The 64,782-nt window shown below is 38.5% G+C and overlaps 2 pseudogenes; both read left to right on the top strand.

Annotated features, from left to right (window-relative positions):
- Nucleotides 1-35,754: 35,754 nt before the first annotated feature.
- LOC102484508 (tyrosyl-DNA phosphodiesterase 1-like) lies at nucleotides 35,755-37,648 on the top strand (annotated as a pseudogene).
- A 15,423-nt stretch (nucleotides 37,649-53,071) lies between these two features.
- Nucleotides 53,072-54,037, top strand: LOC102484086 (glyceraldehyde-3-phosphate dehydrogenase pseudogene; annotated as a pseudogene).
- The last annotated feature ends 10,745 nt before the right edge of the window (nucleotides 54,038-64,782 follow it).

The raw sequence follows: 64,782 nt of genomic DNA, 5'->3' as shown, positions 1-64,782 counted from the left end.
TAAAAAAAAGTTGTGTTTAGTTTTCAAGTAGAATTTAAAAGTAATATAGAAAGCTCAGGACTTACTGAGTTAAATAAAACTTCTTCACATTCTGCCTCTACGGCTAGTAAAAAGTTCTTAATCATAAATATCAAATCAAAAATGTAGCTATATAGTCAATTTTTAAGAGCTCTAAAAGATTTAGAGTAGTGCTAGAAATACTTTCAACTAGATAAAAGGGCCTCTGAGAAACTTAAGGACATGTTTTAAGGGTTTTATCCAAGCAAAAGAGTCACCAGCTTTGATTTAATGAAACTGAGATTGTTCAAACTGCAGAAAGGCCTGTAGACTCCAAATTTTCACTGTAGAAAAAAGATTTAGGAGATGCTTTCCTGAAAATGGATTATTTTTTTTTAACCTATGGAGAAAATACATTTCACAAAAGGTACCAAAAGATAGAGCCAACTGCAATAGATAGCAGTGGATTAGGGAGCCAGCTATAGGGTAGCATAGAGCAAATGGGCTACAGAACCACCCTCGGAGAGAAAAACAAAGCTCTAATTAATAACTCTCCTTCCTGTAAAGTAGGGAAGCCAGCATAGTTATTCTGAAGTATTTCAGAATTCTTAAGAACCAGTGATTGCTTTTTTGATTAGAAATGTGTGTGTGTGTGTGTGTGTGTGTGTGTGTGTGTGATGAGGAGCTTATATCTTGTCCTAATTCACCAGTCTCTTGATATAAAGAATTCACACTTGAGAAGATGCTGACTGCTTGGACTTCAAATCCAATGTCATATTATATGAGACTTTTGGGGAATCTGAGATAAGGAATATATTTTGCAAGTGAGAATAAGGTAAGTTACTGCAGCCAGGAAGCAGACTATGGTAAACTGCAAAAATACCCACATACTTATGTAGGTAAGCCTATCATGGATTGAAACTTTCTCCAATTCCCTGAGTCTGGGTGGACCATGTGGCTTGTTTGGCCTAATGGAGTAGAATAAATATGAAACAAACAGAGGATGAAAAGTACATGTGTTTTGAAAATCCTCTATTGTTGCTTTTAGGACTGGGTGAAGAAGTCTGAGCTAGCTTGCTGGATGATCAAAATATGTGGTCCAGTCACCTCTTGTCATGGCCCACACTAAGACTCAGGAGACATCATCTCAAGACAAAAGGAAAGTTCATTGAGAGATAGAGCACTTGGGGGCCTGAAGCTGGAGGTGCCTCAGCCCACCCACAAGAAAGGAGGAGGCTTGTTTTATAGGGTAATCAAGCTATTCTGGGAGACTGTATGTGCAACTAATATGCTGGGGAGTTAGGTACAGTGGGATAAGCATACAGGAAACATTTGATGGGTCTTTCTGATCCATCTCTAGGGAGTCTGACGTCCCAGTACTTGCTTTGGGTCTTTATCTGCTACTTCCTGGGTCAGTGTGACCTTGCAGTAGGAGCACCTGGAGTGTGGGCTCTTGCCAAGACCAGTTAAGCAAAAGTTCAGCCTTGGTTCTTTGACAGACCTGAAGTAATGCCAAATGATTCTCAGGAGAGGTTTACTGTATGGAAGCTTACATTTCCAGATTTTTAATATACTTGCATGTGCGTGTGTGTGTGTGAGAGAGAGAGAAAGTGGTTAGGGGCTAGGGAGAGAGGAATGGGTCGAAGTTAGTCTTCTAAAGCTGATTCCTGCAGGGGGTATCATCTCTCAGCGGAATGTGGAGTGTAGACCCTTCAGAGGCAAATGTGAATATTGTATTCTCTGAAGGAGTGAGATGTTCTCAATCTGTTTTGGGGTTAATTGTTGAATGGTATCTTGGATGACGTGAGTTAGCATCTTTCGGAGTGGAGGTCCTGCAGAAACTACGAGAAGAGTTACAATGGAAGCAATCGGAAAGGGGCCAGGTTGTCCATGATGAGTGTTGTAACCATTGGTCCCAGGACTCAGCGGACTTCTGTCTTATTTTCAAGGCCCTTTCAGCTAGTCTTTTTGCTATATCTCTTAAAAGACTCAATTGGTTGATGTAAAAGCAGTATTCTTCTTCCAGGAAAAGGCAGAGACCTCCCTTCTCTGCTGTGAGATGGTCTAGGTTTTGGAGAGCTGCTGTGGCCAGAGAGTCAACTTGGTCTTGAATCTGTAAGAGACTTTGGGATATTTCATCCGGGCTTTGTTGGAGGTCAGAGGAAAGAGTTTTAAAGTAGTGAAGAGATGTAGTCATGCCTCCTAGTCCTGTGCCTATCCCTGTAGAAATTCCTACTGCTACCAAGAGGGTCATCATTTGGATTGCCCTCTTTGTTCAATGGATTTTTCTGCCTTTAAAGAGACCAATAAGGTTTGATCTTCTGGGGTTAGGTTAATATTGGGGAAGAGATAGACCAAGGTGAACATTCTAGTCCAGTTAGTAGGTAAACACAGGTAAGTAGAGGAGCCACAGTAAAAGAATAGGCCAGTGATAAAGAGGTAAGTTGAAATGTGAAAAGAGAATAAATGTGTCGAGGATCTTTTCTCTGTGTTTATCAGAGTAGCCCCAGTGAGAGGTTAGGTAGTTGGTGGGCTCTGTACTGGGAGCTTGGTAAGAAGTTTTTTGTTTGTTGCAACAACTTGTAAGTGCCATGGTTAGAGAAGGTGCCAGGGCACAAGGACTGTTAGAGGAGGGAGAATTCCATGGAAATATGGTAAAGAGCATAGTTGGGTATCTCTGACAGTAAGATAAAGTGTTTGGGAGCAGTTGGACCAGAAGTAATCAGAAGTCCTGAGAAGTAAACAGGTTGGGTTGTATTTGGGGAACTAGATTAAAAGAAGGAGTATGAATAAGGCATAAGGTGAAAGTGATGGGGAGGGTAATGTCATTGATGGCCCATCGGTTCTGAACTAGGAGGTAAGAGCATAGAAGCCCTGCTTTAAGGAGTATGTAAATGTAAAGACAACTTTCCTAGTGGGTACTGTAGTTTATTAACATCGGTGTATGGCTGTTTGAGGTTGTCTCTGATACAAGACTAGTGGACAGCTATAGTTGGGTGGTCATTGTCTCATGTCTTGGGGTCCATTTGGTTTTGTAATATTAGAGGGAGGTTGTGGGGGGTGTTACTGGGGCATTTGAGAGAGGGTGCAGAAAGGAGGAGAATGGAATCTGTATTAGGATTGATGACAGTAAAGGAGTATAGTTTGGCAAGGAGGTCTCTCCCGAGTAAGCGGGTAGGACAGGTGGGTATTACTAGAGAGAAGTGGGAGAAGGGAATGGTTCCAATAAGGCAAGGGATTGGAGGGACCTATAAAGGCTTTGAGATAAGATTGTCCTCCTCCACAACAGAGACTGAGGAAGGATTTAGGGGTCTGCCGTAATTACGTTAGACTGAGTATGTGGCCCCCGTGTCTAATTAAAAGGAGATCGGCTTACCTGCCACCATTTCATTTACCCTGGGTTCAACCTTGGTGATGTCTAAGGTGGGGACATCTGATCCCAGGCACCGTCAATCTTCGGTGGTGAGGCCTGGCAGCTCTGGCAGTAAGAACCCTGACTCTGCTGGTGGCCTTGGAGGGGTGGCCTCCAGACCTTGTTCCTGGGGGTGGTCTGACTTCTAATATCCCTGCAAATTATGCGCTGGACAGGGCCCAGGCAGAGCCCTGGGGTGAGGGAAGGCTCTTGCCCAATTGCCTTCTTTGCCACACTTGAAGCAGGGTTCTGGTGGTGGTCATGCTGCTCATGATCACTGTGTCATCTTCTTGTGGTTGTCCTGGATGGTCATGGCAAATAGTTGGAATTTAGCCTAAACTCTTTTAAGTTTTGTTTTGCGTTTTATTCCTATTATTAAAGACCTTAAGGACTATTTTAATAAAAGTCTTTTTGTGAGGTTTGAGGGTACTCCTTAAGCTTTTGCAGTTGTTTTTTTTGTTTCTTTGGTTTTTGTTTTTTGGTTTTTGGTTTTTTTTTTTTTTAGACTATCTGGGGGATTGGGAAATGAAGTGAGTATGGAAATATAGTAGACCCACCTCAGAATTAGTATCCAGGGTAGTATATTTTTCTGTTAACCTGCTCATAAAAGCTACTGCGTTTTCATGAGGGCACTGAGTAACCTCTTAAATTTTGTCATAATTAACAGCCTGCAGGGTGGCTTTTTTCTTTCTTGTTTGTTTTCTTTTTCTTTCTTTCTTTTCTTTTTTTTTTTTTTTTTTTTTTTTTTTTTTTTTTTTTTTTTTTGTCTTTAGGCAGGTGTACTCACACCCATCCCTGAGGGGGGAAGGCCTTGCTTCAATCTCTTCTCCATTCTTCTCCTGGGATCTTGGGCATGCATGCACATGCTCACAGCATGAGTTTCAAGCCACTGGGTCTGGTACTTGGACCATGGTTGGTCATGTGGGAGTTCAGCGATGTAGCCACTATGCCATCTGCTGGCCCCAAGAGTGACCTTTTTCATACCTTCGATGAGACAATTTTATTAAGAAGAATTTGGATAGCAAAGGTGCCATCTCTGGCCATTGATTGTACTGAGGCCACACTGAGTTACAGAAAAAGATTGCATAGTAGGGCTTGATTTCACCTCTAAGATACAGTGTGTAGAGGTTTATTAGGAGGTGGTCAAAGTAGTATCCTTTGGAATCTGTGATTAGGTGTTGTCCATAATGGGAGAAGTGACAGGACAAGAGACCCTGGAGGTGAATTTAGCAGACAGAGCAGCCACTAGTCCAAAAATTCTCTCCGAAAATGAGCAGTGGACTGCACTTGAAGAAGGGCATCTCTCAGTTAAAGAGGATCAAGAAAGGTCCTAGTCTCAGCTAGTGGAGGAGTGTGTCAACCTAGTGCTGGGGATATTTTCCAGTGGGAGGACCCAGTCACTGTATAACACCTCTGAACAGGGATGAAAAGCCTCAACACTCAGCCAAATTAGATGTCCAGTGTGCCATGCAGCAGAGAGTTTCAGCAAGAGAATGGGTCGCACTAAAGATGGCTGCTCCCAGTGAATCTTCCCAGTCAGTGCACTAAATGTCACATCCAGAGTAAGACTCAGGAGGCATTACCTCAAGAAAAAAAGGAATTTTTATTGAGAGAAAGAGCACCTGGGGGATTGAAGTTGGAGGTGACTCAGCTCACCTTCCAGGAAGGGAGGGGCTCATTTTATGGGGTAATCAAGTTATTCTGGGAGACTATATGTGCAACTGATATGTAGGGGAGATAGGCACAGTGGGATAAGCTTACACAAAACATTTTTAATCCATCTCTAGGAAGTTAGACCTCCCAGTATTCACTTTAGGTCTTAATCTACTACTTTCTAGGCCAGTGTGACCTTGCAGTAGCAGCACCTAGAGGGTGAGCTCTTGCTAAGACCAATTAAGAAGTTCAGCCTTGGTTCCTCATCAGGCCTGGAGTGATACCAAATGGTGATCAGGAGTGTTTGACCATGTGGGATCTTATACCCCTTTTGCCCCAGTTGAACAGTCAGACTCATGAAGCCCTACAGGCTGAGCCACTTGGCTGATAGGCAGCTACTGAAGATGCCTGTATGAGAAAGCCTAGATAAGACCAGTAGAAGAACTGGTTTTCTTCTACTGAGGAGCTGAGCCTGGACTGATTTACTGACTCACTGACATGAGCTGAATGATTGTTTGGAGGTAGTTTGTTGCACAGAAATGGCTAACGAGTACACTCGTCACACAGTAATTGGCTGGTGAGCTATTTGGTGTATGCTTCAGAGTGACAAGTTATCCATTCATTTCTGTTCCTTATCCTTAATAGGGACACTTTAATTCCAACCATCTTCTAGTTTGGATGGGTACATTTTAAGTACCAGAATGCACTGTGTATTTGTGTTGGAACATGTCTGGAGAGCAACAAATATTCAATGTTTTGGGAAAAGACAAGCAATCTACTGGAAAATAGGAAGTTTAATATACACAATTTACACAGATGGGTACAAATGAAGACGTCAAGTCTATTTGTGAGATATATGTTGATGTATTCCCTCCTCTGTAAGAATATTTACTATTATTTGATTCCTCTAGCATTCATTTTATTTAAAAGTCATGTGTATCTTTGTGCCATCTGTTTGATGCTGGGCTTGACTACGCCAAGTTTCCAAACTAGTATGATAGCCAAGAAGTAACCCAAGAGACACTCATTCCACTTCATCTCCTTGTTCCTACTGATTTATGGACTGAGCAAGTTACCGATAGATAGCTTATTCTGAGTAACAATGTCCTGCTTAGTAAGCTCTTGCCTTCATGCTGTCTTCTGCTCTAGCAATGGAAAGCTAGAGGTAGAGAGATGAGACTGGATTCGAGTTCTGGAACTTACCAGTTGTGTGTTAGGATAATTACATATACATCAGAGTATTTTATAAGGAAAAACTAGGATAATTCATAAGAACGAACTTAGGCCCTTGCATGTATTAAACTTTCTGTTTTCTAAAAGATTATTGTAGCTGACAGTACATAAAACCTGTTTTTTCAGTCACTATAATGGCGAGAATTTATAAGATGGAGGCTAAGTAGCATGATGTGTTGCTCTGGATGGCGAGAGAGAGAGAGGTTTTTTTTTAATTTTTATTTATTTATTTATTTATTTATTTATTTTTTGCTATAGGGTGTGCACATTCACTGGAGAGACAAGGAGACAGAAAGCAAGAAATCCTCCCCTCAGGGCATGGCCACACTGCAATCCCTTTTCTTCCATTTGCCTCTGGGGATTTTGGGCATGAAAACACACACGCCTAGCATGAGTTTCAAACTACTATTCCAGGTCTCGAACTATGGTCAACTATGTGGGAGTCCAGTGCCTTAACCACCTGCTGGCCCCAGGAGGTTGCTTCTTGATCACCATGTAAGCTATGTAGTATATGCTAGTTTCCATTCTAGAGGTAAGAACAGACTTACTGTGCAGTGGGTTGTGCAGTGGGTTGCTTCTCTCTGGACACTTCTGAGAGATGCCTGCCTGCTTAACTGAAATGGAGCTGCTCCTGAGACAGCATCCTGGTTTGGGGCAACAGAGTTTCCTGGATTGAGCCCAGGGGTAGTGGTCATGGGACCTGGGCTTGACCACTGAATCCCAGCACCAATTTGACGAATGACCTTGGGTGAGCTACTTTTCTCCTTTACTTTCCACTAGAAGAAAATAATCAATCTTATGACCATGCTTCACAAAGATACAGTGAAGACAAATGTGGAATATGAAACAGCTTGAGATAAACACCAGAGGGAGCATAATTAGTTTTACAACGTATAAATAAATCTATAAATAGGAAGGAAGTACCCACACTGGAATAAGACTGTAGTTGAGGTTTTTTTTTTTTTTCTTTTTTAATCTTTCTCGTGAAAACAAAGAACAATTATTTGATCACATTAGTAGATATGATCAACTGAAAAGTACAGTCTGGTCATAATGCAGCCTCAATGCATCTGGACTATGCAGTGAAATACTGAAGCTATTGGCTGAGATTATACTATGCATATCAGATATTCAGAACCTAAGTCAAAAGATGGTTAGACAGATATTAGCAAGATAGTAGAATAGAACTCTTCAGGGTTCGCCCCTCCCCTACAGAAACATTAATTCAAACAACTATTTTCTCACAAAAATAGCTAAGGAAACATTTTATGATAGGCAAAGGAGGGGAAGGAGGAAAAGAGGGAAGAAAGTTTACAGTATGTAAAGAATCTAAAGGGCAAACATTCAATAATAATAGTAATTTGTGAAAAAGAAGGGGAAAACAAAGGAGTAGAAAATTTATTTAAATAATGAACTTTACAGATCTGAAGAAATACATAAATATCCAGGTACAAGGTCAAACGTCTTCAATCAGAATCAATTTATACAAGACTGAGTGAAGATATATTATAGGGACCAACAGATGGCATAGTGGTTACTTGACTGGACTTTCACATGGCCAACCACAGTTTGAGTCCCAGACCCAGCGGCTTGAAACTCATACTGGGCTCATGTGCATGTGTGCCCAAAATCCTGAGAGGAGAATGGAGAAGGGATTGTGGCATGGCCATCACCCCTGGGAGGTGATTTCTCATTTTTTGTCTCTCTGATGAGCACACACGACCCATAGTAAAAAAAAAAAAAAAAACTTTCTTAAAAAAAAAAAAGACATTATCAAAATATAAAGGAAGGGAACCAGCAGTTAGCGTAATGGCTATGTCGCTGGACTCCCACGTAGTCGACCGCAGTTCGTGTCCCGGACCCGGTGGCTTAAAACTCACACCGGGCACGTGTGCGTGCATGCCCAAGATCCCGAGAGGAGAATGGAGGAGAAGGGATTGCGGCGTGACCATCCCCCCTGGGGGGTGATTTCTCGCTTTCTGTCTCTATGTCTCTCTCTGTCTGTCTGGCGAGCGCACGCGCCCTACAGTGAAAATCTCTCAAAAAAAAAAAAATCAAGGAAAAAAAGAGAATCCTGAAAGCAACAAGAGAAAAGAAAGAAAGTAAGTAACATAACATTTAAGGGAGTTCCAATAAAACTAGCAGAGGGGTTATCAGCAGAGACCTTACAGGCCAGCAATTAGCGTAATGGCTATGTTACTGGACTCCCACATAGTCGACCGCGGTTCGTATCCTGGACCCGGTGGCTTAAAACCCACACCGGGCGTGTGTACGTGCATGCCCAAGATCCCGAGAGGAGAATGGAGGAGAAGGGATTGTGGCGTGGCCATCCCCTCTGGGGGGTGATTTCTCGCTTTCTGTCTCTATGTCTCTCTCTGTCTGTCTGGCGAGCGCACGCGCCCTACAGTGAAAATCTCTCAAAAAAAAAAAAAAAAAGAATACCATGTCCTGCAAAACCTGTCCTTCAGACATGACATAAAGGCTTTCTTAGACAAACAAAAGCTAAAGGAGTTCATCTCCACCAGACCTTTCTTAAAAGAATGCTATAGGGTGGGACCAGCAGTTTGCATAATGGCTATGTCATTGGACTCCCACGTAGTCGACTGCAGTTCGAGTCCCAGACCTGGTGGCTTAAACTCACGCTGGGCACATGTGCATGCATCCCCAAGATCCCATCTTCTTGGCAAGCGCATGAACCCTATAGCAAAAATGTCTCAAAAAAAAAAAACGCTATAGGAAGTTTTTTAAGCTGAAATACAAAGATACTAACTATTAACATAAAAACATAAAAACATAAAGGTCGCTTTTAAATGTAAAGACTCAGTCAAGGGAAGACAGTAACTCAGCAATAAAAATGTGATACTCCGCAAGGCAATTCTATATGGGAAGATCCCTAGTTCGTATCTGAAGGTCTCCCTTAGAACAGCAGGTGATTGCTGCTTCATGATCCCGGGTTAACTGATGGCTGGGGGTGGGCTATGGTGTTGGGATGCTGTAGGAGGTGCCCTCCTCACTCTTTCTCTCCTCCCTCTTTGCTCATAGAAAAAGTAAACAAATACACTTTTTAAATAAAAAGTAAGTACACAGTCAAATGCAGAATAATCTCATACTATAATGGTATAAATCACTAATATCTTTAGTATGAAGTAAAAAGACAAAGCAATTAAAATTAATAGTACTATAATTTGTAAAGGTATACACAAAATGAAAGATGTAAATTGTGATGTTAAAATTTTAATTACACAATAGAAGGTATCGGGGAAAGAGCAAAGGTTTAGAGTTTTTCATGTGATCAAGATTGTTATCAGCTTTTGGGACCAGCAGTTAGCATAATTGCTATGTTGCTGAACTTCCATGTAGTCGACCATGGTTCAAGTCCCAGACCTGGTGCTTAAACTCACACTGGGCACATGTGTGTGCATGCTCAAGATCCCGAGAGGAGAATGGAGGAGAAGGGATTGCTGCATGGCCATCCCTCCTGGGGAGTGATTTCTAACTTTTTGTCTTTCTCAGTCTCTCTGGCGATCGCACACACCCTATAGCAAAAACCTCTCCAAAAAAAAAAGAAAAAAATTGTTATCAGCTTTCAAGATGTGGTTACAACCACAAGTTGTTTTGTGTAAGTTTCCTGGTAACCACAAATCTAAAACCTATAATAGATACACAAAAGATAAAAAGTAAAGAACCAAGGATGACACTAGGGAAAATAACTGAATCATAGAGGAAGACAGCAAGAGAGGAAGAAAGGGACAAAGGGTATAACCAATAAGAAAACAATAAATTCAATGGCAGTAGTCAGTCCTTATCTGTGAATGATTATCTTGAGTATAAATGGATTAAATTCTCCAGTCAACAGACTAATGGATAAAAGACCAGGACCCAACTATACTGCCTACAAGAGACTCACTTCACTTTTAAGGACATATATGGAATAAAAGAGAAAAAAAATGGAAAAAGATATTCTACACAAATGGAAACCAAAAGAGAGAATTTTACATCATGTAAAATAAATTTTAAGTTACAAACTATAAAACAAGATAAAAAGTGTCATTACAGAATAAAGATGTAATAAATTATGAAAATATAGTAATTTTAAATATAAGTGTCTAATATTTGTACACTAAAATATATACAGTAAATATCAGCAGATCTGAAGGAAGAGATAGAATGCAATACAATAATAGTAGGAGACTTCAGTATCCTACTTGCAGCAATGGACACATCATCCAGACAGAAAAATCTATGGGGAAAGACTGGCCTTAAGCTACAGTGTAGACAATATGGACGTAGCACACAGAACATTTTGTTCAACAGCAGCAGAGAAATTTTCCTTTAATTTTTTTTTTTAAGGTTTTAGTTTTAGGGCAAGTGCACTCACTGGATAGAAAGAGAGAGAAGTAAAGTTAAAAGTCAACCCCCAGGGGGAATGGCCACACCACAATTCCTTCTCCTCTTAGGATTTTGGACTCACATACATACACACTCAGCATGATTTCCAATCCACCGGGTGTGAGATTTGAACGGTGGTCAGCCATGAGGGAATTCAGTGCCTTCATTATCACACTAGTTACAGGCCCCTTTCCTTTAATAAAAGAAATCTGACTTACATATAATCAATAGATATCTTTGTGGGGCACAGCATGGATTTTAAAAGCAGGCGTGCAGTGGGTAATAAATCAATGATACAAACACATGTTTCAAAATTGAACATTATATTATGTTGTGCACATTTGACATTCATACTGCTAGTGTTTTGTTTTGTTTGTTTTGCTTTGTGTTCTGGAGGTAAATATTAGAAGGCAACAACCTTTGTAATTCTATTTTTGTATGTCACTCAATAGTCTATTCCTCTTGTTTACATGCATTTTGTGTCTCTTAATAATTTTCTCCCAAACTGTCCCTCTCACTAAAGATCTCTGATATCTTACATTACTCAATTTACTTCTATGCCATCAAGTCCTTCAGATTGTGCTATTAAGTGTGGATATTTAAGTAGAGCCATACAGTATTTGTCTAACCTGGCTTATGTCACTGAGCATTCACTTAGCATGTCTTCTAGATTTGTCCACTTTGTAAAATGGGGGTATATCATTGTTCTTCATGGCTGAGTAGTGTCCATTGTTGTGTATGTGTCACATTTTCTTAATCTAGCCATCATATTTTGGGGGGCACATAGATTAATTCCATGCCTTAGTTGTCATTAATAATGGTGTAATAAATGTGAACTGCTAGTTTTCTTTTTTTAGACAGAGAGGGAGAAAGAGAGAGAGATTTTTGCTATCAGACGCATGCACTCACGAGATAGAGAGAAATAGAGAGACAGAAAGTGAGAAATCACCCTCCAGAGATGAGGGCCATACCACAATCCCTTCTTCTCTATTCTACTCTCAAAATCTTGGGTGCACACACACACACGCCCAACTTGAGTTTTAAGTCTCTAGATCTGAGACTTGAACCGTGGTCGACTACATGGGAGTCCAGCAATGCAAACATTATGCCATCTACTGGTCCCTGTGCAAGTTTTCTTTAACAGAGAAATGTCTTATCTTTTTCATAAATACCTAAGACTAAGATTACTGGATTATATAGTGGTTCTGTTTTCATTCATTTAAAAAATTTTTTTTTAGGTTTTTTGCCTTGGGGTCTGAGCAGTTGCCAGAAAGAGAGAGACAGAGGGAAAGTGAAAAATCACCCTACAGGGGGATGGTCATGCTGAAATCCTTTCTCCTTCATTTTCCTCTAAGGATTTTGAGCAGGAGTGCACAGGCACCTGGAGTGATTTTCAAGCTGCAAGGTCTGGGTTTGAACCACAGTTGGCCATGTGGGAATCCAGCACCTTAACCAGCATGCCACCTACTGTGGAGGAGTCCGACCCAGTGGGGCCACAGGATCTGTTTTGAGCCTTTGACCTTTAAGCACAGCCTTGGTCGGCTCAACACATTGACAAGACCGCTTGATGTATGCTCTGGAAACTGCGGTAGCTTTGCTGGGAGTGACCCCCCTTCTGACTCCCTGATTTACTACTATAAAAGAATTACATACTTCTCTCATACATCTTTCTAGTAAGATTTCTTGAAAGCTCCCCAACCGCTCCCCTTTACCCTGACCACCTACTGTTAATTACAACGCTTAATCCCTGCGGTCACAATGGAGGGTGTGCTGAAGTCTTTCTTGACCTCTGGAAGGGCTTTCAAGGCACATTTAGCATAAGCTTAAAAATAACCTCTTAGGCCGAAACCCACTTTAAAGTTTTTCATTAGTTTGTTAGTCACTTTACCGCCAGTTGAAAAAACTGTCCCCGCCCTCACCAAGTGAACAATAACTTCACCCCTTCAGGATAGTTAAATATATTAGGATTCCTTTCATTAAATTTTAGATATTTATAGAATTATATAAATATCATTCTTTATTGAGATCCATAAGAACCAATATCTATATTTGAGATTTTCCTTTTTAGCATAGTACTCAGTAATCGCAAGACGGCTGCCAAGTATCAGCTGATAATTAACTCTGCTTGCTGGAGCTATTCTCTGAAACCACACTCTGAGAAGTTCCCAGAAGCCTGCTTACATCAATCAAACAATCGTTGAACTGTATCGATGATTAATAGACCTGCCCTTAATCAAACCCTGAATGGAATCTATGATCTCTATTATTAAAACTTTATGAACTGATAATTAGAACACTTAGCCCCTCACCCATTTACTTACATGCATCACATTTTCAATAAAAAGGCACGATGATTCCTAGCAGTTGGCACTCTTCAGAGAGAGATCTTGGGAGAGTGTCCGACTCGGGATGTGCATGAAAAGGCATCAAAGCCTCAGTCTTTCTTTCCAGTGCCACCTCTGACGAGTCAACCCACCCCTGCTGAGGCTGGTCCCTGGCACTACTGGGCCCCTATTTTTTTATATTTAAGGAAGCTCCATTCTGTTTTCCTAGTGGTTGTACCAATTTACATTCCCACCAATCATGAATGAGAGCTCCCCTTTTCTCCACATGCACATACAAGTATTCAACATGTTTTTTAAGCCTCAAGGGTGGGGATTCAAACCACAGTCTGCCATGTGGGATCCATCCCCTTTATCTGCAGGGCTACAGGATTGGTCTTAGCACTTTCTTTCTTCTTTTCTGTTTTGATAATAACTATTCTGACTGGAGTTAGGTGATACTTCATTGTTTTTGATTTGCATTTCTCTTGCTGTAAGAGATGTTGACCATTTTTTATATGCTTTTTAGTCATTTTTGAATGTCTTCCATTCAGATGAATTTTCCAATGTTTAATTGGGTTAGTAAGTTGTTTTGCATGTGAGTTGTTTGCATTCTTTATATATGCTGGTTATCAATCTCTTGTCAGAGATACAGTTTGCAAATATTTTCTCCCATTCTATGAGTTTTCTCACTTTTATTTGTTTCCTTGTTGTGCAGAAGCTTTTTGGCTTGATGTAATCTCTTTTATTGATTTTTGGTATTATTTCCATTATGGATATTATTTAATAAATCTGATTTCTTGGAGTGTTTTCTAGATGCTTTACTAAAGTAGTTTTTAATATTTATGTGTCCTATTTAATAAAGCTGATATTTTGACATGTTTTCTCTATGCTTTCTTCAAGTAGTGGAACAGTTTTTGACCTTTCATTTAGGTCTTAAATCAATTTTGACTTGATTTTTGTAAATGTTAGAGATAGGGGTCTAGTTTTATTCTTTCACAGATTATCTCCAGTTTTCCTAGCATTAATTGTTAAAAAGACTGTTTTCTCCACTGGATTGTCTCTGGATCCTTGTTAAAAAACAATCATCTGTGTGTTTTTAAAGTTAACTTTGGATTCTCTCTTTTGTTCCATTGGTCTAGATGCTGTTTTTGTTATATGGCTTTGTTGTATATTTCAAAGCCAAATAGTGAGATGCCTTCAATTTAATCTTTGTGTTCAGTATTGCATTAGTGATATGAAATCTTTTGTGATTGTGGACAAATTTTAGGAATATTTTTTCTATTTCTGTGAAGAATGTCACTGGTAGTTTTCTAGGAACTGCATTAAATTTGTAGATTACTTCCTGTAATGTTAACATGTAATTATATTAATTCTTTCATCCATGAACATGGAATATAGTCTCTTATAAATTTCATTATAGAGATTTTTTTTTTAATTTTTTGACAGGTTTTTGCTATAGGGCATGTGCATTCACCAGAAAGACAGAGAGAGACAAAGAGACAGAAAGCAAGAAATCACCCCCAAGGGGAATGGCCACACCACAATCCCTTCTCCTCCATTCTCCTCTCAGGATCTTTGGCATGCACACACATGTGCCTGGCATGAGTTTAAACCACTGAGTCTGGGACTTGAACTGTGGTCAACTACATGAGAGTCCAGCCACATAGCTATTTTTCCATTTGCTGGTCCCCATTATAGAGATTATGACTTCTATCAGTTAGATTTATTTCTAGATATTTAATTGTTTTGGTGGCTATTGTGTTATTACTTTCTTCATTTGTGTGTCAGTCTATTCATTATTAGTGTACAAAAATGCTACAGATTTTTGCATATTCATTTAACATTTTGCAAGCTTACTGAAGTGTTTATCAAATATACGAGTTTTTACTGAATTTAGATTTTTAAGAAATCTGAACAGGAATTGCTGGGGTTCCCCATTCAGTCTATTACCATTAGCTCAAACCTTTTTTGTCCAATCCCAATTCCACAGCTCTCACTGAACTTGAGCATAAAATTATACAGATTTCTCTGTGTCTTTGGATCTTCCTTCAATCTGAAGGCTCCTGTGTCACATAAAACTTTGATTAAATAAATGGGTTAAGCCTTTCTTCTGTTAATCTGTCTTTGTTAGTTTTATTTCAGACCTACACAGGAACCTTAGGAGGATTTAAAAAACTTTTCTATCCCTACACCCTACTTTGTTATTTTCATTTTTTATTTTGAATTATAAGTATATACTTGTATATATCCATATCATTTATAACTATTTTACAGTGAGTCTATAAACATTTTCCTTTTATTTACTTCTAAGTTTATTTCTTTCATGAGAGTAAGAGACAGAGAGCGAAAGACAAGTTCTCCCAACAGAATTTCACACCACAATGCTCCCTCCCTCTGCTGCCTGCAGCCGTCTCAGTCAGACAGAATCATGGGTGCATACACACAGCATGTACAGGTTGATCAGAGAGCTGAATCTTCCAACTTCCATTAGAATCCAGCATTGTTTGAGCAGTGCATTACTGCTATACCATCAAGCCAGTCCTATAAACATTTTCTTTTAATGTGTATATAAATACAGCCAATATGTTTAGGACATTTGCATAAAACAACAAAATAGAAGAGATAATATCACTGAGTATGACTTTTGTACTTTGCCTGTGTACAAATTTAATACTATATTCCTCAATAGCAAGGGAAAAATTTTTAAAAGACAAAGTTAAGAAGTGACATTTTACTTTTTAACCTAATCTCTAATTAATCCTAGTTAGGTCATAAGAGCATCTGAATCCATTTTCAGTAGTTACATCTTTTTATTAATTTCTATGTTTTTCTATTTTAGGGAATCAGTTTTGCTGTATAAATTTGTGCAAAGTGTGTAAATGTCCTAGCAATGTACACATGGGCAACAGATGAGAGAATAAAGAAAAAGGTACATACTGCAAGGCTATATCAAAGGGCTAGGCGAATTCATATTATACTTTTCCTGGCTTCTTCTATTTGGCTGGTTGAATGACTGTCATTTTGTATCTATCAGTCTGAGGCAGTGACATGGTGAGGGCTGTATTGTGATGGATGGAATTGTCAGAACCCTCTGACTATTTAGATACTGCACCAGCGAATTACATCTACAAAGGGCTACATTATAGGAAAGTGTGATTGCTCTGTTATATGACTGTTCTTTAAGGTGTTAAGGAAATGGGCTGGTAGTCAAAAAGCAATGACACATTCTTCCCTTTCCTCATCCTACCATCTCTTTGTGTTGCTTAGTGCAATTGAAGGAAACCCTATAACTTCCATCCAGGAGTTTTTTTTTTGTCTAAGGATGAAATCTCTCCTCTTCACCTACTGTCAAATAATGCAATATGGGGAAAGAAAGGCACTTGGTCATCAAAATCATCACACCAGATTCTACAGATTGGAAGAATGAATCACCATTGCTGATCAGAAACCTTGGGCACAAAGACCTGAAATAACTATACTTCCTTGTTTTCTTGCTCAGTGTGATATTTCCAATAAAAGCAGGTTTCATAAATAAATTGACCTCATTTACTATTCTCTCTTCAAAGGTGAATGCAAGCAGTCAGTCTTCAGCTCTTAGGAAGATGGTTTTTACTCACCTGAGGCTTACGAAAGCTGGTCTCTGTATGCAGCAGAACACGGTGCACAGGCTTGCCAGCTCAAGCTCTTTCCTCCCACCACTTCATCAACCTGAAAGAAAGTCTGGGGTTTAATATGTGAATTAAAAGAGTTTTATTCCATCTACAAATGATAAAAATCATTCAGACACATAGCATCCCAGTTACTCTGAAAGATCTGCACTGAGATCTAATAGATCTTAAAGGCAAAAAGCTGCAAATGGGGAGGGATATAATCAAAATTCTTGCATGGATAAGAAGCTATACCAAAGTGTCTTTTGCAGCAGTGATTGTCTAAATTCTATGATAAAGGGGGACATTGATATAGTGAGTTCAGGGTCAGCATGGAAGTTAATACTGTAAAATGGTTTTAAGGGAGGAAGAATGGGTTTAATACTCCAACAATGATAAGTAATTCTCTTTGTGAGCAGAATGGGCTTGGGAGATAGAACAGCAGTTCATAACAAGCTCTATTCAGGGATGTTGACATTCTTCCATCGTCTTACTTTAGGGAGAGGGCTAAAGGCAATTGTGCTCTCTTTGGTGTTTTCAGTCTGCAGTCAGATAATGGAATATTGAAGCAAGTTCCTTTCCTCTATTTTGGGAGAGAAAGGGAGGGTGCATTTGCCAAGATCGATAAGCTCCAGCCTGCCTGGGTGCACTCTCTTAAGTTATTTCCCAGATTTATTTTGGAAGGAATGAAGTTCTAATTTTGTTTTGTTTTTTAATTTCACATTTCACAAATATGACCTCTATGTACTATTTTCCCAAAATCATGTGTAAGAGAGTAGTGGCATTTTACATTTTAGATCTGTATTATTAATAGAAATTCTGTAAGCTTCAGATCAACTTAAAATAACAACATGAAACAAAAGAACAGTAATCTTTCAGTTTACTCCCTTAATACCCTCTGTATATATAAGAAGTGAAGGATTACCTTGTATCCTTGTTCTAAAGACAATATGGTTGCCAGTTGTGCATTTTATCTGGCTAGAACCTGTGGCCCTTCATAAGAGTACCTCAGTTTCCTATGGGGAGGTAACTCCAGGTGTCCTTTTTGCAGAACCACAGCTGCAGTGGTGCAATGGGCCAGTAGAGTCAGTGCATGGTAAGAGTGTTTTTACCATAAAAAGAATTTACCAGAGACAAAATTCTGAGCATGAGCATAAGATTTTTAGAGCTCTGGTAGAGCCCAGGAGAGATCGGGCAAGAATACAACGGGCAAGTGAGACTTGAGAAGGATCACAAGTTCACACCTTTGAGTAGGGAAGGTCTCCTTTTTATGGTCTCCATTGTAGAAGAGGGTAAGGATAAGCTCTGTAAGATCAGGTCCCAATGGAGGGCTGGTCACTTTTTCAGGAATGCAGAGTATCTATCACATACTCTGAGGTGGTATATGAGGATGATCTGGTGCCAGAGGAGAGCCTGGAACATCTGTTTCCTCAGTTATAAAAGACCAAGGAGGAGTGTTATATTGGGCCTTTAACCTGAGTAAGTTTACTAATTTCATTAAGTAAGGCTCATCCTGGACTTTCTTTGTTAACCCTATTTGTCTACTTTCTTATGAACCCTCCACCAAGACAAAAAAAACAAAACAAAAAAAAAAAAAAACAGGTCATTTCTTTACTGCATGCTGTTTCTCTTGGCCAAATGATCTATATCTCCTGGATATTTGCATTTTTAAAGAAGTTTATTTATTTATTTATTCCATGAGTGAGAGAGAGAGAGAACAAGAGCACTCCAGAGTCTTGATGTTGCAATCAACCTCCAGCTTCAGTCACCCTGGATATGGGCATGCTTGCCCAGTGTACTCAGAGAGGTCTTGGGGATGCAAATTCAGAACCTTCCCATATGGGTCAACTTCTCTGAGCATCCTGTTTTACTGCTGAGCCACTGTCCAGCCCTGAAATTTGTATATTGATAAGGCGAAGTAGGAAGAGGAGGAGCTTGGAGGTGTTTCATTTCTGAAGAGGGTAGGATTCCTGCCCAGGATGTTAAAGTCTAGAGATGGTTATTGTGCTTCCTGTTTCCTGTTGTATGTATGTGTACATCTTTTTGTCTCTCTCTTTTAATACTTCCTCCTTCCTAATCTGCTATGTTAACCTGAAATCATTTCTTTGAGACCCACACGCACATATATATATATATATATGCCAATCCTTTCTCACAAGCAAATCCTTTTTGCTCAAGTGAGAACTAATGTCTATCTTTTGTGACAAAGAATCCTAACTAGTAGTCATGCCATGACTCTAAATTTTATAGGAAACTTGATAACCAAAATCCTAATGAGATATGTACCCAGTTTTCAAAATTGGATTATTCAAGATTAAGTTTGTAAATAGTGAAAGTGCTATGTGACATGTGTCACAGAGGAAAAATATCATGTAACATTTTAAGATACATTTAGGTTTTTTTGGCAACTTTTAAAAGGGTATTCATTTATTTTTTCCACAAGATACATATTGAGAGATACAGGCACTCCCAACAGGGTCTTCATGACTCAGTCCAGCCTTAGATTCAGCCACACTAAAAACGCAGGCATGCACACGTGCCCAGCATGCTCTGCAAGGTCCCAGAACGTGAACCTAGGGCCTTTCCCATGTGTTCCAGTTGGATTACTTCTGTGCTACCACCCAGACCCCAAGGAGGTAGCATGGGAAACTAGAGTAGTGCCCACCTTAACCTTGTGTTGGAAAGAAGGTGGCCAGGCTAAGAAGCTGCAGGCATCTGATTCCAATAGCCTGAGGCCACTAAATCATAAAGTTCATCACCCTGTCTTAGTTCCTGTGTATGAGGCAACAATGTAAACTTTACAATGTGTAAAAATCAATTAACTAGTGCCTGAAAAACTCATCTTCATGAGAAATGTTCTTGTATGCTGCCTTCATTCTAAAAATTTATAAATGTTAAATCTATGTAGAAAATATAAAAAGGGATCAACCAGCATAAGACCAAGGGCAGTCAGGGTTCTTCTCATCCCCATTTCTTCATGAACTAAGTTTTTGTTTTCGTTGTTGTTGTTGTTGTTCTGGTTTTTTGTTTGTTTGTTTTGAGAACTTTTGCAATTTTAAGAAATCTATTTATAATCAAGTATATTCTGTTATTTCCTTCAGTGATCATCAATGTCTTTAAGATTTAACTGTAAAACTGAATCATGCTATTCACCTTGTTCAGGGTTCAGTAGGATTAGATGGTATGGGCCAAATGACTAGCACCAGCCAACTGTGGGCTCTCAATTAGTTACATGTCCTGTAATGATTTAAGAAGAAAATCTTAGCAATACAATCTATTTAGATGGTACATGGGGAAAAATTAGATTCTTTCCAATTAGATTGGCATTAATACCTACTAGGCCAAAATACATAAATGTATTTCCTATAAACAGAGTTCCTGTGCCAAAAAGTTTGATTGAAGATATTTATGTAAAGAGAAAAAAATCTTATTCATTCAAAAAAAAAAAAAAAGATATTGGTCAGCCACAGAGCAAAGATAAAGGAAACAGTACTAAGGGAACTTGAGCAATGCCCACCTCAAGCTCATGCTAGAAAGATGGCAGCCAGGCTAAGAAATTGCAGGCATTGGATTCCAATAGCCTGAGCCACTAAATATCTAAATCAAAAAGCTCATTACCTTGTCTTCGTCCTTGTGTATGAAGCAACAATGTAAAGTTTACAATGCATAAAAATCAATTAAGTTGTGCCTGAAATACCAAAAAAGCAGAGAAATATAAACTATAAGTAGGAGTAAAATAAGTCAATATAAACAGACCTAGAAATGACAGGTGATAAAATAAACAAACAAGGGCATTAAAACAGCTATTGAAAATATGTTTTTATGTCATATGCTCAATATCTTGGCAGGCTGGAGGCCTAGAGAAAGAGATCAGGGTGGGACAAAGACCTATGGAGAGTGGTTTTTGCTCTCATTTTTCTCTTTCTGTCATGCATGCACATGTACTTTATCATAAATTTTTAAAACTATGCTTTTTGGACATATTTTTATATTATATGTTTCACAGGTTTTAGAAGGTAGAAGGAAACATGAATAAAGTGAGAAAAAATAGAAAGAACATTAAGAGGCTTAAATTGAACCTGTATAGAAGAAAAATAAAATATTTAAAGTGTGAAACTTACTGTGAGGGATTCAGCCATAAATTAGATGTAACAGAAGAAAATTGATGAACATAAAAACATATCCATGTATATTATCCAAAGTGAAGTAAATAAAGAAAAAAATTTAAATGACCTATATTACAACATCAAATAATATACATGTAACTGGAGTGTCTAAGTATGGAAGAAGAAAGTTGGGATGAGGATGGGAATTCAGAAAAATATTTGCAGTAATAATAGCAGAAAATCTAACAACTTTAATGAAAACTATAAACCTACTAATACGAGAAGTATAAAATAACAAAACCAAACACTAATGCCAAAGTAGATAAAAAAAAGAAAAAAAAAAGCCAAATCGGCTACATTATATCATCAAATTGCTGACAAATGTGATTAAAAAAATAAAAAATGAAAACTACTTTTTGTAGACCAGTGATAGAGAAAGCACACTGTTTACAAAAAACCTAAAGGTAAGAATGACTACAGGTTTCCTGTCAGAATCTACACAAGCCAGAAGGTAACATAGTACACCTTTATAAAGTATTGAATGGGAAAATAAAAGACTACCTGGGATTATATGACAGTGAAAATACCTTTCAAAGCATGAAAGGAAATAAGACTTTTAAGACAACAAAAATCTTAAAAAATTAATCACAAAAGATGTTCATCATATGAAATGTTAAGGAATGTACACCAGGCAAAAGAAAAATGATACCACCTGGAACCATGGATCTGTAAAAAGAGTGAGGAACAGCAGAAATGGAAAATATGTGGCTAACTATGAAAGATATTTTATCTTATACTTCTTCCTTTTTAAATATTTTCAAAAGGTAGAAAAGACTGTTTAAACGAAAATAATAACCATGCTCCAAAGGAGATAAGAGTAGAATGTAGAAATGAAATGAGGGGTCATCTGTAGGCTAGTGGCTAACCTCAGTTTGAATCCAGGCCCCAGCGACTTGAAAAACACGACAAGTGCATGTGTGAGAGTGCATGCCCAAAATCCTGACAGAAGAGAAACATGCAGGAAAAAGGATGTGGCGTGACCTTTCCCACAAAGAGGGTGCTTTCTCCTCTTATCTCTGTCTCTCTCTGATGAGCATATACACCCTCTAGCAAAAGCAAAAATAAAAATTTGTGGAAAGCCAATATGTGGTGCTTGGATTAATCAATGGCATTAAATGCCTATATTTGAGTAGAATATCTCAAACCAATAGTCCACTTTAGGAAGTTAGGAGAAAAAGGAAGTAAAATATACTTAACATATACGGAAGGAAAGGAGTAATAAATATAAGCATCCAGTGTTTGCCTTGTAAAACTAAGGAGGCGAAAAGAAGACTGAGTCCTCCAAGGGGGCTAAGAATTAGTGCTTTCACAGAATAAGAGTAATGAAGATTTTTATGCTAGGAATTCACCTTGATAAAGCCCCCTCTCTGTCTCTTTTTGTCTCTTTGTTTCTTTTTGTTTTTTTTTTTTTAAACTTTTTAAGGTAAAGTATTTTTTTGACTCTCAAATCCTCCTTTATCTTCCTAATAATCCCCTTTCCCCCTCCCATTTAAGAGAGGCAAAAAGGGCAGGCATTCAGAAGAAGACTGAGTCCTCCATAGGAGCCAAGAACCAGTGCTTTCATGTCACACATTTTTCATTTTCTGTTTTTAAAATTAAATAAATATTTTTGTTGCTGGGTTTTTTCCTTTCTTTTTCTCTTTCTCTTTCTCTGTTTTCTTATCCTTTTTCTTTTACCTCATCATGTTGCTGCCTGGCTTCTATGCACTGAGTGTCTAAACAGGTATAAGTGAAATGTAGCCAAACATCCGAATAGTATTAGGGTCAACATATTCCTCAATTCCCACTGTATCTGCCACAAAAAAGAGAGAAAAATAGAACTGCAAAGAGTTTGCAGATCACCTCCTCATGCACACCTCTGATCACTCAGATTGAATTTCCAGAAATTAGGGGGAAATGAATAACCTATCAGATGACTAAAAATCACTGCAGAGGCACAAGAAATATGAGAAATCAAGAAAATATCTCTCCCACAAGGGAAAAGAATAACTCCTCTTCATCCACAGTACAATGGAACTCACAGAAAGTCTGATGAAGAATTTAAAATGTTCATAGTGACAAAGCTAACAAAGATGGAAGAGAAGAGAGACGATGAACTCCAGAAGAGGTAGGAGAAAAGAGCTGACAAGTTCCAGGAGGTGAGGAAGTACTTACATGAGCTGAAAGAGGAAATACACACCATAAAAAAGAGTCAAATGGAACTATTAGAGATTAAAGGATACAATACAGGAAGTCAAAACCTCCCTTCAAAGTATTAAAAACAGATTAGATCATGCAGAAGATAGAATCTCAGAAGTAGAAGATAGAACCTCTGACCTAGAAAAATTCACCAAAAAAAACCCTGAAAAAATAACACCCAAAAATGAGAATAGCAAACATCTGTATAATTGGTATCCCAGGAGGTAAAGAGACTAATAAGGACATTGATAACCTATTCCATGAAATCCTGGAAGAAAACTTTCCAAACTGAGAGAGGCATTCAAAGATCCAGACTCAAGAAATATAAAGGACCCCACATAGAATCAACCCAAGAAGATCTTCTCCAAGACACATTAGAGTCAGAATGACCAAAACCACAGACAAAGACAAAACCACAGACAAAGACAGGATACTAAGATTTGCAAGAGAGAAACTTCAAGTTACCTACAAAAAAATATTCCATCAGGCTAACAGTGGATCTCTCATCAGAAACAATGCAAGCAAGGAAAGAATGGGAAAATATACTCAAAGTGTTGAGTGAAAAACAATGTTAACCAAGAATACTATATCCGGCAAAATTATCCTTCATATGGGAAGAGAAAACAAGAACATCCTCAGTTAAACAAAACCTGAAAGAGTTTACCAACACCAGACCAGCTCTCCAAGAAGTTCTGAAGGGAGTGTTATAACAGGAAAACTAAAGTCAGACACACAGAAATAAGAGTTCAAAACCAACTAAGAAAATTACAAGCTCAGAGTTGAACATTACCTTCCAGAATTTAAACGGAAAGATAAGACCACAACAGAAGATAAATTAAGAACATGAGTCTGAACTGGTAAAATAGAATTTTATGACTTTTGAATAAACCGTTACTGATAATTTTTTATGCTTTGTTTTTCAGAGTTTTGTCTTCTCTTGAATCGTGGACAGGTCCATGTACCTACTATTTGAACAGAATCCTAACCTGTTTCCTGGATTTAACTCTTAAGCAAAGTTCTTAATATTTGAAAATTTTGATTTATTAAAGCTGAAGCTGCCTTTCTTGAGATTAAAAAATATATTAAAAAATACTTATTTAGGGAACAGCAGTTGGCATAATAGCTATGTCGCTGGACTCCCATGTGGTTGACCACAGTTCAAGTCCCGGACCTGAACGCGTGTACGTGTGTGCCCAAGATCCCAAGAGGAGAATCGAGGAGAAGAGATTGTGGCACAGCCATCACCCCAGGGGGTGATTTCTCACTTTCTGTCTCTCTGTCTCTCTCTGTCTTTCTGGTGAGCACATGTGCCCTATAGCAAAAACCTCTCAAAAAAAAAAAAAAAAAACCTATTTAACAACCATAGTAAGCTGTATAGCCTCGGCTAGGTGCTACTCTATAGCATATCCATTCTCCTCACAGAGTTTCATGCCTAAAGTCAACATGTGTTCGCAGATATGTATATAAGAGCTGAACTTGCTATTTAAAGTATCATATATATACACACACACACACACACACACACACATGCACAAGAAACAAGAAATGGAAAATTATTTGTTGACAATAACATGTATGAGTAAGCCACTATACAGTGTATTCTGGATGGGAAATTGCATTTTGCATGCTGTGATGATGTTCAGTGAAAGAATGTGAATTAAATGAATTTTTTAAAAAGTTGCTGTTTTGCTGCAACTTCTCTGACTGGCATCTTGTGTAACATAATGTGTGATCTTATCTGTAGCTACATTTTCTTTACTACATTTTTTGTGTGTCTGAGATGATCTTACCCATAAAGTAAAATTAACATATTTTTGTGGCTCTAAATATATAGGAAAGTTTTTTATTTTTTGAGAGATTTTCACTGTAGGGCACATGCGCTCGCCAGACAGACAGAGAGAGACATAGAGACAGAAAGCGAGAAATCACCCCCTGGGGGGATGGTCACACCACAATCCCTTCTCCTCCATTATCCTCTTGGGATCTTGGGCACGCACGCACACGCGCCCGGCGTGAGTTTTAAGCCACCAGGTCTGGGACATGAACCGCGGTCGACTACGTGGGAGTCCAGCGACATAGCCATTACGCTAACTGCTGGTTCCCTATATAGGAAAGTTTTTTAAACTGAAAATCGCAGTAAAAAATCTATCTTTTTTTTTTTACTTTCTATCTGTAGAAATAGCCAAATAGTCATAACTTTTAATTATTTTGAAATTCTGTGCATTATAAAATACTTCAGAATTCAGTATTCTTTTTAATCATCCATAAATCTATCATTTCAAACTACCTATTCTATATTTCAATGAACAGTATATATGTTCCCTCAAAATTCATGTTTTGAAACCCTAATCCCCAATGTGGCTAAAAAGGGGGCCTTTAAGAAAGTAATTAAAGATAAGTGAGACATAAAGGTGGGACCCAGGACCAGAGAATTAGTGTACTTATAAAAAGAGGCATGAGAGAGCTTATACTACATGAGGACACAGCAGGTAGTAGTCTATAAACCAGGAAAAGTGCTTGCTCATCAGAACTGAAGCCTGCTAGAATCTTGATCTTTATCTTTCCTGCATCCATAACTGTGAAAATTACATTCCTGTTAAGTCACCCAGTCTACAGGGTTTAGTTATTGTAGCCCAAGATGACTCATATACGCTTTAACAACCCAGTTCAATTTTATTGTGCCCTAATTTTAACATTTTTGTTGACTGTTCTACCATAATGCACATTTTTGTAATAGTAAGGTAAAATCATTTAAAAAATATCCAAAACTAATGTAGCCTGACATGTGCAAGCACCAAGAAAAACCAAGTGCAAGCAGCCATGCTTAGATTATTTTCATCATTGGCAGACCTGGAACACCTTTGTTGCTAGATGTCATGGTCAGAGATCCTGAAACTTTGCTATACTAGAACAGAAGTGAACCTGGGACCAACAGTTAGTGTAATGGCTATGTCACTGGACTCTCACATAGTTGACAGCGTTCAAGTCCCAGACCCAGTGGCTTAATCACGCCGGGTGCATGTTCGTGAGTGCCCAAGATCCCAAGAGGAGAATGGAGGAGAAGGGATTGCGGTGTGGCCATCCTCCCTGGGGGGTGATTTCTAGCTTTCTGTCTCTCTGTCTCTCTCTGTCTTTCTGGCGAGTGCACGCACCCTATAGCAAAAACCTCTCCAAAACAAATTTAAAAAAAGAAAACAGAAGTGAACCTGAGCCCAGCATCTACTGCCCACACCCCCCACCTCATAGCTTATCAAAAGGTACAAAGCACACTCTGAGGACCCGGAGGCACTGGCGGCTCAGGAGCTGACAGTAATCTGTCAGGAAATTGCCCATGAAAGCAGATAGGTATGTCACATCAACCTCGTCAAACTGTGTGTCATCACTATAGGCCACTCTCAGGCCAACCTACCTTTTAGTAATTACTTAGACAATTTTCTACCCAACTACTGCTGGTCTTTTACTCAATAAGCATGTGCTATACAAGGTAGTGTAGCAAATTACAAATTTAAAATCATAATCAGACTCAGACCTTTGTAGTAAAGTGCTTCCAGTCTATTATGTAGGCACGTGTACAGCACACGTACCATGCACATCAGAGTGTGAGAAATGCTGTCATTAGGTAGCGTGGAGAAGGAAGCCCAATGCATGTAAGAAATTGTTCTCTGAACCTCTTTGAGCAAATGTCACAGTCACTATCCCATTCTTAGGGGCTGGACCAATGTGAACCTTGAGATCAATTTACAGCATGAATAAGGTTAGTTAGGCCATCACAGCAGTCCATTAGGTAGCTGGGTGATTCTGCCCAAGATACTGCAGGAAACTGCCTCATACACTGATGAATGTGAAAAAGCCTCCTCATGAGGTCTTAAGAAAAGTGCCCAGATGAACACATTTTGTACCTAATGCATTTCCTACATCTCACAGGTCCCAAGGCTCTGTCTCAGTGACACTAATGGCATCTTTTATCCCCTCTCCTACGGCACATCATACTTTGCACTGACAGCCGGTAATGCTGTGCACATTTTGTTTTCTGGCTAGTTGCATAGTTACATTCAAACATACTTCTGGGCCTTGTCTTGGGGTGGGGGATGGATCTTAGGGGGCGTGGGATTGTTTTCAGATTAGAAAATAGAGAAATTATGTGATTGTTATGTTTTTCCTTTTGCCTTCTGTAACAGCTTTATTTGCTTTAAAGTACCCACAAACAAAAAATACTTCTTCCCATTGCTCTGAAAAATTATACTTTGAAAAAGTTTCCTAAGCAGTGGAGGAGTTTCTCAGATAGTTTCATAGAAACAGAATAGGGAGCTAACATGTACTAATTGCATCCTAAATGCCAAGCTTGGTATCTTCACATAGGATATTTACAGACTTTTTAGACCTCTGGTTCTTAATCTCCCATCTACCAGTCTCCTGAACTGGACTCCTAACCCATGCCTTAGGGATTTTCGCCAGTGTGACCTCCTAGCTGATATAGCCTATGGTATTTGCCCATGTCTTCCTGACGTAACTGACCTAGGTTTTTGTCTTAGTCTGGTTCTATTGCTATAACAAAATACTTTGATTGGGTAATTTGCAAACAACAGAAATTTATTTCTCACAGTTCTGGAGCCTGGAAGTCCGAGGTCGAGGCCCTGACAGTTTCTATGTCTGGTGTGGGCCTCACCCCTGCTTCTAAGACCATGCCCTGAATGTTGTGCTCTCACATGGCAGAAAAGGCAGAAGGGCAAAGGGCCTGGCTACTTTCCTCCAGCCCTCTTATAAAGTCGAATTCCTTTCATGAGGACTCCAATCTCAAGATTTAATTATCTGCTAAAGGCTCTGCCTCTTCAGGCTTAAGTTTCAACATTGATTTTGGAGAAGACACAAATATTTAAGCGGCAGCTTCTGATTCACCCGTCTCATAGTACATGCCAGTCGCACCTTTGACCATGATTTCTCATTGGCCGGCATGACCATGTCACACACTTCCATGGGATGACAGCCTAAGAGAGATGCAGCTGAGGGCTTTCAGTTCTTGTGCCATAAGCAGCTGAAAAAATAATATTTCTGCCTCGAATGGTAGTGGGAGGAATGTGGAATCCAGACCATTTCCTTCACTAAACAGGGCAAAATCATTCTCCACATCTATTATTATGTGGTTTTAATGCAACTCGTGACACATATTAACAACCTAGTACTGACAGTAAGTTGTGTCTGTGGTTTGTCATGCCTCAGCTAAATTTCCAAAACAACTTTGGCAAAGCTCTCTCGAGGGTTATGTCAAGTTAAAGAATATCAGCAGAATTAAAACTTCATCATTCAGTGTATTTTCTAAATTCCATCATTAAGTTTATTGTTTAAAGAAGTTGCAAAGTCTCTTTTTGGGATTTTTATTGTTTTATAATCACGGCTTTGCATAATGTGTGTAATCAAAGATATATTGTAATAGAATTCATCTTTAGTGAAGTGTTTAGAGGTGAAGGGGAACAGCGGGTGATGTAATGGGTACATTATTAGATGCACACATAGCAAAAATCTCTCAAAAAAATTTTTTTAAAAAAGAGGTGCAGAAAAATCCCTATGTCTCTGAGCCAAAAGTTCGTTAGCTCTAAAACACACACACTTTTGTTCTGAAATATAATATCTAACACACTATACTCCTTGCCAGTGTGCACAGCAGCTGTGTAATGCTTGGTGCACAGTTGATTGATCAGGTGGCTGACTGAATAAAGGAATGAATGACTAACATCATTTCTGTCAGAAACTATTAACTCAGCCTTCCCTGAAAGACCTTCTGTTATACCTTCAGTGAGACTGTTCTAAACTTACCGCAGCTGAGGGCTTTCAGTTCTTGTGCCATAAGCAGCTGAAAAAATAATATTTCTGCCTCGAATGGTAGTGGGAGGAACGTGGAATCCAGACCATTTCCTTCACTAAACAGGGCAAAATCATTCTCCACATCTATTATTATGTGGTTTTAATGCAACTCGTGACACATATTAACAACCTAGTACTGACAGTAAGTTGTGTCTGTGGTTTGTCATGCCTCAGCTAAATTTCCAAAACAACTTTGGCAAAGCTCTCTCGAGGGTTATGTCAAGTTAAAGAATATCAGCAGAATTAAAACTTCATCATTCAGTGTATTTTCTAAATTCCATCATTAAGTTTATTGTTTAAAGAAGTTGCAAAGTCTCTTTTTGGGATTTTTATTGTTTTATAATCACGGCTTTGCATAATGTGTGTAATCAAAGATATATTGTAATAGAATTCATCTTTAGTGAAGTGTTTAGAGGTGAAGGGGAACAGCGGGTGATGTAATGGGTACATTATTAGATGCACACATAGCAAAAACTCTCAAAAAAATTTTTTTAAAAAAGAGGTGCAGAAAAATTCCTATGTCTCTGAGCCAAAAGTTCGTTAGCTCTAAAACACACACACTTTTGTTCTGAAATATAATATCTAACACACTATACTCCTTGCCAGTGTGCACAGCAGCTGTGTAATGCTTGGTGCACAGTTGATTGATCAGGTGGCTGACTGAATAAAGGAATGAATGACTAACATCATTTCTGTCAGAAACTATTAACTCAGCCTTCCCTGAAAGACCTTCTGTTATACCTTCAGTGAGACTGTTCTAAACTTACCTGCCATTGCACCCTAACGGGCTCTTCATTCCAGTGGCACCTGTGTCCTCCTTTCTGCTAATCTAAAAATACTGCGATCAAATCTGATATCACAGCTTAATTGATATGTTTCCTTGCTCCTCCCAACTCTATCTGGGTAATAAGGTCCAGATGGAATCTTACCCTCCCACAAAGACTTCCCACCTCACTCTTCTTCTCTCACATTTGCCAAGTCTTCATTCTCATTCTCAGAAGTCTACAGCACTCAGTTTGCACTTTCATGTAATAATTTGCGTTGTTGTTTGTATTTAATTTTGCTAATCACATGAATCACATGGTCTCAGGCACTTAGCTCATCTAAGGGAAAATGCATCTCATATCATCTTTCGTTCATTCTGAGATGCATTATTTCATATTTTAACTTCTCTGAAATCAGAATGCATTTTATAGTCAATTCAAAATCATTATAGCTTGAATTGCAGTGAGTACTTACAAAGAGTACTCAAATTTGTGTCTATCAGCAACTAGCAATATGAAAGCATGTTTGATTAAAATGTAGTGTATGTTCACTACACGAAGATGAGTGAGTACCCATTAAAACTTTCAGGCGTGATTTGTTTTTCCTCCTGCACTCTGTGCTAAAATTGAGACACGTGCCTTTTCTTATCCTTTTCTGTTTCCCAGGTTTATTTCTTGTTTACCCTTACATCAAGTATGTAGTATTTACCTAAACTTGTTATAGGATCTCTTATTACACCCTCCATATAAGCACTCATTTCCTTAGATACAGAGTAGCCATTCCTGTTATAAACGGTGGTATCTCCGTCAGTTACAGACAATGTTACATTATATTCCCCAGCTGTGGCATAATGTAACTAGAAGATTAATGTGTGTATACTAAATGAAATTAAATTCACTCTTGAATTAAAGTGACTTTTTTTCTTCTTATTCTACAACCTAGCTTATTATCAAATCCATGCCCTTTTAATTTTTAATAACTGAGATACAGGGTAAAGGGATAGAGTGAGTATGCAATAGCACAGGTTACTTTTGCAGTCCTTGAAATCAGCCTTCCTGGGATTGCATATCGTCTTTATTATTATTTTGCCTTTTTCGCTCTAGTATTTCAGACACATATCTTAACTTCTTTTAACCTCAATTATCTCATTTCTTAAAGGAGAATGACAGTATCGCAGAGGGATGATGTGAGGATTAATTTAGAAAATCACATGATGTGCTCAGCGTCATTCCCACATCACGTAATGTTTATTGACTGTAGTATATATAATTAAGTAAAATATATGTCCTACATGTATACCAACAAAACCGATGATATTGGGACCAGCAGTTGGTGTAGTAGTTATGTTACTGGACTCCCACATGGCTGACTGTGGTTTGAGCCTTGGACCCAGCACTTGAACCTCACACCAGTCACATGTGCGTGCATGCCCAAAATCCCAAGAAGAGACTAGAGGAGAAGGGACTGTGGCATGGCCATTCCTCTTGTGGGGGGATGATTTCTCACTTTCTGTCTCTCTGTCTCTCTAGAAAGCACAGGTGACCTATAGCAAAAATCACTTAAAAACTTTATATATATATATGTGTGTGTGTATATATGTGTGTGTGTGTATACATATATGTATACATATATACATATTAAAAGGGCATGGATTTGATAATAAGCTAGGTTGTAGAATAAAAAGAAAAAAAGTCACTTTAATTCAAGAGTGAATTTAATTTCATTTAGTACACACATATTAATCTTCTAGTTACATTATGCCACAGCTAGGGAATATAATGTAATATCGTCTGTAACTGACGGAGATACCACCATTTGTAACAGGAATGGCTACTCTGTATCTAAGGAAATGAGTGCTCATATGGAGGGTGTAATAAGAGATCCTATAACAAGTTCAGGTAAAAATCACGTATATATATATATGTGTGTGTGTGTGTGTGTGTGTGTATACACACATTATGCACACACACACACATATATATATTATATATATGTATAAAGATTGTACTTATTAGGATTGTATTATGTCTCAGTCAATAATGGGTGCCTCAGTTCCTTCACCGGAGAATCAGGGTAATGAAGAACTGATGTTCTAGGGCTTTCACGAGCATCAAGTGGGAGAACCCATTTAGAATGCTAGGAATACTTTATGGTGTGTGCACTGTCCTGAGAGCCTCTGTGCATCATCTGTCATCCCTACCATGGCCCTGGGAAACATACTGCTGTCATCCCCAGCTTCCTAGACCAGAGTTAGAATAAGCAGACCAAGGAACAAGGCTAGTGTCTGAGCAGATTCAAGTTCAGGTCTGCTTGGGTATTGGAGACCAAAAGCTCTGTCATTTACCCCCTGCTATGGGAAGTAACTGTTCAACGTGCCTCAGTGTTTTAAGCTTTTTCCACTCCACACAGATTCCTTGTGTACCTGCTGCTAAACACGAACATAAAGGAGACATTGAATGTGATGGGGAGTCATTTTTCTAGTTGAGAAATGGATGATGTTAGAAGTGTGGTTGCATCCAAATAGAGAACACACAGATAGGATTTCAATAAGAATTTAGCAAGTCAAAGAAAATAAGCAAGCAATAAAGGGGAAATTTTAAGTAGAAACTTTTGCTTTTTTTCCTTAGCTTTTGTAACAAATGACAGATCAGAAATCTCTTCACTTTGTCATCTCTACAGCCTTGTCAGTTGTGTACAGTAGCTGCATTTGTTCACTTAAAGTGTCTCTTTATATTTTCAGAGTCATGATAAAAGTTGAACACACTTTTTTTCAGTAAGTGGTGCTTTTCTTACACGATGAAAAGAGTCTTCTATCTGCCTAGTACTTTCTAACCAGAAAAAAGAATTGCCTAGAAATTTCTTGTCCACCATGTTTTATATGTTTTTTTAAAATGGAGAATATCAGTAATAATCTTCTAAGAATTTATCAAGTAGTAGGAAGTATTAACAGAATTAGTAAGTTCTCCAATCTCCTGAACTTCAGCACCAGTATAAAACCCTTAAAATGCTCATATTTTGTAATAACTAATCTTGTAGAATGTCATGCCTTTCTATAGATATTTATATTTGAATAATTAATGGATTTGAATTTGCATACTATTCCCCATGTAACTATTTAGGGGTCTCTAAATAGAAGAATGTTAGCTCACAGACTATTTTGTAATCTTATTTGTCAAATTTATCATTAACTACCAAATAAAGTTGTTTGAGTATATGAAAGTGCTATTCATTTCTGAAACTGCAGGTTTAGGATTTATTCATTCACTCCATCACTAATTCACCTAACACATTTTGAATGGGCATCTAGGATGTTCTAAGTGATGGGGACAGAGAAATGAAGAATTGACAGGGACTCTACACAAACCATGTCTCCTTTCTAGTCAAAGGGACACAGTCCTTCAAAAGAACAATCCTTAAGAACAGATCAGAATACGATAAATGTTCTGCAGAAAGGTAAAACCAGGAGGAGTCAGGGGGAAGCGCTGACTACATCTTTACTGATGACCTGCTAATGACCATAATGTAGAACTATAAACAAACCATGAGCTTCACTCCCCAGGAACTTGCAGCCTACCAGTTTACTGTACTTCTATAAGGACAATGTGTGAGCTTCAAATGTCAAATGAGAGAAATGTGACTAACCTTTTCATTTTAGAATTGCTTATTTAATTTTATTTATTATTATTATTATCATTATTATACAATTTGACCAGACAGAGAGAGAGAGAGCAAGAAAGCAAGACTCCAGGTTCAAGACTCGAACCATGATCAGCCATATGGGAGTCCAACACTTTAACCACTATGTCACCTATCGGCCCCTACTAACATTTTTAAAAGAGATTTTTGCTATAGGCATGTGTGCTCACAGAGAAGCAGAAAGCAATAAATCCCCGTTCCCCCTACCCCACCCCGAGGGAGGATGGCCATGCTGCAATCCTTCTCTTCCATTCTCATGTCAGGATTTTGGGTATGCACACATATGTGACCAGTGTGAGTTTCAAGCCACTGGATCTGGGACTAGAACTGCTGTCAACCATGTGCTAGCCCAGAACCCTAACCACTACACCACCTATTGGCCCCACGAGTGACTAACCTTTATGGAAGAAAATATCTGAGCGATGACTTCCCAATTCAAGAACAAAAAGAAGAGATTATGTGGGAATAAAATCATCTTTTATGTGAGTCTTGAAGAGTGAGTAGTATTTCATGGTGGGCAATGACAAGAGGATGAGAAGAGATATCTATATAGTAAAAGTAATAAATGTGAGCTAAGCAACAGGAGTGTTGGAGAGAAGCGCAAACAGTCTGGCTGCATGGCGTAAGAGAGGAAACGGAGATTTCTCGGGCAGTAGAGACACCAAAAAAGAAGACATTCAAAAATTTTGTTCACCTTGTTCCATTTCATCAGATTGGCAAAAAGCTCATCCTTTTCCAAAACAGTCTGACAGCTCCTTGCCTAGTATATGCCATAGCGAAATAGCAATATCATAGGGAAACCACTAAAGGAACTGAGAAGAAAACAAGAGGCATTTCTGACATGAAGAAAGACGCCTCCTCTGACTGTGGTGACGCCACCTATAATCCTAGCTGACTGGGTAGCAGGGACAAGAGGCTCCCGACACAGCACGTCTGCAAAAAACACCTCTCCATCTCTCTCCCTCTCCTCACTCTCTTCTAGCTCTCCATCCTTGGGGGGGGAGGGAGGGTAAAAAACCTATTCTAGATTCCTCTTAATAAAAATATTTTGAACTATCATTTTGACTAGAACCTTGACATATTTGAACTTGGGGGTGCAACTTTATATCTGGCAAGTGGAACAATGAGGCTATTTTCAGCCAGTAACAAATGTAAAAAGATGCACTTAGCAGTGGAAAAGAATTGCAGAAAACACCACCGCTTAATAAAAAAGTCTCTGTGGTAGACAGAGTCCCTAGGATAATTAAGAGAGCTAGGTGACCTGTGGAAGGAGTTGGCTCTTGACCTTTTTTCTTTCCTCTTTTTAGGAGGGGAAAAAAAAAAAACCAAGACATTTCAACATCTTGAAAATGTTGTCATATCCAAAACCAGAGGAGGGGCAAAAGTGATGTTCCATTGTGAATATACTCTCTCAGTGCAATCTTTTACGGTAAGAATTTTCATTTTTCTCAATATTAAAAATCAATAAAATTGAACATAATTATTGAATTAAAATATGATGACTATATATGTCTTGATCTTTTCTGCCTACAATTCTGTACTATTCTCTACTACAGTCTTTCCGGAAAATTAATGATCAGTTTTATAAAATGATCTTTGCTGAGATAAAAATATACACATTTGACTTCTAGATAATTTTTCTTATTTTAAACTGTATTTTCAAGGACATGAAATGTGATAGTAACTATATTTATCAAAACTGAAATCTAATAAGTAAACTGGGAATGACTCACTGTCTCAATTTTTTTTCTTTAATTTAAGTTTTTGCCATAGGGCATGTGTACTCACTGAAGAGAGACGAAGAGTAGGAAAATGAGAAATCATCTCCCAGAGGGGATGGCCACACTGCAATCTCTTCTCTATTCTCCTCTCAGGATTTTGGCATGCTTTCACATATACCCGGCTTGACTTTTCAAGTCGCTGGGTCCAAGATTTGACCCACGGTCTAACATGTGGGGGTCCAGTGCCTTAACAACCACGCCATCAGCTGGTCCCCTCAAACTAAATTTGCAGGCCTGAAAAATCGTATAGCTTCTTTGGGTTTTAATAGTTATCGTACAGATCTGTCTAAATGAGTCCTTGAAAAAATAGGATGCTGGGGCCGCGGAGGCGGGATCCGTGGTGGTGTGGGCGCTCCCAGAGGCAGTGTCTCCACCCCTCGGCATGATCAAGACACGTGGTCTGGACTGGCCAGGAGGTCGAAGCTAGTGTACGCCGGGGAAGGCACTTCGGGTTTTGCCCGACCCAACCCAGCTCGCAGAAAAGTTAGCAGCCGTCGCTACTTCCTTCCTCTGCGTGCCCGGAATCGGCCCGCTTTACCCCGTCTCCACGGTCTCCGCCGCCTATGTATCTCCCCCAGCTCCCGCGAGCGTCTCCACTGTGGGCTCTTATCTCCATTCAAACCACTCTCCACACAGGTGTAGCCAAGAAATATAATGTCTCAGGAAGGTAATTATGGGAGGTGGACCATACCGAGTAGCGATGAAAGTGAGGATGAAAAGCCTAAAGAGGACAAGCCATCTACCTCTTCTCTCCCTCACGCTGGGCACGGAGCGGCAGCTGAGCCCGGGTACACCTGCTCTAGGCTCGGAAAGCCGCACACAGGAGGAAGATGTCCCCGGTGAGGTGTAGCAACACAGATTCAGTTTCACCTCTCAAAAGACAGAAAAGCGGCTCCCAGGATGACCTAGGCTGGTGTCTGTCCAGCAGCGATGATGAGTTGCCACCAGAAACGCAGCATAAACAGGCTGAGGAAGAGACGGTCAAAGAGGAGAAAGACATCCCTCCTCCCAAAGACGGTGCTGCCCAAAGAGCTGGAAACCATAGGCCACCCACCAGCCACAGACTCAAAGAGGAGGAAGAAAGTGAATATGAGACGTCAGGGGAAGGCCAGGATGTTTGGGACATGCTGAGTAAAGGGAACCCCTTCCAGTTTTACCTCACCAGAGTCAAGGGAATTAAGCCAAAGTACAACTCTGGAGCCCTCCACATCAAGGGTATTTTATCTCCTCTATTTGGAACGCTTGTTTCTTCAGCTCAGTTTAACTACTGCTTTGACATGGACTGGCTCGTAAAACTGTATCCACCCGAATTCAGGAAGAAACCAATCCCGCTTGTGCACGGTGATAAGTGAGAAGCTAAGGCTCACTTACACGCCCGGGTGAAGCCTTACCAGAACATTTCCCTCTGCCAGGCAAAGTTGGATATCGCATTTGGAACACATCACACGAAAATGATGCTGTTGCTCTATGAAGAAGGCCTCCGGGTTGTCATACACGCCTCCAAACTCATTCATGAGGACTGGTACCAGAAAACTCGGAATATGGTTGAGCCCCTTGTACCCACAGATCGTCCATAATTTTTTTCATCCGTTTTGCTTTTAGTACAAATGGAAGAATTCTGGAAAGAAAAGCTTCTCTTGTCCACCTTCTCTTTAAAAAAATATTAAAAATATTTCCCAAGAGCGGGAAGATGTGGGTGTGACATTGATCATTAATATTGTCAGCATTCCCTTGTGAAAGCAAGAAAATGGGACAGAGCACCGTGTTTCCGGATTCTGCAGCATTTCCGTTCACGATACTGGAGTGACTGGAGCGCGTGCCTCTTTTCCTTCACAGCTCCTGAGAGAACACGCCTCGTCCACACCCAAAACAGAGCCCTGGCCCCTGGTAGGTCAGTTCTCAAGCATTGGCTCCTTGGGGGCTGATGAGTCAAAATGGTTATGTTCTGAGTTTAAAGAGAGCTTGCTGACACTGGGGACGGATAGCAAGAGTCCTGGAAAACGCGCCACGCCTCTTCATTTGATCTATCCTTCTGTGGAGAATGTGCGGACCAGCTTAGAAGGCTATCCTGCTGGGGGTTCTCTTCCCTACAGCATCCAGACAGCTGAAAAACAGAATTGGCTGCATTCCTATTTTCACAAATGGTGAGCCAAGACTTCTGGCCGCAGCAATGCCATGCCACATATCAAGACATACATGAGGCCCTCTCCAGACTTCAGTGAAATTGCTTGGTTCCCTGTTACAAGCATGAATCTGTCCAAAGCCGCCTGGGGAGCTCTGGAGAAGAATGGCACCCAGCTGATGATCCGCTCCTACGAGCTTGGGGTCCTTTTCCTGCCTTCAGCATTTGGCTTGGATAGTTTCAAAGTGAAGCAGAAGTTCTTCTCTGGCAGCCATGGGCTGACAGCTTCCTTTCCTGTGCCATATGATCTTCCTCCAGAACTGTATGGACATAAAGATCGGCCATGGATTTGGAACATTCCTTATGTCAAAGCACCAGACACACATGGGAACATGTGGGTGCCCTCCTGAGAAGCTGAAGGACTGAAATGTAAGCAAAAGGCTCAGCCCCCAGCACCGGATGTTTTCCTCCCCAACAGGCTTGTTTGCATCCCTGCAAAGGTCACTCTTGTGAACGTGGAGGCTGGTTATACTTTTAAGGTCATTATTAATATTCTCATAAAGAAAAGTTTGGTTCACTTTTGTATATTTTTGGAAGTAAACTATTAAACTTTAGAATGTTTAAAAAAGAAAAAAAAATAGGATGCAGGTAAAAAATCGTAACTTCTTTTTACCTCCTTCAAACCAACTATGCCAAGTCACTACCACCCTAGGGCACAGAAGATATTCCCCTCTTCTTTCACTGATTGAAGGTCAATTTCCCTAGATACAACAGTTTTTTCCCTTTTTTTATCATATTTTTCACTTCTTGTAAATTGTTGGCTGTAAGGAAGCTTGGAAATCTTCCCTGATTTTGGAGTCTTAGGGGAAGAGAATCCATTCCTCTCTATGTCTTAGGTACTGTAGATGGAGGGAGGGATGTCCAGAAACAAGGACCCTCTTAGGCAAACTACTTCTAGCCTTTCTTTGCCTTCTTCCTAGTTTACCCTTATCTTCACCCATAGAACCATACGTTGTCTTGGATGGGAGGTTGAGATTAGCATCTTGTTTTGTTTTACTATAAGGAAAGAGAGAGTGAGAGAGAGAGGGAAAATGAAAAATTGTCCCCCAGTGGGGATGGCCATGCAGCAATCCCTTTTCCTCCAGTCTCCTCTTGGAATTTTGGACATGTACACATACATGCACCCAGAATGATTTTCAAGCTGCTGGGTCTGGAGCTTGAACCATGCAATTGACCATGTGGGATTCAGCACTTTAACTTTCACACCATCTGCTAACCAAAATTTCAGGCTTTTTAAAGTGAAAAATACTGACCTTTTTTCTTTTCTGTTCTGCTATGGTCATCTCTTCCTTTAGGCATGATACAACATTTAGAATAAGAAAACTTCTAAATTAAACATTTGGATCCATGGAGTTGTGCAGAGGAATCTATGTGGTGCAAATCTCACTGGGAGCTGTTGAAAATCCCAAGTATTATGAGTTTTTGACAAATTAGTACAATCACGTAACCACACAGCAATCAACACATCCAGCCTTTCTATCTCTCTGGGGTCTCCATGCAATCAACCTCTTCCCAATCCAATCTATGGGTTGGTTCTATTCCTAACACTGTGGTTTTGCCTTTTCCAGAAAGTTATGTAAATGATATGACACTCTATGTAGCCTTCAGACCTAATTTATTTTACACAGTAAAGTGCTTCCAGAGTCCACCATATTGTTGAGTAGATCAATACTTTGTTCTTTATTGACAAATAGTATTCCATTGTATGGATGTACCATGATTTGGTTTTTTAATCACTAACTCAAGGACACTTGGGTGGTATTCAGTAGTTATTGATTATAAGTAAAACTTCTATCAGTACTCATATTGAGCCCTTCATGTACACAAAGGTTTTTATTTCTCTTGAGTAAATATCTAGGACAGAGTTAGTTACTAGATTATATGCTAAGTGTATGATTAACTGCATAAAAAATTGCCTGAGTAGTTTGCAAAGTGCTGTATGATCTGTTTCATCAGCAATAAGTGAGTTTTGATTACTCTGCATCCTCATCAGTCTTGTCACTATCAGTATTTTGAACTATAAGCTTTCTAGTAGACATGTACTGACATCACATGTGGTTTTAACTCACATTTCCCTAATGATCAGTGATGCTGGGCAACTCTTCATAGTTTATTTGCCATTAAATATCAATATTATGCTGATATTTCCTACACTTCTTCACTGAGATTATTGTTAAATATTTACTTCTACATATACTATAAATTCCATATACGTTGCTCTTAATTTTTGCCTTTAAATAATCAACTATATTGTGAAGACATTAAAAAGAGAAAAATATTTTATACCTATTCTTATTTTTGCCATTAGCATCTTAGTTTTCACTGAAGGACGTTCTTAACACTCACTATAGTTTAATCTGCTGGCAATTAAATGCATCAGCTTTGGTTGGGTAGAAAAGTATTTACCTGGAGGTCAGTAGGTAGCATGGTGGTTAAGGCGCTGGACACCCCATGTCTGACCATGGCTCAATTCCAGCCCTAGTGGCTAGAAACTCACACCAGATGCATCTGCATGCATGCCCAGAATTTGGAGAGGAGAAAGGATTGTGGAATGACCATGCTGCCCGGGGGATGATTTCTCACTTTCTGTCTCTCTGTCTCTCTCTTTCAGGTAAGTGCACACGCCCTTTCTCACTTATCTTTAAAAGAGAAAGAAAAAGAAAGAAAAAAATAAGAGAAAGAAAGGAAAAAGGAAGAAAGAAAGAGAAAGGAGAAAGAAAAAGGAAAGAATTTACTTGTCTTAATTTTTTGAATAATTTTTTTCTGGATATAGAAATAGGCTGATAGAATTATTTTTAGTACTACTTTATAAAGATCATTGCATTTTCTTCTGCTTTACATAGTTTCTGAAAGGAACTCTGGCAAAAGTTTGTTCTTAAAAAGTTTCTGCCTCATATCTGTAGAGATTTTCTGACAGGAGCACATTTCTCATCCCAACCCCAGCAGAGAAGACTTCCGCTTTGTGCTAATACAGAATAGTGACCCTCAGCAAATTTCCTCCCAGAAGCAAAAGGGTAGATTCCTTTAGCTTCCACACCCTAAGTGGAGGTGGAAATTGTGGTGGGTTCACTTTTATGTGGGCCTCATTCTTCACTTCTCCGTGGCACTATTTCACAACCTAATTTCAAAAAGTTAATAGAACTTTGAGACAGGTGAATCATAAGGAAAAATTGTCTATATGTTCCTTGCTCAAGTCCAGGACATCATAATTAACTGTATTGATTGAATCTCTTAGCACATTAATAGAGATTTTAAAAGAAATCTATGTAAACAAGGGAACTTTTAAAGAGTTAAATCTGTTGTAGAGATTCACCATGGATTCTCTGAAAGTAAGTAGCATCTTAATTTTCATTTTGTTAAACACAAAGTTAAAGTTAGATTAGCTTCTAAAGCAGGTGTAGACTTTATTAATATTAACTTAGGGCCAACCAGAAGCAGGATGGATGAGGCAACTGAATCCTACATGGTTGACTGTGTGCTTCAAGTCCTAGACCCAGTAGTTGGAAAAATATGACAGAAATGTGTGTGCTCAAAATTCTGAGAGGATATAGACAAGAAGAGATTGTGGCATGGCCATTCCCCCAGGTGGTGATGCTTTCTCCCTTTGTCTCTCTCTCTGTCTTTGTCTGACTCTCTCTCTCTCTGTCTCTCTCTCTCTCTCTTTTTCCAGTAAGCATACACTCTCTGTAGGCATTTTTTTAAGAGTGCTTTTTTCCCCCCTATAGGTCATGTATGCTTGCCAGAGAGACAGACACAGAAAGAGAAAACTCATCCCCCAGGGGCGATGGTCACACCACAACCCCTTATTCTCCATTCTCCCCTCAAGAATCGGACACACATGCACACATGCCTAGCATGAGTTTTAAGCCGCCGGGTCCCGGACTGAACCACAGTCGACTACATGGAAGTCCAGTGATATAACCATTATGTCATCTGCTGGTCCCAAAATATGTATCATTTTTTTTTTAAAAAAAAGGATAATATTTGTACCTACTGATAGGTTGCTGTGTAGATTAACTGACACATTGTTTGTAAAGTGTTTGGCAGTGCCTGAAACGAGCTCCAAATGATAATTGAAAAAGAGAAGGAATGAGACATAAAGATAAACCCAGAACCTGAGACATACTGTGGGTGTATAAAGAAAGCTGATGATGAGTAGAGGGTGCTTTACCCGTACATTTATTTGCTTGTTTGGGGCCAGAGGACAGAAAGAAAGGGGGGAAACAAACAAACAAACAAATGAAAACAATAAAAAAAAAAAAGGATGTGGTCATGCTATGGTCCTTTTTCCTCCATTTCTCCATCTTGTCCGATTTGGGGCACAAATGCCTCCAGGACTGGAATACAAACTGAAGACAGCCATGTGGGCTCTGGCTCCCAATGCACACAACTTAACCATTGCATTCCAGTGCTAGCCCAATTTCTGTCTATACAAGGGGAAATAAAGGACTCCCAAGAAGTGGACTGGTCTCCCATAGGATACTACAAAACATGGTAAACTATGCAGCTATTCTGTACACCACTCTACCCTGACTGTAATTTCTTTTAACATTTTAATAATGTATAACTACTTTATTTCAGAGTGGCAACTCATTAGCATACATGAGTGCTATTAAACAGCCTGACATCCCTGGAATGATTCCCATGAGGATGTTGTATAATTGCTTTATATAGGGCTCAATTCTTTTTACTAATATTTTCTTAAGTATCTTTACATTTACTCTCATCAGTGATATCAGTCTATAGTTTACTCTTTTTTATTTGTACTGTCTTTAGTTTATTAATGTATTATTAGATTCATGGGGCTGGAGAATGGCATGGTGGTTAAGGGCACTGGACTCCCACATGGCCAACTGCAATTTGAGTCCTTGACTGGCAGCTTGCTTTCTCACTTTCTGTCTCTCTCTCTCTGTCTTATTCTGGTCAAATTTGACCACTCTGGTTAAATTTTTAAAATAATAATAAATAAATAAATAGTTAAATAAAATAATTCCAAAAAATTATTAGATAAATAAAATTAAGTAGGAGGTATTTTCTCCTATTTACTGGAAGTGATTATGTAAAAATGAGATGAATTCTTTTTTAAATGTTGCTGGAATTTTCTGGTGAAACTATCTGGGCCTGGAGATGTTTTGGGGGGATTTTAAAAAATGATCAATTCCGTTTCTGGTGTAGTTACTGTGCTATTTAAATTATTTCATATTGAAGAGAATTTTGGTAGCTTGTGTTTTTGAAAGAATTGCCCCAATTCATCTAAACTGTCGAATGTATATGATTAGGTCCATTTGTAGCGTCTCCTCACTATCTTTTTGATGCCTATGAGACTTGTAGTGATAGCATCTGTTTTATTTCTAAGTTCAGTAATTTGTAGACACAAATTCTCTTTTCTTTTCTATCAACCTTGTTAGATTTTTGTCAACTTTATTAATTTGTCCAAAGAATTCTTTTCATTCCTCTATTTTTCTGTTTTGAATTTCATTGATTTGTGCTCTGATCTTTATTAATTTTTATTACTTGCTTGGGGTTTATTTGATCTTCTTGTCTAGGTTCTTGTAACAGGACCTTAGATAATAGGTTGTAAACTTTTCATTTTTTTAAAGAATTATTTTATTTTACTTTATTTGTTTATTTACTTATTTAAATTTGGCCAGAGATGAGAGAAAGAGAGAAAAAGAGAGAGAAGAAAGAAAGTGATAAAGCAAACCACCAGGTCCAGGACTCGAACCACAGTCAGCCACATGGGAGTCCAGCACCTTAACCACCATACCACCTGCAGGCCCCTCTTTTCATTTTTAAAGAAATTTTCTGAAGAGCTCATATACTGAGGGTAGGGGTAGAAAGGAGAGGGTAGAGAGAAAAAAAAAAGTGAGAAAATAAACTTCATGAGGGATTGAAATGCCATGATCCCTTCTCCATTTCTCTCTCTTTTGGGTATTTTGGGCACTCGTGCACATGTGTTTGGCATGTTTTTCAATCCACAAGGTCTGAGAATTGAACTCTGGGGCTGACCGTGTGTAATCCAGCTGTCTTATCCACCATGTCACTGGCTGGCCCTACTTTTCCTCTTTTCTAATGTATAGAGTACAAGCTGCAAATATTTCCTCTTCACTGCTTTAGTTTTGTCCAAATACTGTGTGTTCAAATTTGGATACAATGCATTTTCATTTTCATGTTTTATTTTTTTATTTCCCTTGAAGCTTCAATTTAACTGAATGGATTGTTTATAACTGTGCTATTTAGTTTCCATGTGGGAAATATAAATTTTCATTTTTGTGTTCCTGATTTTTAGTTGATTCCATTGTGATCAGAAAATGTACTTTGTCTGATTTAAATATTCTTTACTTGTTGAGACTTTGTAATGGTCTATGGTTTATTTGGGTATCTGTTCCATCCGCACTTGAAAAGAACGTGTATGCTACTGTTTGGTGGTATTCCTTAAATACGTTGTAGACCCTTTGGTTGATGGTGATGTTAAATTCTTCTATATTCTTGATCTTTTTCTATCTGTGCTATCAGTTTTTGAGAAAAGGGAGTTCAAATCTGCAAATATATTTTTCCAAAGTCTTCCACATAAATTTCATTTGTGTTCATTACATACACATTTAGAATTGCTATATTTTATCATTATAGAATGTATATTTTAAGGGGCCAGCAGTTAGCATAATGGCAATGTCGCTGAACTCCCATGTAGTCGACCACAGTTCGAGTCCCGGACCTGGCGGCTTAAACTCATGCCGGGCTTGAGTGCGTGCATGCCCAAGATCCTGAGAGGAGAATGGAAGAGAAGAGATTGCTGTGTGGCCATCTCCCCCTGGGGGGTGATTTCTCACTTTCTATCTCTCTGTCTGTCTCTGTCTTTCTGGTGAGCGCACGTGCCCTATAGCAAAAACCTCTCAAAAAAAAAAAAAAAAGAAGGTATATTTTAATTTCACATAATTTTCATTTTTTTTTATTACATACACATTTAGGATTGCTGTTTTATCATTATAAGATGTATGTCTTTGTGTTTCTTCGCTTTGAAGTCTACTCTTTCTTTTCTTTTCAATGGTGAGTGCATGTATGCACTCACCAGAGAAAGGCAGAAACAAAGATGGAGAGGGAGAAAGCACCCTTCAATGGGGCATGGTCACTCCACAATCTGGTGTCCTCTGTCTTTCCAACCTGTCAGGATTTGGGATACCCATATGCATGTGCCTGGGGTGTTTTTCAAGCTGTCCAATCCAGGACTCCAACAGTGCAGTCGGCCATGTCGGCTCTGGCTTCCCTTAACCACTAGGTGAAAGGACACCCCCTCTGATGTCTACGTATCTGATACTAATATGGCTACTGCTGGTTTCCATTCATTAAGGCTTTCATGATGTATGAAACATCCTCTTACTTTCAAACTGCTTTTATTTTGATGTGATTATATTTGAAGTGACATTTTTGTAGATAGCACATAGTAGGGTCATTAAAAATAAACTTTATTTTTTTATAATATTTTAGATTCCTAAAAAGCAGAAAATTTTTAAAAAGTTCAGAGAGTTCCTGTATAACTCTTGACCCCTAACTCACAACCTCCTTACTACTAATAGTAAGTAGTACCATTCTGCACCAGAATGGTACATTTATTAAAAATGGTAAACATTAGCACCCAATTATTGTCAACCAAAGTCCAAGTATGTTAGGATTCACTCCTGGTGTACATTCTATGGATTTAGACAAATTTATTCATTTTAGTACCATACATAATAGTGTCACTGTCCTAAGAATCTTCTGTGCTTTCATCCCACCTCACCCACCCGATAACCTTTGGCAGCCACTGATCTTTTACTGTGTCCATAGTGTTGCCTCTTCCAGAATGTCATATATCTGGGATCATGGAGTATGCAGTCTTTTCAAACTGGCTTTTTCCACTTAGTAGTATGCATTTAGGTTTTCTCTATGTCTTTTCATGGCTTGATAATTCATTTCTTTTTAGCTCCAAATACTATTCCATTGTATGGATGTATCACAGTTTATCCATTCGCCTATTCTAGGACATATTAATTGCATTCTAGTTTTGACAATTGTGATTAAAGATCCTATAAACATCCATATGCGTGTTTGGGGTCAGCAAACGTTTTCATCTCTTTCAAATAAATCTCAAGAATCATGATAATTGGATGATGTGGCAAGAGTATTTAATTTGTAGGAAACTACCACACTACATTACAAAGTGCCTGTACCAGTTTTTCTTCCAACTAGCAATGAACGAGAGTTTCTGTTGCTTCACATTTTGCCATCATTGGTGTTATCAGTATTTTGGGTTTTGATCATTCTAATAGATGTTTAGTAGTAGCTCATTGTTTTTTATTATGCAGTTCCCTGTGATATAGATCTTATCTTCACATGTTTATTTGCCATCTGTTTATCTTCTTTGGTGGGTGTATGTTGTTTTGTTGCCCATTTCTAAATCAGGTTGTTCATTTCTTCCTGGTGAATTTTAAAAGTTCTTTGTATATGTTGAATTACAGTCCTTTGGTAAATGTCTTTTGCAAATATTTCCTCCTAGTCTGTAGCTCATGTTCTCATTTTTTCAACAGTACCTTTTGCAAAGCAGAAGGATTTTTGTTTAATGAAGTTCACTTGTCATTTCACCAGTCATGCCTTTGGTGTTGTATTTTAAAAATCTTTGCCAAATCCAAGTTCATCTTTATTTTGTCCTTCTTCTAGTTTTATAGTTTTGCATCTTGCATTTAGATCTGTAATCTTTTTTACTAAATTTTTTGGGAATGGCATATCATTTGTTTGGTACATTTTCTCAGTCATTGTTTTTTTCAGTTGTGCCAGCACCATTTGCTGAAAAGACTGTCTTGCCACCATCGTATTGCCGTTGTGTTTGTTTCAAGGATGGGTTGACTATATCTATATGGGTGATGTACTGACCTATAGTTCTGTCTATTCCTTCAACGATATCTCACTGTCTTGTTAACTGGAGCTTCAGAGTAAATCTTGAAGTTGGCCAGTAATAATCTGACAACTTTGTTCTTCCTTGAGAAGAACATTCAGGTCCTTTTGTCTTTCCTTATAAATTGTAGAATCAATTTGACAATGTCCACAAAGGAAATTTCTGAGATTTGAATTGAAATTTTATTGAATGGAAAGATTAACTTCAGAAGAACCAAAATCATGACCATAAATAGAATACTCCTTAATTTATTTAATTCTTACTATATTTATTTTATGAGTTGGGTCATGTTTTTTTTAAATTTATCCTTCTAAGCTCTGTCTTTTAATTGGTCTATTTATTTGATTTATGTTTAATGCAGTTATTGATATATTTGGGAATTCGTTTGCTGTTTGTTTTCTGTTTGTTTCCTTTGTTTTTGTTTTTTTTACTTAATGAAAAAAATTTAGACATATAAATTTTTACCATGTTCTTTTTTTTTCCATTATGTGGCAGTGTTTCTTATTGCTTCTTTTCTGTCTGTTTCAAGAAAAAAAAAAAAAAGAAACAAACAAAAAAAAAAAAACTTTTTCACACACTTTTTGTGGGAACAAGTCTTCTAATGACAAATACTTTTATTTTCCCTTTGTGCTAGTGGAAAAAATTCTTAAGAATGTTCTGGTTCTCTCCTCATTCTTGATGTGTATTCCCAATTGATGTAAGAGTCTGGATTAATGGTACTTTTCTTTCAGCACTTGAAAAATATGATGACATTTCCTTCTAATCTTTTAATTAGAAATCCACCACCATTTGAGCTACTTTCCCCTATAAGATGTATCTCTCCTGCTGATTTCAAGGTTTTGTTTGTTTGTGGGTTTGTTTTTTTTTTTTGTCTTTATTAATAGTTTTGATAAGCTGGTGTGCCTTTGCATAAACCTTTTCAGTTTATTTTATTTTAAAGATTCAGCTTGATTCTTCAGGTTTATGCTTTTACCAAACTTTGGAAGTATTAAACTATTATTTCTTCTGATATATATGTATTTTTTTTTTGAGAGAGAGGCTTTTTGCTATAGGGCACATGCACTTGTCAGAGAGACAGAAAGTGATAAATCGCCCTCCCCCCTCCAGGGGGATGGCCGTGTTGCAATCCCGTTTTCCTCCACTCTTCTCTCGGAATCATAGGCATGCACACACATGTGTCCAGTGTAAGTTTTAAGCCACTGGGTTCAGAATTTGAACCACAGTCTACTGCGTGGGAGTTCAGAGACATAACCATTATGCTCTCTGCTCATCCCTCTTCTAAGGTTTTGTTTTAATCCCATAGGTCGATGCTTTCTTTCTTTTCTTTTCTGCTTTTTTTATTTTTCTTTCTATTTTTCTTTCATTATTATTTCCCTGTTGTTAAGGTTGGGTAATTTCTACCGCTGTGTCTTTAAGTTCATTGATTAATTCTTCCCTCTCTCTTCATCTGCTGTTTAAGCCATCCATTTAGTTTTATTTCTGCTACTATATTTTTTGTTCAAGAATATTCATTTGATTAATCTATAAATATTTTTATGCTATGACCCTCTATTTTTTCATTTATTTTAGGTGTGTTTATAGTTGTCTCTTGAAGCCTTTTTCTGTGATGGCTCTTTTAAACTCTTTGCCAAGTAGTCTAACATTTTTGTTATGTGAGTGTTGACATCTATTGGTTTTCTCTTTTCTTTTTTCATTCAATTTCCTTACTAGTCTTCATATGATAAGTAAATTTTTATTTATTCCAACATTGGTACTTTTTAAATTAGATTATACATCTTATTTAAATTTCTGGTTTAGTTGGCATCTTCTGACACCAGATGGGAAGATGACATCACCTTGATACTGCCAATTGGAGCTAGAAGTCTAGATTTCTCATGAATTTCCATTAACATCCATTTGGAAACTTATTACTGCTGGGTATGTGTGGGAATTCTCTTTTCCTACTTGGCCTCCACTGGCTGGGATAGGTTGTAGTGCACTGGCCTCCACTAATACCATGGGCGAGGTGTGACCTCCTTACTACTGGGAAATAGTAAAAATTTTTACTCTCCACTGGGCCATCTCTGAAACCACTCCAGTAGAAAAGAAGACTTCCATTCTCACCTGACTTCATTATTGGTAGGTCATAATAAAAGTTTATGCCACTCATAGATACCAACACCATGGGAAAGGAGGTAGGGCTCATGACTGCCAGATAATTCCAGAGTGGTGGGGTTTCAAGCACCCTACTACAACCTTGAATGCTGCAAACCTAGGCCCCTACTTCCTTTTACTGGCATGGGGGGATGAGTGCCATATTTCTTTCTGTGGTTTTGGCTGGAAGAGTTTCTTCTTAAAAGTTTTCTATCTTGCTAGTCTGTGTCTTTCTAGGTTGTTTTATGATGAACAAGTTTTAGTAAGGGCATCATGGGTCTGTGCATCTTGGTATTTCTTGGATGTGGCTTTTTAAGCCTCTAGGCTAAGATATATAAGACAAAAAGGAAATCCAGGGAATTCACTACTCTGTTGCACTTTGCTCCCACAGCTCCATCTTGGACTGCTTTCTTTTCTCAAACTTTCAGGGTTTTCTTACATTTATTTATATATAATGCCAAGGTTCATAGGTATAATTAATGGGAAGAATTGATAAAAGTACATCTACACTGTCTTTCTAAAAGAAGAAGTCTGCCTCTTTACATTCCTTTGATGTACACCATTGTAATTGCAATTCTCATTTATCATTAACCATCAACCTGGGAACTACAGGCTTGTGTGAGGTTCAAATTAGCTCTACAATATTGGGAAATCAAGGCTAGTTGAAGAAAACAAGAAATACGGTACTCTGGCCTGTTCCCTTCAGGGCAGAATTTACCACGTAAGTTCTCTCTATTTTTTTCTCTAATTAATTTGATATGGAGACATCAGCAGTTCTGATAGCAAAGCATATCTTTATCTAAAGAATCTCTTCTTACACAGACTTATGAGGTATGCTCCCAAGGCTTCCCATTGTTAGATTTGTGAAAGAAAAATTCCTTCCTCCCCACTTTCATGAACCTTGGCACCTGAAAAATGAGACCTCTCTATCAAGCTACAATATTACTTTTGGTGGGTGTATTGACACTGCACAGCACCAGAAGGTAGCTTGCTCCCCATGCTGGCAGTTCTATAAAGGTAAAATGTGGGGCTATTCAGCATCTTTGTTCTGAGGAGTGGAACAGACAGACAAGATCATCTTCTGTACTTAAAATCATGCTCAAATGCAACTTGAAGTCTAGGTGGTCACGTCAGAAAGAAGCCTCTCTTTAGAAATGCTTCGTCTCTCAAAGGAGAAACAGGTTCACCATTTGAGAGATTTATGAGAACACAGAAGTAAGGAAGGGTTTTTAACAGCCTCTCCATCTGAGAAATATGGACCTCAAACTTATCAAAACTCAATGAAGCAAATTGGACTCACTCAGGCTAATACTTATGTGAAATCTTGATTGTCTCAGTTTTACATCATTTGATTTTTAAAAATCATATTTAAAAGATTTCAATATTCATTCCCTATCACTGATTTGAGTAGAACACTCCCCTTTCCATTTATTCAGTTTCATTAACTTTCTGTTCTTCACAATTGAGGTAAATGAACTTGATAATTATAATTCTTTCTCCTCACAAGCTTGTCCCCTTTTTAAAATGTTAAACTAATATATTTTATTAATATTATTTTATACATTCAATTGCTATACATCATTTAGCTTGTATAGAGAATTTACCCAAAATGAAATATACCTCAGATGAGCCAGTTGAGGATATTGCACACATCATCAACAACAATAATAAACTATTTCTGTGTCCCTTTCTTTCTTGGAATTAATAAATAGCAGTTATCACCAAGACTTTATTATTCAAGTACATTAGAGAACATTATTATTTTATTGTTTATCCTTTCATTTAATTGGCTAGTTTTATTTATTTGTTTGTTTGTTTTATTGAAATTTATTGTCACAGTAGCATAAAACACTATGCTCAAGAGGTTTAGTTGAGATGACAATAGACTATGTAAAGGATATCTGCAATTCTGTACATCTAAATAGTTAAGTAATGAATTGAAATGACTGACACTGTGACACCATAATAATGAATTCATTAGTCTCAAAATAATTTGCAGATCACTTGTATAATATGTAAATCCTTCTTCTGTATATTTACAATCTCTCCTTTTCTAATTTTCCTTTCTCTACATATCTTTTCATGAGTATATCCTATGTTTATATCCATAATCTTCATTTTACTTTGTCAGAGGGCATGTGCATGTACCAGAGAGCAACATAAAGAAAGAGGATGATGAAGAACTCACCTCCAAATGGGGCATGGTAATGCCACAATTTCTTCTCCATTTCTCCTTCCTGTACAGATTTTAGAAATGCATGCATAAGGGCCTGGTGTATTTTTCAAGTTACCAGGACCAGAATTCAAACTTTGTGGTCAGTGTGTGAGATCCCAGTCCGCTAACCACTAGGCAATTGGAGTGACCCAGCATACACAATCTTTAAGAAGAAATGAAAAGCAATCAATTGTGGCAAACTCTGTACATCCTAGATGGAAAGTTTGTGCATAAAGAAAGAAGTAAAAAGACGCTATCCATCTCTTTTTCGAAATTCACCAAAATAGAGAACATACTGTTGGCATTAGCAAGAAGTCTAAACTAAATGACTTAATATAGAACTGCAAGGGACCAGCAGTTGGCGTAATGGTTGTGTTGCTGGATTCCTATGTAGTCGGCTGCAGTTTGAGTTCCGGACCCAGAGGCTTAAACTCACACTGGGCATGTCTGCATATATGCCCAGGATCCTGAGAAGAGAATGGAGGAAAACATTTTGTGGTGTGGCCATGCCCCTGGGGGGCAATTTCTCGCTTTCTGTCTCCCTGTCTCTGTCTTTGTGGTGAGCGCATGTGCCCAATAGCAAAACCCTCTCCAAAAATAAATAAATAAATTAGATATAAATATAATATATATATAAATTATATATATATATGTATATATATAATTGCACATCTGGGAAGAGTAATCAAGAATCAGTGAAGATAATCTCCCAAAATAAAAATGCTACCCCAATAGTTCATGAATTCTGTCAAAATATCACATTAAAGCTATAGACCTGTCAGTGTAGAACACTCTCATTAAAGAAATGTAGTTTTTTTCAATCAGCAGAAAATACAGGAAAAATACTGAATAACAGAAAAAGAAAATAACGGTTAACTTTTTAGTTTTGATTTGATGTAAAAGCCAGGTATTGAAAATAGCACAATGATACTACTATGTATATTTAAGAGGTTAGACCTTTGGTTTCAACTTTAATATGTAGAGTTTAGAAGTTGTCATTCCTACCTCACCATAACAGAAAAGCTAAAGACACTGAAAATTAATTTTTCCAGACTCTTCAGAGAATTGAGATCATGAGCCAAACTGCTTCCCAAATATCTGAACAGATAACTGCATACAGGAAGCAAAGATCAGTTTAGGATTTTCAGGAGTGCCTGGAGCCTCCTTACACATGAGCCAGAGAACAAAATTAAAAAGAAAAAGAAAAAGAAGGAGAAAAGGAGAAGAAGAAAAAAACAGTAGAGGAAATTGACATCTCTGACACCTATAGCAACAGCAAACATTAAATGCAGCCAAATGCTTAGCCAGATTAACATAAAACTTCACAGGAAAGGCCTAATTACCTCAGTTCCCATGACCTCATATGTCATTTCTGGTGTTTAAGAAAAAATTATAGGGCATATAAAAGGGCACTGAACAAACAAGCCTGAAGAGAAAGCAAACATCAGAATGGGACCAAAGCACAGATTTTGAAATTGTCACATAAAGAATATGCAATAAGTATAATTAATATGCTAAAGGCTCTAATGAAAGGTGTAGACAAAAATGTAATGTAGCGGAGAAATAAAACCTTTCATAAGTTAAAACAGCAATGAGATACTACTGCATATCTACTAAGATAGTCAAAAATTAGAACACTTACAACATGAATGCTGGTAAGATGAGCAACTCTCACTGATCACTGGTAGGAATGCAAAATGGTACAGCAACTTTGAAAGATATTTTGATAGTTTCTTATGAAACTAAACATATTCTTACTGTTAGATCCAGCAATTTCACTCACTGGTATTTACTTAAAAGAAAACATGTTCATGGAAAATCTTCCACATGAATGTTTATATAGCTTTATTTGTAATTGCCCAGGAAGCAACCCAGATGATCTTTAACAGACGAATGGTTAAATAATCTGTGATACATCTAAACAATGAAATACTATATAGTGCTAAAAAATAATGTGCTATTAAACAGTGAAAAAACATGGAAGAAATGTGCATTACTGAGTGAAAGAAGTCAATCTACAAATGCTATGTTCTGTGGGGTTTCAGCTGTATTACATTCTGAAAAAAGAATAACTGTAGAAACAGTGAAAAGATAGGTAGTTCTAGGAGAGAGATTGGGGAAGAAATGAATAGGCTGGGCACAGAGGGTATTTAGGATAGTTAAACCATTCTATATGATACTATAATGGTAGAACCATATCATAATGCATTTGTCAAAATTCATAAATTCTATACTCCCAGAGTGAACTCTAATGTAAACTACACACTTTTGGCAATATTGATGTGTTAATGAAGGTTCAATTGTAACAAATGTACCACTCTTGGACAGGATGGTGATGGTTAGAAGGTTATGCAACTGAAAAAGTGGAGAGTATATAGGAATTCTATGTACATTCTGCTCAATTTTGCTGATAACTTAAAACATCTTCTTGTGGGCTCTCTGCTCCTCCCCAATCAACCGACAGCTGCATCTTCTCGTGCAGTGCCAGCTGTGTCCCAAACACACAATTGTGATGGTTGGAGTAAAACAATTTGGCTATATTGGGTACCTGGTCACCAGGGCTGCCTTTAACTCTGGCAAAGTGGAAGTCATAGCTATCAGTAACCCCTTCATTGACTTGAACTACATGGTCTACATGTTCCAGTATGATGGCAAGTTCAATGGTATTGTCAAGGCTGAGAACGGGAAACTTGTCATCAATGGGAAACCCATCACTCTCTTGCAGAAACAAGATCTGGTCAACATCAAATGGAGTAATGCTGGTGCTGAGTATGTTGTGGAATCAATCCACCATGGAGAAGGCTGGGGCTCACGTGAAGGGTGAGGCCAAAAGGGTTATCATCTCTGCCCCTTCTGCTGAGGCCCCCATATTTGTGATAGGTGTAAACCACAGGAAGTAAAACAACTCCCTGAAGATTGTCAGCAATGCCTTCTGCATCACCCACTGCTTGATCGCCCAGCCAAGGTCATTCACGACAACATCGGCATTGTGGAGGGATTCATGACCACAGTCTATGCCACCACTGGCATCCAGAAGACCATGGACAGCTCCTCAGGGAAGCTGTGGCGTGATGGCTGTGGGGCTGCTCAGAACATCATCCCAGCATCGACCGGCACTGCCAAGGCCTTGGGCAAGGTCATTCCAGAACTGAACAGGAATCTCACAGTCATGGCCATCCATGTCCCAACCCCACATGTCAGTCGTGGACCTGACCTGCCACCTGGAGAAAGCTGCCAAACACAATGACATCAAGAAGGTGGTGAAGCAGGTGTCACGAGGCTCCCTGAATGGCATCTTGGGCTACACCAGGTTGTTTCCTGCAACTTCAACAGTGACACCCACTTCTCCACCTTTGATGCTGGAGCTGGTGTCACCCTCAGTGACCACATTGTCAAGCTCATTTTCTGGTATGACTATGAATTTGGTTACAGCATTAGGATGGTGGACCTCATGGTCCATATGGCCTCCAAGGAGTAGAACTCCTGGGCTATCAGCCCCAGCAAGAACACAGTAAGAGAAATCCTTAGCCGCTGGGGAGGTCCAGCTCCCACACAGTCTCCACCACAATGAGAAGCTTCTCTTCTTGACACAGTTTCTATATAAGACCCCCTGGAAAAGGGAAAGGTCTCAGAGAGCCCTTTCTTGTCATGAACCATCAATAAGCTGTACCAAAAAAAAACTTGTGAACATAAACTTTTATTTTTCTGCTCAAAAAATTAAGTCTATTAAATGTTTTTCAGAGAGACATTTATTCAGAAACTTAGTCTATATTAGGAAAGAAGGAGTGTCACAGAATGAATAAAGGTGAAGATAAGTGTTCTGTAATTTATTTTTGTTCTTACTCTATCTAATAGAAAGTTGTTCAAAGTAATAATAGTAACAACATATTGGATGATTGTACTATGTAGATCTGTATAATAAATGACAGTAATTTTATAAGGAACAGGAAGTAGAAATCAGAAAACTGATAGATAGATTCACTACCTACAAAGCCTTACAAAGTAATTTGAAAATGTACTTAAATTAGTTGTAAATGTACATTGCAAAATCTAGTGCAACCACTAAAAATTTTTTTTAAGAAATATAATTGTGTGGGAACCAGCAGTTAGCGTAATGGCTATGTCGCTGGACTCCCACATAGTCAACTGCGGTTCGCGTCCCGGACCCGGGGGCTTAAAACTCATGCCAGGCACATGTGCGTGCATGCCCAGGATCCCGAGAGGAGAATGGAGAAGGGATTGTGGCATGACCATCCCCCCTGGGGGGTGATTTCTCGCTTTCTGTCTCTATGTCTCTTTCTGTCTGTCTGGCGAGCGCACGCACCCTATAGCGAAAACATCTCCAAACAAATATATAAATAAATAAAAATTTTTTAAAAAGAAATATAATTGTGTAACAGTGAATAATACTCCTACACTAGAAGGTCTAAAGTTAAGTTTTCATAGCTTTATTATCTAGAGAAATAAGGTAATGGGTATGCTAATTACCTGATTTGATCATTACACATTCCATTATTGTGCTGGAAATCACATTGTACCACCATAAATATATATAATTATTATACATGAATCAAAAAATACTACAAAAAGGAAACGTTAGAGAATGGCAAGATATGGCCATAGCTCAAGCTGCCAAGAGCTTCTACTTCTAGATGTCATAGTAGCTGCGCTTCCAAATCCCAAAGAGGTCTGTATGAACCCACAGATGTACATTAGTAATTAATCTAAGGACCACCAGGCATCAGCATCATGGCTACCGGATAAACACTTGGGCTGAATTCTCCATTCCAGGAGCAAATGAATGACATGTCAACATCTACTTCCTTTCTCTGTATTGTGTTCAACCTAAAAACTCCAAATGAGAGGCGATAACTGGACTAACATAACTGAGGGCATTCAGAGAATTGAATGACTGCATTGAGGTAGACTGAGGTTCCTTCCCGATAATAAATGTAAATATCCATCTGTGGAGAGATGAGAGCAGTACCATGGGTACTCTTCAGGTTCCTTTTTAAATTCTGATCTATAAGGCATAATGCCCAGAGATTTGCTTTATCTGGTCTGAGAAACTGGTGTGAATAAAGACCATCCCAGCAGATGCTCATGCAAGTTTGGAAGCCATGTTAAAAGAGATTGGTAAACAACTTAGGTGATTTCTGTAAGTAAGATAATTGGAAAAGCAATATACGACTCACGGTATCATCTGTGGGGATTTACCCACTTATATAATAAATACAAGGTGAGCAGCAGAAAGAAACACCAGATCAACTGGTAAAATTTCACATAGTATTAAATAATAAAGTGGGCCAGCCCCACAGCAAAGCAACTGGGCACAGTGCATGAAGAACTGGATCACACATAACAGACTGTCTTTCAAATCCTTGTCCCCATGCCTTGGGAAACATGCCAGGTTCATGTGCACGTATGCCTGGAATCCTGAGAATGGAGAAGTGGAGGAAGGGGATTTGTGACATGATCACCACTCATTAAGGGGCTCTTTTCTCTCTCTCTCTCTCTCTCTCTCTCTCTCTCTCTCTCTCTCTCCCTTTCCCTGTAGCTTACACATATACACATGCAGAGGAGCACATGAGCCCCAGTAAAATAAAAACAGAGAATAAAGCAATAGAAAGAAAGCTTCCTGTTATCTCCCCCCACCCTCAAATGGTATATACATATTGCACTTACTCTGAATTCTGTACTCTAAGTGTTTTACATAACAGGTATATTGGGTTATCAAAAAAAATCATGACACATTTTTGCAAAAGACAGAACTAGTTCATTTTTGGACGTATTAGAGTCATCTGTATCTATGTTACTTCTATGTCATTTGACTTTTGACGTCTCTTTTTTCTCTCTCTCTCTCTCTCTCTCTCTCTCTCTCTCTCTCTCTCCCTTTCCCTGTAGCTTACACATATACACATGCAGAGGAGCACATGAGCCCCAGTAAAATAAAAACAGAGAATAAAGCAATAGAAAGAAAGCTTCCTGTTATCTCCCCCCACCCTCAAATGGTATATACATATTGCACTTACTCTGAATTCTGTACTCTAAGTGTTTTACATAACAGGTATATTGGGTTATCAAAAAAAATCATGACACATTTTTGCAAAAGACAGAACTAGTTCATTTTTGGACGTATTAGAGTCATCTGTATCTATGTTACTTCTATGTCATTTGACTTTTGACAGATCCAGCTTTACTCTAAAAACAAATTAAGTTATTTGACTGAGTTTTGGAGATTTTACAGGTTAAAGATGGAAGACCAGGAACCAGCAGTTAGTGTAATGGCTATGTCGCTGGATTCCCACGTAGTCGACCGCAGTTCGCATCCCAGACCCAGTGGCTTAGAACTCACACCGGGCCAGGGCACGTGTGCATGAGTGCCCAAGATCCCGAGAGGAGAATGGAGGAGAAGGGATTGCGGTGTGACCATCCCCCTGGGGGGAGGGATTTCTTGCTTTCTGTCTCTATGTCTCTCTCTGGCTGGCTGGCGAGCGCACGCGCCCTATAGCAAAAACCTCTAAAAAAAAAAAAAAGATTGAAGACCAAACTGTGCATTTTCACCATATTTTAATGTTTTACTTCCATAAAGGGAAAAATGTGCATCAAGCTTGTGGAAAGTTGTGTAACATTTTCAGTGACAATGTTCTTCAAGAATGCCAATGCCATGGTTCACCAAATTCCATGCTAGTGATTTTGATCTCAACGATGCTCCTCAGTCAGGAAGGCCCACTGAAGTTGACAATGACAAAAATAAAGGCTTTGATTGAATCAAACCCACATTATATGACATGAGTGATTGAAAAAACATTGAACATCCATCATTTAAGCATTCACAACCACCTGAAGGAGCTGGGATACATAAGCAAGCTAAATATTTGGATTCCTCATGAACCTGTAATATTCTCATTAAATGTGAAAAAAATATTTTAATTTAAAATTTTATTTTATTTTGAGAGATTTTTTACTATGGGGGAGGCATGTAATCACCAGAGATACAGAGAGAGACAGAGAGACAAAAAGGGAGAAATCACCTCCTGGGGGAGTGATGGCCATACCACAATCCCTTTTCCTCCATTCTCCTCTTGGGATTTTGAGCACATACTTACAAGTACCTGGCCTGAGTTTTAAGCTGCTGGGTCCAGGACTTGAACCACAGTCAACTACATGGGAGTCCAGCAACATAGCCATTATGCCATCTATCCCAACAATCCTTTTTTGAAGTGACTAATAGCTGGCGATGAGAAGTGTCTTTTTTACAACAATGTGGTGCACAGTCTTCTTCACAATGTAATGATTCACCTCAAAGGATGTTGAAAGTAGACATTCATTGGAAGAAGGTTATGCTCTCAGTTGGTGGGATATTAAAGGAGTCGTTTTTTGAGCTTCTACCAAGGATCCAAACAATCAATTTGAATGGATACTGTCAGCCGGTAATTGCACAGTTTGAATGAATCCATCATCCAGAAACATACAGAGCTCATTGATCATAAAGGAGTTGTGTTCTATCACAATGAAAAATCACACGCAAGTTTGACCACCTATCAAAAATTATTAGAGCTTGGATGAAATGTGTTGCCATACCCACCATACTTGCTTGACCTTGCACCATCAGACTTCCATTGTTTGGCTCTCTTCAAAACTCTTTGTGTGGTATAACATTCAATTCAGATGAGGCTATAAATCAATACCTTGTTCAGTTTTTCACTGATAAAGACAGGTCTTTCTATGAATGTGGAATTATGAAGCTCACTGAAAGATGGCAAAAAGTTATCAAACAAAATTGGCAATACATTATTCATTGATCTTTATTCTTTATATAGATAAATGACTTTTGAAAAACATAGAAAAAATGTATCATGACTTTTCTGAAAACTCAGTTATTTTGTCCTTACAATGCTATCAGTTAGTACTCTTTTTATACCCATTTCTCAGCTAAGAAAATTGAGGAAAAAGCACTTAACTAGTTGTCCACCTGTAGAATGATAGAACCAGGATATTAATCTAGAATGTCTGGCTTCATAGTTCTAGTTTTAACCATAATGCATATTGCCTTTAATTTATTATCACAGAAGTTCTCATTACATATTATCTGAATAAAAGAAAAGAATATAACATTTGCTAAGCACTTACTGTGTTCCTGGCATTGTGCATAAAATGTTATCACAAGGGAGTAAATGTTACTTCATAGGTGTCTCTGACACTTGCGGAATTCAGAGGGTGAGACTGTAATTCCTTTTAAACCTGTTCTAGTCCATTCCATTGTAAAAACAAACGAACAAAAATACTTGTATTGGAGTAATTTATAAAAGTAGAGGTGCATTTAACTCATGCTTTGGAGGTCTAAGATTGAGGTGCCACTTCTGGTGAAGGTCTTTCTGATGACAGATAATACAAAAAGAGGGGAAAAGCAGCATGCCTATGTCTGTATGTCTCTGTTCTTGTTCTGGTCTCATTTTCTCTCCTTATAAACCCACCAAGAGTCAATTATGGGGGCTCCATTTTAATAATCTTAATCCTAATCTCCTCCCAGAAACTCACCTTTCAATACTACAGTCAGATTAACTTTTTACCATCTTAATCTCTTCACAACCAAATATCAACACATAAGTTTGGGGAGAACACATTCAAATCATTTCAAAAGACAAATACTTAAAAGTTTAACCTGAGCTAGTGATGTCTGCTAAAAGCATACGTACTTATGAAGACATTTGTGATTTTGGGGATAGAGGTATGATGATAACTAATAAAGAAAGATAAACAAGAGGCTAGAGAACAGGATTTGCACCAATAGGCTGTGCACTCTGTGCTAGCTAGTCAAATGCTTTCCAATGTGCTCTCCAAAGGTTTTGCACCAGACAGCAGAGCATACTGTGAGGAGCATTGGTGACAACTAATACTTGTGAATATTAGAATTATCCTACTGGGGCCAACAGCTGGTGTAGTAGTTAAGGTGCTGGACTCTCACATGGCTAGGCACAGTTTGAGTACCTCCTGGACCCGGTGGCCTGGAAATCATGCTGTGTGCATGTTGTGTGAGTGTGTGCCCCAAATTCTGAAAAGAGACTGAAGAAGGGATTGCAGAATGACCATGCCCTGTGGAGGGGAGTAATTTTTCATTTTCCCTCTTTCTGTCTCTCTTTGGAGAGCACATTTTCCCTGTGGCCAAAATAATAAAAGAAAAACAAAGAATTATTCTATTAAAGGGTTGAGGGAGATAGAATACTAATAAGCAGCCCCAGCAGGAGGAGGAATTTGTCGATGTAATTCTCTTGCACTTCCAATCTGCTGTGTATATGAAGGAAGCCCAGCTGTCACCAGCTCCTACAAATGCCTTTAGATAGATAAAGACAAAGCACATGCACTGGAATGGTAATATGGGGTCTAAAAGATGTGGGCATATTTACACTGCTGATTACTGGTTGTAGAAACACTCTGTGCCACTTGCAAGGCAAGAGTTAACAAGTCTAGAAGCAGCAGTCAGTCAATGACAGATGGACAGTGCATACACACCTAGCTTCATACCTGCTTATTGGTAAATATACTTTAAAAAGTGTAAACTTGGGGACCAGCAGTTAGCATAATGGCTATGTCTCTGGACTCCCATGTAGTCAATCGCAGTTCGAGTCCCAGACCCGGTGGCCTAAACTCATGTGCACACCCAAGATCTCGAGAAGAGAATGGAGGAGAAGGGATTGCAGCATGGTCATCCCCCTGGGGGTGATTTCTCGCTTTCTATCTCTCTGTCTCTCTGGCAAGCACACGTGCCCTATAGCAAAAACCTCTCCAAAAAAAAAAAGTGTAAAGTTGGAGCCACCCCTGTAGTCTAGTAGTTAAGGGAGCTCAATTCCACATGACTGACAGCAGTTCAAATTCTGGCCCTGGTAGCTTGAAAAGCACACCAGGTACATGTGCACCTGTGTACTCCAAATCCCAACAGGAGGTCTTTTTCTAGAGAATGCACACACCCTCTAGCCAAGAATTTAAGTTTAAGTTTATAAGACAACCACTATAAAACATTTTAATTCCCATTTAGTTTTACTTTTCTGCTCTATATCCTTAAAAAAGCAGCTTATTCAGAAAACATTAAAGCTATTAGTAAAATGTATTATATTTATGCCTTCTATATTTAACATATTTTGTTAATGTAATATAAAATGTACTACTTATTTTCTACTTATAGTCACATATCTTGTTAGATAAGATTTTTTAAAAACTTATAGATGGAGCCAGCAGGTGGCATGATGGTTAAGCCACTGGATTCCCACATGGCTAACCACAGTTCAAGTCCTAGATGCAGTGTGTGTGCCCAGAATTCCAAGATAAGACTGAAAGAGAAGGGATTGCAGAATAGCCATTCTCACTGGAGGGTGATTTCTCACTTTCTCTCTCTATCTCATTCCAGTGAGCTCATGTGCCCTGTGGCAAAAGAAAACAAAATTATAGATGTAAGATATTTTACTCTAGTACTAAAATGTTATCTAACATTATTTACTTTTTTTTCTCTTGATACTACATTCGAATTAGAAACAGTGAGCTCATGTGCCCTGTGGCAAAAGAAAAAAAAATTATAGATGTAAGATATTTTACTCTAGTACTAAAATGTTATCTAACATTATTAACATTTTTTCTCTTGATACTACATTCAAATTAGAAACTCTGGCTTCTTTTGCAATATGTTTAACATATTTAAAAAGTGAGAATAATAACAAAGTGGTAATACAAAGAATAATTTAACTTATTTTCTCTTTTTTTCCCCATTGTCTTTTCAAGTAATAGTAATCTTGACCTAGGTTCCCTAGAAAACAAAGCCTGAGCAAAAGTTTTTATGTAAAACGGTTTGAGAGGAAACTCAATTCCTGGGAAGCAGGAATAAAGGGAGAATGCAGGAAAACTGGGAAGGAGGAAAAGTGAATACAGAGAATACACGACTGAAAGAGAAGTCTTGGTGACAAGTTGAATTGTACAAAATCTTCAAACTGTCTCTGAGGCAAGAAGGAAGAGGAATGTATCCACCATTTTTAGCTCCCATTAGTTGACCTCTTACCCTGATAGTAACTTCACTGAACCTCCTGTACCAATCAGATCCTTCAGTGCCTCTAGCCTCTGCACCATGGTAGAAATTTTGGCTGAAGTCAGAGATCCTACAGGATGCTTCATAGCATGCATAGGCACGGATTTGGAGCACTGAGTTCACTTTGGTCTCTATCAGATAATGGCTGCCTCAGAAACAATAAGGCTATATCTGTGACAGCAGCCTAAGTCACTGCCCAGGCCTCACCCAGGTGATGAACTCAACCACAGTGTCTAGCGCTAGTTTTTCTCCTATAGTATATCTAATAACAGTATAACCACTGTCAAACTTATCAGTCCAGCAAAATGTATTGGCTTACTTGGCATGATCTGCTATAATTGTTCAACTCTTTACATGTTTGAGACTAGGAAGAGATACAATAATTTATAATAATAGAGAAAGATTTTTGCTATAGGGTGTGTGTACTCTCTGGAGAGACAGAGAGACAGAAAGTGATAAATCACCACCCAGGGGCATGGCCACACCACAATTCCTTCTTCTCCATTCTCTCCTTGGGATCTTGAGCACACATGCACACCTACCCAGTGTGAGTTTTAAGCTGTTAGGTTCTGGACTTGAACTACAGTAGACTACGTGGGGGTCCAGGAACACAACAATTATGCCATCTGCTCCTCTCTATTAATTTATAATTTGATGAAGACATTAGTAACCCACTTCTGGAAGTTAAGCTGAAAAATCCCCATGAATAAGGGAGAGATATGAGAAGGAGGAATCCAAATAACTGACCATAAAATATTCTTGAGGCTATATCATTTTAGGACACAACACAAACTTTAATAAACTGAAAAGAACTGAAATTCTATCTTTTTGGAACTCAGTAGCATGAAAATGGAAATGGATAATGAGAAAAATCCTTGAGATAAACAGAAGTAGAAATACAACATGTCAAAGCTATGAAATGTAGCAAAAGCTGTCCAAAAAAGAAAATGTATAGCAATAAATGCCTACATTTAAAAGAGAGAAAAAAAATAACAAACAATCTAACATCACAATCCAAAGAACTAGGAAAAGAAGAATTAACTACATCCAAAATTAGCAAAAAAATGGAAATAATAAAGACGAGTGTAGAAATAATGAAAAATAAATGAAGTAGGCAATAAAAAAAGTTTTAAAAATCAGTGCAACTGAGAGTTGTTTATTTGGAAAGATAAATAATATCAATAAACCTTTAGCTAGACCAACTAGTTTAAAAAAGAGAAAAGACTCAAATAAATAAAATGAAAGAAGAGACATGGCAACTAGTACTAGCAAAATGTAAGTGATCATAAGAAATTGCCGTGGACAACTATATACCACTACTGTGAACAACTGTATACCAACAGATAGAAGAAATGGATAAGTTCCTTTGCAAATACATATAATCTGCCAAGAGTGAAACATAAAGAAATAGAAAATCAACTCAGACTAGTAACAAGTAAGGGGATTAAACCAATAATTAAAAGACACCCACTAAAGAAAAGCCCAGGCCCAGACAAGTTCACTAGTGAATTCTACCAAACACTTGAAGAACTCAAACAGGGACCAGCAGATAGCATATGCTTACATTGCTGGACTCCCACATAGTCGAGTCCTGGACCCTACGGCTTAAACTCAAGCAGGGTGCATGTGCATGCATGTCCATAATCCCCAGATGAGAATGGAAGAGAAGGGACTGTGGCACAGCCATCTCCTCTGTGGGGTGATTTATCACTTTCTGTCTCTATGTCTCTCCCCGTCTCTCTGACAAGTGCACATGCCCTATAGCAAAAATCTCTCTTAAAATAAACAAACAAACAAAAAAAACCAGAAAGAACTAATACAAGTCCTTCTCAACTCCTTTCAAAACCATTCAGGAGAGAAAATATTTCCAAGCTTATTTTGTGAGGCTACCAAGACACTGAAGCCAGCCAAAGACATTACAAAAAGGAAAATTATAGGCTAATATTTCTGATGAATATAAATGCAAAAATTCCTCAAAAAAATATTAGGAAATCAAATTCAAGAACACATAAAAAGAATCATTCATTGTGACCAATCAGAATCTACCCCTGGGATACCATGGTAGTTTATCACACACAAATCAATAAATATGATTCATCACATTAAAAAAATGAAGAATAAAAATCATATGATTATCTCAATACATGCTAAAAAATAACAAAATTTAATAATCTTCCATTATAAAAATTTTCAGCAGGGGCTGAACAGAAGCACAGTGGTAAAATACAATGGTCTGTGAGGCTGGCTTACATGGGAAAGTTCTAGGTGTGGGTCTGGAGAACTTCCTGAATAAGCAAGGTATGCACATGCCCATAATCCTGGGCTGGCTGAGACTGAGGATAGACTGAAGTACCAAGACCCTGTTGTGAGTGCTGACTCTGTCTTTTTTACTCATGGAAGAAATAAAGTTTTCAAAAATAAAACTTAGGACTGGCAGATGGCATAATGGTTATGTTACTGGATTCCCACATAGTCGACCACAGTTCAAGTCCCAGACCTGATGGATCATAGTTCAAGTTCCAGACCCGGTGGCTTAAACTCACACTGGGCACGTGTGCATGCATGCCCAAGATCCCGAGAGGAGAATGGAGAAGGGATTGTGGTGTGGCCATCCCTCCATGGGGTGATTTCTTGCTTTCTGTCTCTCTGTCTCTGTCTTTCTGGCGAGTGCACACACCCTATAGCAAAAATCTCTCAAAAGAAAAAAAAGAAGAAGTTAAGATTCCTGGGGCCAGCAGTTGGTGCAATGGTTATGTAGCTGGACTCCCACATAGTTGAGGGTAGTTGGAGTCCCAGACCTGGTGGCTTAAGCCTTATCCCCGGTGTGTACATGCATGCCCAAGAGGAGAATAGAGGAGAAGGGATTGCAGCATGGCCATCCCCCCTGGGAGGTGATTTCTCACTTTGTGTCTCTATGTTTCTCTCTGTCTCTGTCTCTCCCACAAGGAAACATCTCCTATAGCAAAAATCTCTCTCTTAAAAAAAAAGTAAAAACTCAACAGATTAAACATAGACCCTATTGCAAAAACCTCTACAAAAAATAAATAAATAAATAAAATTGATTCCAGGTGTGTGTGTGTGTGTGTGTGTGTGCCCAAAATCCCAAGAGGAGAATAGAGGAGAAGGGATTGCAGCATGGCCATCCCCCC

The sequence above is a fragment of the Tupaia chinensis genome, unplaced genomic scaffold (genome assembly GCF_000334495.1).
Source record: "Tupaia chinensis unplaced genomic scaffold, TupChi_1.0 Scaffold148698_1, whole genome shotgun sequence".
NCBI classification, from domain to species: domain Eukaryota; kingdom Metazoa; phylum Chordata; class Mammalia; order Scandentia; family Tupaiidae; genus Tupaia; species Tupaia belangeri.
Note: the sequence above shows the minus strand (reverse complement) of the source record. Positions and strands in the feature narration are given on the sequence as shown.